At 41.5% G+C, this 71,881-nt stretch overlaps 3 protein-coding genes across 3 annotated transcripts; 2 read left to right on the top strand and 1 right to left on the bottom strand.

Annotated features, from left to right (window-relative positions):
* The first annotated feature begins 526 nt into the window (after positions 1-526).
* On the top strand, positions 527-22,180 carry LOC124044385 (histone-lysine N-methyltransferase EHMT2-like). Its single transcript, XM_046364038.1, has 27 exons — positions 527-621; positions 1,231-1,297; positions 1,401-1,568; positions 1,714-1,946; positions 2,147-2,225; positions 2,563-2,645; positions 3,694-3,834; positions 4,920-4,991; positions 5,118-5,238; positions 5,354-5,458; positions 5,699-5,835; positions 6,434-6,577; positions 6,820-7,150; positions 7,408-7,633; positions 7,938-8,020; positions 8,931-9,037; positions 9,263-9,385; positions 9,751-9,852; positions 10,452-10,556; positions 10,810-10,964; positions 11,189-11,501; positions 11,619-11,696; positions 15,567-15,682; positions 20,250-20,336; positions 20,897-20,975; positions 21,167-21,342; positions 21,613-22,180. The coding sequence occupies exons 1-27, from the start codon at positions 595-597 to the stop codon at positions 21,791-21,793; spliced, it is 3,639 nt and encodes a 1,212-aa protein (XP_046219994.1). The 5' UTR covers positions 527-594; the 3' UTR covers positions 21,794-22,180.
* Positions 22,181-25,536: 3,356 nt separating this feature from the next.
* On the top strand, positions 25,537-49,762 carry LOC124043645 (choline transporter-like protein 4). The gene is made up of 22 exons (XM_046362443.1): positions 25,537-25,803; positions 35,213-35,261; positions 35,733-35,806; positions 38,275-38,353; positions 38,633-38,732; positions 39,194-39,325; positions 39,523-39,583; positions 39,685-39,805; positions 40,945-41,028; positions 41,373-41,485; positions 41,645-41,767; positions 41,891-41,990; positions 42,117-42,209; positions 42,362-42,464; positions 42,671-42,933; positions 44,291-44,385; positions 44,944-45,047; positions 45,182-45,255; positions 45,420-45,490; positions 45,649-45,743; positions 48,893-48,977; positions 49,134-49,762. The coding sequence occupies exons 1-22, from the start codon at positions 25,749-25,751 to the stop codon at positions 49,250-49,252; spliced, it is 2,193 nt and encodes a 730-aa protein (XP_046218399.1). The 5' UTR covers positions 25,537-25,748; the 3' UTR covers positions 49,253-49,762.
* Positions 49,763-55,091: 5,329 nt separating this feature from the next.
* Positions 55,092-61,035, bottom strand: LOC124043646 (E3 ubiquitin-protein ligase RNF5-like). Its single transcript, XM_046362444.1, has 6 exons — positions 60,744-61,035; positions 57,144-57,162; positions 56,364-56,476; positions 56,199-56,253; positions 55,974-56,085; positions 55,092-55,885 (listed from the first exon to the last, which is right to left on the bottom strand). Exons 1-6 carry the CDS (start codon positions 60,950-60,952, stop codon positions 55,776-55,778), a joined length of 618 nt encoding a protein of 205 aa, XP_046218400.1. The 5' UTR covers positions 60,953-61,035; the 3' UTR covers positions 55,092-55,775.
* Between the last annotated feature and the right edge of the window lie 10,846 nt (positions 61,036-71,881).

The raw sequence follows: 71,881 nt of genomic DNA on the forward strand, positions 1-71,881 counted from the left end.
GTTGTAATTCGGCGCATGTGACAAATAAAATGTGATTTGTTGACATAGTTGGATCCTTCCATTTTTTTTTACACTAACGTTACACAATAGAACATGTAAGAACAGTCAGCCCTTGAATGCCAGCTAACGTTAACTTGCAGAGTTGAAACAAGCTAGCTAGCTAACGTGACCTAGCAGGGATTGAAAGCTAGCTAGTTAACGTTACGCTTTCAAACCTGTCGTCTGGTTAGCCTGCTAGTTTGTAGCCAATGCCAGGAATCTAGCTAGTTAGCTTTCCTAGCGACGAATTTAGCCAATTTAGCTAGCTAACATCGGGAGTATGGGGTCACGTTAGTGGTGAGGGTGAAAATCTGCATAGCTAGCTAGTTGTAGCCACATCACTTTCTACAATTTCTAGTTAGCAATTTGACATCAGCAATATTCTGGAGGCAGTGGAAACGCAATTCAAGCAAGCTCATACGCCTTAGACCGGATATAGAATTGCACAAAACCGGATGTACCAACCCGGAAACGAGAGAAAGGCCAACGAAGAAATGGGGCGGAGAATGCACGTTTACACGCACCGCGTCAAATTCGTCTAATTTCATTGGAAACATGTCGGCAGCTGAGAAAATGACCAAGGTAAAGAAATGTTCGTTTTTTCCCCCCTAGCTAGCTCATTTACAACGGCTATGTTGATTTGAAAATTAGTCAGTTAATCAATACATCGAAGATCCATACACGAAACGCAAGTTGTTTTGCTTGCATAGTCTTGTTTCTGGCATTCGGCTAGTATGAAGCCAGCCCCCGTAAACAATTAACGTAGCTAACTAGCTTGTTAGACACAGGTAGAAAAGGGCTCTGGAAAATTTAGGAAAAGGTTCACAATTAAACATTTATAGCAAATATTCCTATATTTTGCAGTACATTTTGTGGATATTGAGTGTCCAATATTTTCAATGTTATTGAAAGGTTTCAACTTCAGTAGCTATCTAGTTGGCTCGTGCACAACGTTACAATAGGAAAAGTTCAATTTCTATGCGTGAGTGCATTTCATTGTCACTCACTACAATTTCAACATTACCTCAGGAGATACCACTTCCAGCCATTATGGATGTTAAAATCTCTCTTACGGTTGTATTCATTCATTTATTCAGTATATTATGTGTAATGTGATCTGAAACTGTTGCACAATTTTTTTTTATTCTAGTGAGTGCCTCATGTGCTGCTCATGTATTTTCCCAATGTTAGGAGTTTTCTGAGAATGATGCATTGGAAACCGTACCTAAAGTGAGAGACTCAAGCCAGCCAGATGAAGGTATGGATGTAAATATTTGTCTACTGTAGATTCTCAAATATATACACCTTTTTATTAGGGTTGTGCTGTGCATGTTGATGCAGAGGCTTTGAATGTTTCCTAGGTGATGCAAGTACTGCCACAGCAGTGGTTACGAAGGAGACCGAGCCGATTGGTGGAATGCTGTCACAGTCGCTGTTCCAGGAGATTCAGGGGGATGGTTCGAAAAATGGGGAGGAGAGCGAACGACTATCAACAACATCCTCTTCTGTGTCCAGCAGAAACCTTGCAGGTATAAGATTGATCTATCTAGTGTCCATGGTTACAAGACTGAATTAACATTGATTTCATGTTTATATCTTATTGTCAGTTTTCTCTCCCTTAGTTTTCATCATCTGGTTTAACCTATGATTCCTTCATTTATTCCCCACTCACAGGACATGCAGCGAAGACCCTTCCATCCACATCCTCTTCACTCTCCTTCACTTCCTCTCCACCTGGCAGAGCAAAGATGAGTGTTTTTGGTCCTGGAAGTAAAGCTCTCCTGCCCCATCCCTCATCCTCCTCTCCCCATCCCTCATCCTCCTCTCCCCATCCCTCATCCTCCTCTCCCCAGACAGCAAAGATACACCGTGCTCGCAAGACCATGAACAGACCTCCCCCAACACAGGTGAGTCTCCTAAGATGATGCCTGGTAGTAGCACTATATTCTTTAGAATAGCCATTTATATTGTGATATCAATCAAAAAGGGCATATCTTATGTTTGAGTTAGTATGTTGACAAGAAGAGTATTTTACCACTCAAGCTTTCTATTCCTGTCACATTAACCACTTCCTGACCATCTGATCCATAGAGTTTTTGCCTTTCAGGTGAGGTGCATTGAGTCTCCAATCGTGCCAGTTAACCCCACAGATCCCACGACCAGCTTCACGACAGACAGCGATACTGGTCAGTGTTGAAAAATTGCATACATTTAGACTGAGTTAAAGGAAAGATTAGCCCATTTTGAATGTTCTATATTATTTGTGCATCTCTGATCTCTGAGCGATGTTCTATCGATTCCCGGGGTCATTTCATGTCTCTGATTCATTCCCCATTCAAGCAGGCTGAAATATAGCTGGTACACCACTTTTTTTTCCCCTCTGGGAATTGATAGAACGTCGCTCAGAGATGCACACGCACAATGTAAAATTCAAAATGGGTGAATCTTTCCTTTAATGTTTGTGTAAGATTACTTACGGTTTAGTTTGAATTATGTCACATTAATTGTGTGTCTTTTACTCAGCGGCAGCAAAAAGGAGAAGGTTGGGCCAAGGTTTTGACTGTACACCTGAGAAGGCAGAGAGCGCTATAGGCACAGAGCAGAGGGTAAGGACGGGGAAGGGGTGTGTCAGTGCTTTCTAATAGCTTTGTGAAATAATAGTTGCTTATTTTTTATTTTTTTATTTCACCTTTATTTAACCAGGTAGGCAAGTTGAGAACAAGTTCTCATTTACAATTGCGACCTGGCCAAGATAAAGCAAAGCAGTTCGACACATACAACGACACAGAGTTACACATGGAGTAAAACAAACATACAGTCAATAATACAGTATAAACAAGTCTCTATACGATGTGAGCAAATGAGGTGAGATAAGGGAGGTAAAGGCAAAAAAGGCCATGGTGGCAAAGTAATTACAATATAGCAAGTAAAACACAGGAATGGTAGTTTTGCAATGGAAGAATGTGCAAAGTAGAAATAAAAATAATGGGGTGCAAAGGAGCCAAATAAATAAAATTAAATACAGTAGGGAAAGAGGTCGTTGTTTGGGCTAAATTATAGGTGGGCTATGTACAGGTGCAGTAATCTGTGAGCTGCTCTGACAGTTGGTGCTTAAAGCTAGTGAGGGAGATAAGTGTTTCCAGTTTCAGAGATTTTTGTAGTTCGTTCCAGTCATTGGCAGCAGAGAACTGGAAGGAGAGGCGACCAAAGAAAGAATTGGTTTTGGGGGTGACTAGAGAGATATACCTGCTGGAGCGTGTGCTACAGGTGGGAGATGCTATGGTGACCAGCGAGCTGAGATAAGGGGGGACTTTACCTAGCAGGGTCTTGTAGATGACATGGAGCCAGTGGGTCTGGCGACGAGTATGAAGCGAGGGCCAGCCAACGAGAACGTACAGGTCGCAATGGTGGGTAGTATATGGGGCTTTGGTGACAAAACGGATTGCACTATGATAGGCTGCATCCAATTTGTTGAGTAGGGTATTGGAGGCTATTTTGTAAATGACATCGCCAAAGTCGAGGATTATGCTATTATGCTATTATGCTGCCAAACATGCCAAAGGGTATGTTTGGCAGCATAATAGGTCTCATGTTGAGATATTAATTAAGGAGTGACCCTGACCTAACGTTTAGTTTTTCTTACTTGAATTTCAGGAAGATCGTGTACTCCGCGAGGCTGCGAGACGGCGTGATAGTTGGCTGGAGGACTTGGAGGAGGATGCAGATGAGGACGAGTTCCTTCTCTATAACCCCTACGCAAGAGACGACACGGATGCAGCCTATTCCGACAGCAAGGTCAGAGGCTAATATCAATGTAACTGATATGCCCACCACAGAATAAATATGATTATTGTGGCCACAACCCATTTGTATATACACTTTAACAGGCAGCTCAACCAATTTTTAAATTAAATTAAACATGAATTTAGTTTGGCATGTTTTATCATCTCGATCAATGCCATTTAGTAAAATGGTCATGTAGTTTTCTTTATCAAAATCCCATATTTGTTTAAACACGCTTTCAAAGATGGTTGAAAACCAGGAAGTGAACATGAGCAGAACTGAACCTTATTTATCACACATTTTTCTGTACTAATTGTATATAAAATGGAAAATTACAACATTGTAAAATGTTGTTGACATCTAAAACAAAAGTAATTCAAATCATTTAAAAATTTTGTTTTACAATTTTAGGAACTCTTGAAAAATATGCTCTACCAGGTGGGGAATATTAAAGGAATGCTATGAAGTCAAATGGACAATGGATAAATATTTTTGGATTTTTTTGTCTGTGCAAATACACAACTTATTTCAAATCCGTATCATTAATCACGGTCTGCCTGTTATCGTCAGTATGTTTCACAATATCATTCAGTACATGTCATTTTACTGATATTCAAAGCATTTAAACTGTAAATGCATTCATTTACATTAATTTTAATGTTAATATTTTGACACGTGTATGATATTTATTAATATTTGATATCAGTCCCCGTTTTAACTGGGCCTATCGCCCATTAAAAGTAAATGAAGCAGACATGATGTAAATTCATGTATCATGTTGTTTTTGATTATTTTAAAAGTATATGAAAATTCCTATACAAAATTAGTTTACTCTAATTGGGCAACTCAACCAACTGGTTGAGAAGTTTGCGACGCTTTTACCTATCGAAGTTTTAAGTCAGGCAAACCATTTTTATTTCATTTATTGGCCTATGCTGAGGCTCAATACACATTTTACAGAAAATATATTTTTCAGATATTTTTTGCTTGGCGTACCAATTAGAGTTAATGCTGAATAGCCACGATTTAAAATAGTTACAAGGACACTGTTGCTGCTCTCTTTCCATATGTATATCTTCCATTTGTTCCTTTTGCAGTCTGAAGATGGTAGAATAGAGGAAAGGCTACATGAAAGAGAGGCAGAGGAGTCTGGTAACATGACAGATCATGTGAGTAGTTGAACCCGTCTTGTGTTGGTAGTTACAATCATTTACCAGGCAGTTTTATTATAATGTCTATTTGGGCAAAGCAATGTTTCTCTGCCGGTCAACCAAACCCTCCCTCTTTGTCCACAGAGCTCTGAGTCAGACCCACAGAGGCAGGGCCAGAGGAACAAAGTGAGCAGCGATTCGCCATGGACTCGCCCAGGGCGGGGAAAAGGGAGAGAGAGAGTCGAAGGAGTAGAGGCAGGAAGAGGCGGGTGACAGGGAGATCTTCATTAGTTTGTATAAATAGTATTATCACCGGCACTATCATCACCACAGTGCCCTATTGCTGGTCAATATTTATTTTCTGTTGTAACTCCCAGCAGTGTCGGCAGCATCTGCTCTAGGTGGGTCCCGCGAGTACACAGAGGTTGCCTTGGGCTCCCTGGACATCGCGGCTGCAGACAGCCTAACACGCTCACCTCACCACGGTGGGTAGATGGTGTTTGCACCCAATATACAATCTGCATGTCTTTATCCATGGACTCTCTGGGTCAAATCCTAGCTTGACATATGCTTTCTGTAACTTTGACACAAATCTCCCATTGATGTCTTGTGAACACATGATTTGCGAACATAACTAAAGCCACGATATGGCTCTCAGTGAATAGCACTGATTATCTGCTACAGTACCATATAACACAGATGATGTTATCTGCATGCCTGTGTAGAAGGCAGTGATGGTGGGGAGACGGAGCGTCTGGAGGAGCTGCCTCTGTGCAGCTGCAGGATGGAAGCACCACGCGTAGACGGCACCAGCAGACGGCCCAACAGACTCTGCATGGCCACAGAGAGCGTCAATGGAGAGGTGTGTTGTGTGGCTGGCTGGCTGTGCACATGTTGCCTACATGAAGCTGTGTTTCACCTAGGATTCTTTTCAGCAGCGGTGGCAAAGTTAGCCTGGTTTTGGGTGTGGCCAATGGTGCAGTCTCTGACTGAACGTTTTAGAGGCCGCGCTCTTGGCCGCACAGACAAAAGAAAATTGCAGTTTAAAACAAATATCCTGCAATTTTGCCATGGGGTGAAGAGAATTTGCAGATTTTAAGCAAATTTCCTGCTATTCTTCACATTTTACCATGGCATATGCCGTGTTCTTATGCTATCTAAGTGACTCAAACAATATTTTTTTTTATTCACTTAAATCTATGGGGGCCCCATACCGTTACTTTTTTGGAATTTTAGATTCTCTCTGTTGGTTTAGTTTTTATTCTGTTGGTTGTTAATTCTCAAAGATGATCTTTATGAAAAAAATATTTATCTCCATTATCGTCTACTTATTTTTTACATCATATTTTTAGGAGTCGCTGCTAAATGAATATAGGCGATTTATCTCATTTAGAATCAACATATGACTCTTCAATACTTACTTTTCCCTTTCAATTTTTCCCTCTCCCTCTCTTTCACAGCTGGTGGGCTGTACCAATATTATTCTGAAGGGGGAGACCATGCGCCCGTCCAGTCGAGTTTCCCTCATGGTGCTGTGCGAGAGCCATCGGTCACATATGGTCAAACATCACTGCTGCCCTGGATGTGGATACTTCTGTATCGCGGTGAGGTTTTGTGCCACCCCCACAATCACACATACTGTCTGAACTGGTTAGGTGAAAGAAAATTCCAAGTAGACATCCTCCATATTCTTTTCAAACATAGCTTGTGTTTTCAGATCTGTTGTAAAGATGGAGAGGAGACAGAGAGGGCACTGCAGACACTTGAGATGCATTATAAGTCTGCATGTACAGTATATGTTTGACCTGGCCTTAACCCACACACCCCTCTCTAACTGATCTCCCAGGGCACCTTCCTAGAGTGCTGTCCGGACCAGCGCATCGCCCACCGCTTCCACCGGGGCTGTGTGACAGTGCTGGGGGCTGGGAGGGGCAGGGGCTTGGGCACGGGCATGCTCTTCTGCCCCCACTGTGGCGAGGATGCCTCGGAGGCCCAAGAGGTCACCATCCCCCCCTCAGCATCTGCGGTCACTGTGGTCACCACCTCAGCCTCCTCCACCACCACACCGTCCCTCCCACCCTCCATTCCCTCGGCCCTCTCCCTGGCGGCCTCCACGGGGGGCGCTGAAGAACGGGAAGAGGCCAGAAGGCCCTATCAGGTGAGGATGGAGGCAGAGAGCGGGAAATGAAGATGTGGGATATGACTAAGTGTAGGATGCAGTATGATTAAAAAAAATAAAAAATTTACGCTGCACTTCAATCATTGGGTGCTTTTGTTCTGCTTGTTGCATATTTGTGGATAATTGATTGATTTGAGCTTGTGTCTGATTCTGTATTATTTGATAACTATTCATGTGGAAATTATGGATATTCGCACTACCCTAATTGTCCCAGTCTTTTTTTTTTACACACTCTTTCTCTTCTCTATCCGTCAGTGCGAGGATGCGTGGGGTGGTTAAGAAGGACCCGGAGCAGCAGCCCCCCCAAGCCGCTGTGGCAGCCGGGCCTGTCAACGCAGCTCCCCCAGGGGAGGGGGGGAGTGGACAGTGTGGGACCCTCCCTCTGTCTGCCCAATGGGAAGCCAATCTGTCCCAGTGCACTTCCCCCTGGGCCCAGTAGGGCAGCGCTGCAGAAGGCTATTCTCACCCAGGACACTGAGAGGTGAGACAAAATAAGGAAATAGACTAATAATGGTCTGTCTTTCAGAATAACAATTCTTTAATGCAAATCAATGATTGATGGGAATTGTTTACAGCTACACTTGAGCCCTGTTTAGATGCTTTGAAAATACATCAATCTTTCCTCCCCTTTTCTGAACTGACTGAATTGGGGAAATGTATTTAATGGTGTTGGATCGGTGGTTAGTCCAAGGAATAGGTGTGGGAGAGATGCATTTTACAGAGTCCTGACAGCCATAACATAGGAGCTGTTCTCACTTGGTGATTTATTGGTTGTGATTGGTCAGGAGGAAGAAGCTGAGGTTCCACCCCCGCCAGCTCTATCCAGCCGCCAAGCAGGGCGAGGTGCAGCGAGTTCTGCTCATGCTCAGTAAGTATCATAAGGAATCTGTTCCTATTTTACTGTTAGGTAAAATAGACATTCCTGATTTGATTGCATATTTTGTCTAAAGGGGTTTGCTCTCCTCATCTCTCTTTCATCGGCTCTGGAAACTCATGTTACCACTGTTCTTTCGCATAAGTCAAATCAAATTTTATTTGTCACATACACATGGTTAGCAGATGTTAATGAGTGTTGCGAAATGCTTATGCTTCTAGTTCTGACCATGCAGTAATATCTAACAATTTCACAACAACTACCTTATACACACAAGTGTAAAGGAATGAATAAGAATATGTACATAAATATATGAACGAGTGATGGTACAGAAAGGCATAGGCAAGATGCAGTAGATGGTATCGAGTACAGTATATGCGATGAGTAATGTAGGGTATGTAAACATTATATAAAGTGACATTGTTTAAAGTGACAAGTGACTACATTTATTACATCCAATTATTAAAGTGGCTAGAGATTTCAGTCTGTAGGTAGGCAGCAGCCACTCAATGTTAGTGATGGCTGTTTAACAGTCTGATGGCCTTGAGATAGAAGCTGTTTTTCAGTCTCTCCGGTCCCTGCTTTGATGCACCTGTACTGACCTCGCCTTCTCGATGATATCGGGGTGAAAAGGCAGTGGCTCGGGTGGTTGTTGTCCTTGATGATCTTTATGGCCTTCCTGTGACATCTGGTGGTGTAGGTGTCATGGAGGGCAGGTAGTTTGCCCCCGGTGATGCGTTTTGCAGACCTCACTACCCTCTGAAGAGCCTTGCGGCTATGGGCGGAGCAGTTGCCATACCAGGCGGTGATACAGGGTCATATGCGAGTGAATGAATGAGTTGACATTGACTCCTACTGCTGCTAATAACCCCTCCACTCCACGTCCTCTCTATGTTGGGTTCAGTGGAGGGCATAGACCCAACCTACCAGGCTGAATCCCAGAACAGACGCTGTGCTCTCCACGTTGCAGCCCAGAGAGGCCTGCTGGAGGTCTGCTACATGCTGGTGCAGGTGAACAATCTTTTCACTTGAATTACAACTGCATGAAATTCATTAGGCAGTTTTTTGTTGCAAACGTTCTACTACGGTGTGCCCAAATGAATACGACCCTGCTTTTTATCGTTATGGTCAGAGATAAGTGTCTCCTTTACACTTATTCACACAAATATGGATCAGAGTGTCTCTCATACAGTTCTTATTCACCAGTGCTCAAATAAATGTCTCGTCTATTTACAGGCAGGTGCGAAACTGGACGTCCAAGACAAGTCCATGAGGACCCCTCTCCTGGAGGCCATCGTCAACAACCATGTGGAAGTGACCAGGTACCTGGTCCAGAGTGGAGCCTGCGTCTATCACACTGTGAGTGTCTGGTAAACAGCCCCTATACCAAAGCTGACCCGCTGTCATTAGTAGTGGCTCTAATAACATGAGCCGTAAAGGACTTAAACCTGAAAGAACTTGATAATCACCTTGAGTCATCTCAGAAGTCAACAGGAGAATCTATTCTAGACTAATTGTAGCTTGGACCTGTAGGCGGTATGTTAATACAATCTTGATTGCGATCAAGTTATCCACTTTGACCAATATTAAAATGAGAATTTCTTTGTCCACCTCTCCTATTGTCTTCCTTCCCCCAAACTATTGTTTTTTTCCATTCTCTTTCCATCTCCATTTCCTCACTGTTTCCCTCTGTTTTTCCTCTATTCTCCCCCTCTTCTCTCCAGGAGGAAGATGGCTACACTGGTCTCCACCACGCAGCCAAACTGGGAAGTCTGGACATTGTCACCCTTTTGTTGGAGACGGGACAGGTGGACATCAACGCACAGGTGGGGAAGAGCGAGAGAGGAACACTCTTGGGCTCTAGACAGGGTGGCAACAACCAACAAGTCAGTGTGTGTTTTATCAGTTTGTGTCACTCTGTCATGTTCATTGACCACGTTGTCTTGTGTTCCGAGAATTTGTTTAAAATTATTTATTTCTCGATTCAGGCTTCATGCACAGTTGATATGAACTTTAAAAAAATATATATCTTAAATGGTTTTTTAATTGTTTTTGTTTTTTATTTTTTACATATGCCAGAGTTTGTATCTAATTTCAAACTGTATGTTATGTTTGTTACTGCACTGTAGTACTTCTTTATTTTGCGTAGCACTAACTTCTTCCTTTGTAGGTATAGTAATCATTCAATGTACTCAATAACAGATACTGTATCACGTGTCACTTGGTAGTGTTAGGTACCTGTAGTTCTTAATTAGTCAATAGACTCTGAGTTAACAGTTACCGGCAGAGTAAATCTGTATGTTTAATCTACCAGTTCCATGTAATGTACTGAACCATAGTACTTGTGTTTGGCTGTATTGGCTTGAATACTATTGTATAGTCCAGTCCCCTAACCCTCTGTCAATGTGCTGTATCCCCCTTTCAGGATAGTGGAGGATGGACATCTATCATCTGGGCTGCAGAGCATAAGCACATCAATGTCATCAGAGCACTGCTTAACAGGGGAGCTGACGTCACCCTCAAGGACAAGGTTAGTCTTTCTGTCCTGGTATAACAACATATTGGCATACAATGGCCAAACTGATTTTGAAGGAAGATATGTAGGATTTATAGGCACAAATCCTTGAAACGACAACATTTGCTTCTTTATTTAATGGTGTGGGTCATTTTGGTTATGACTCAAATTCTTCTATATATATATTTTTTATGTCCATTAATTTGTGATTTGAAGTCTTTAATACTATTTATACAAACTAATGAAAAATCTCTCCTCTCTCAATTAGGAGATGAATGTGTGTCTCCACTGGGCGTCCTTCGCAGGCTGTGTGGAGATAGCAGAGATGGTGCTGAATGCTGGCTGCCAGCTGTCCTCTGTCAACATGCACGGGGACACTCCCCTACACATTGCTTCCAGGGAGGGCTTCCTCGAGTGTGTCACGTGAGTAGCCCTATGGCCTGTCAATTGCATCCATCGGTCACTCCTATAGTGTCTCAGTTTGGAATAGAAGGAATTTGTCTGTAGATGCTAATCTGAAGCCAGTTGAGCATTTTACACCCCCCTGAGATTACCCTCCCCATACCCTAATCTGATCCTAGATCTGTGTTTAAGGGCAACTTTATCACCTTTGTCTGTTTTGATTGCTTACCTCCTTCTCTCTACAGGCTTTTCCTCTCTAGGGGGGCAGACATTGACATCATGAACAGGGAGGGGGACACTCCTCTTTCTCTGGCGCGTTCCGATTCGCCCGTCTGGGTGTCACTCCAGATAAACCGGAAGCTGCGGAGAGGGATAGCCAATCGCATGCTTCGTACAGAGAAGATCATCAGCAGTGACGTAGCCCAGGGGTATGAGAACGTGCCTATCCCCTGTGTGAACGCAGTGGATGATGAGGGGTGTCCCTCAGACTACAAGTACGTCTCCGAGAACTGTGAGACTTCAGCCATGAACATCGACCGCAACATCACGCACTTACAGGTACATACATATGGTAACACCGCACACTTGTAGATGATCCATACTATGATACTTATTATCATTGATCAGGCATGTGTTTTCCCTTTCTACAAACGTGTGTCTGTATCTCTCCCTCAGCACTGCAGCTGCACAGATGACTGCTCCTCCAGCAACTGTCTGTGTGGTCAGCTCAGTATCCGCTGCTGGTACGACAAGGTTAGTGACACATTATTTATTTTACATCCCACTTTATTTGGATTTTAAAGTATTCAGCCATTCTAGCTGTAAATGTTGTAGTTTTAAAAATATATTTGAATAAGGAAACAAAATCTGGAACTTTGTAAAAATCCTGGGTTTTCAGAGAGCTTGCTTCTTCAAATTGTACATATTATCATCTTATTGGACTGTGGATAGTTTGTTAAACAGATTATTTGTGATGGGCTTTCCAAATAAAGTGTAAAACTGTGTATGTTCCTTTTTTGTCACCCATGATGAAATTGGGGAGGGGTCTGTGGATTTGTCTCCGTCTATCCGTTTGTACGTTCGTCACACACGATAGCTCAGACAGCAATGGCCCTATTTTGACAACTTGGGTGAATGATGAGTCTTGCCATAGAGATCCAGACATTACAAAATTACACTGATTGGCCAGATGGTGGCGCAATAACCATAGATTGAAAATGGTAACATTGAAAGGGTCACGCCCTCACCCCTGACTGATCTGCACAAAACTTGATATGCGGCATCTATGGACAAAGCAATATTTTCCAGACAAGTACCTAAAACAACATGGCTGCTATTGACCAATAAACATTCATGTGGGTGTAATCTTGCACACAAATGCATATAAGTCAGTCAAGGATATTCATATTGTAACAATTTGGTACACATGATGCGAACACTGTCAAGACTCAACATATGCAAGAACATTCATATCGGGCCACACGGGGGCGCTATAACAGGCACATGTTTGTTTCTCTTGATATTTTTAATCAGAGTGCTGAAATTTGTCACCCATGCTCAGGGATATGAGTCTAGCTAACCCACGTGATACCTCAGACATCCCTGGCCCAATTTTGACAACTTGGGTGGATGAAAAGTCTGACAAAATGTTGCATAAAGCTTACTTAATTACAGTACCAGTCATGTCTGGACACACCTACTCATTCCAGGGTTTTTATTTTCTTTTTACTATTTTCTACATTGAAGAAGAATAAGTGAAGACTTAAATGAAATAACACATGGACTTATGTACTAACCCAAAATGTGATAAACAAATATTTGAGATTTGAGATTCTTCAAAGTAGCCACCCTTTGCCTTGATGACAGCTTTGCACACTCTTGGCATTCTCTCAACCAGCTTCCTGGAATGCATTTCAATTAACAGGTGTGCCTTGTTAAAAGTACATTTTTTAAATGTATTTCCTTAATGCATTTGGGCAAATCAGCTGTGTTGTGACATGGTTTGTATGGGTGGTATACAGAAGATAGCCCTATTTGGTAAAAGACCAAGTCCATATTATGGCAAGAACAGCTCAAATAAGCATAGAGAAACGACAGTGCATCATTACTTTAAGACATGAAGGTCAGTCAATACGAACAATTAAGAACTTTGAAAGTTTCTTCAAGTGCCTTCGCAAAAAACATCAAGCGCTATGATAAAACTGGCTCTCATGAAGACCGCTACAGGAATGAAAGACCCAGAGTTACCTCTGCTGCAGAGGATAAGTTCATTAGTTACCAGCCTCAGAATTTGCAGCCCAAATAAATGGTTTACAGAGTTCAAGTAATAGACACATCTCAACATCAACTGTTCAGAGGAGACTGTGTGAATCTAGCATTCATGTTCAAATTACTGAAAGAAACTACTACTAAGGGACACCAATAAGAAGAAAGTTGCTTGTGCCAAGAAACACGAGCAATGGTCATTAGACCGCTGGAAATTTGTCCTTTTGGTCTGATGAGTCCAAATTTGAGATTTTGGGTTCCAACCACGTGTCTTTGTAAGATGTAGAGTAGGTGAACGTATTGATCTCCACATGTGGTTCCCACCCTGATGCATGCAGGAGGAGGTGTGATGGTGGCGGTGCTTTGCTGGTGACACTGTCAGGGATTTATTTAGAATTCAAGGCACACTTAACCAGTATGGTTACCCCAGCATTCCTCAGCGATACGCCATTCCATCTGGTTTGGGCTTTGTGGGACTCATTTTGTTTTTCAACAGGACAATGACCCAACACACCTCCAGGCTGTCTAAGGGCAATTTGACCAAGAAGGAGAGTGATTGAGTCATGCATCAGATGACTTGGTCTCCACAATCTCCTGACCTCAACCCAATTGAGATGGTTTGGCATGAGTTGGGCTGCGGAGTGATGGAAAAGCAGCTAACAAGTGCTTAGCAACTCTAGGTGAAGCTGGTTGAGAGAATGCCAAGTGTGCAAAGCTGTGTTCAAGGCAGGCTACTTGAAAATCTCAAATAAAATATTTTGAATTAACACTTTTTAAATTTTTATTACTACATGATTCCATATGTGCTATTTCATAGTAAAAATAAAATCCCTAGAATGAAGTGTCCAAACTTTTGACTGTTACTGTATTTGATAAAATAAAGGATTTTCACTGCATCCGGGATAACGTACACAGATGTTTCGAGTTTACAGCCTCTTCCCCCTAAGATGAGGTTTACCAGTAAATCCAACTTCATTGACTGCGTTGCATCTGTGACGCAGAGGAAAAATATCATTAACAATTAAATTCTCTCCTTGAGTTTTCACTTGATACCTGGCTTTAAAAAAGAGTTAAACTTGAACAGAATCCATTTTCTTAATAAATCCTAACAAAAACAGAATAAACAGTTTTCTGTAAACGATATACTTACTTTCAATAATAGCTGTAATGGCATATTGTAAGTATATTGAGAATGAACATTGGACTATATTATCAGACTCCTTTTAAATTCGTACTTCCAGAATCCAGATTTATTCGCCTACAAACGATCAAGAAATCTATCAAACATGTTAAATCCGATGTGGTCAGAGAGAGAAAGGGGGCCTTCCTAAAAGGTTGCTTCCCCGTTATATCATGTCCCTCTTGTAGCACCATAAGGAAACAGGCATGTATAACTTGCACTACTAAAGGAGTTATTTATATGTTAGTGTTCTTGCAATAAGATCTATTTTGGAAAAACATCGTGCCTTGAAAGTACACCATAGAACATAAATCCACTATTAGATGTCTAGATATCACCTCGCCAATTGCGGGATACATAATTGCGTTGTGTCGTGATTTAAAATGTTTGTCCACCATGTAGAGGTGATTTATGACAAATTACTCCAAAGAGAAGCCATGTGGATATATAAATTAAATTCTGTTTCTCCGCACGGTTTAAACAAAGAATTAGATTTCACCTCCCTCCCATAAGCTACATTTAAACTGTTATGGACAGTGTTCTTGTATATCAGATTTTGAGTAACGTTTGAGTTGGCCCAACATATTTATGAACGGCTGTGCCTGATGTCCTTTGTGGTGGGCTGTCTCATGAATTGATATGATATATTCAGGGTAGCAGACACCTGGTGCAGTTGATTCGTGAGTTGTCCTTGTGCCTGCTCATGTACCCTATAAATATGTATTTCTTTGACTAATTTGTATACTGGTAGAAAAGCCACTTCTCTGATTGTCAGATGAGTGGCAACCCTGATTTTAAAGCACCTGCTGCTCATTGGTTGTTCTTGACAAATGCTGTTTCAAATTAAGATAAATGTATCTACACACTGAAGAAGGCTGTAAAGCTGAAACGTCTGTGTACTCTATCCCTGATGCAGAGAAAATAATAATAATAATAATAAAACAAAAAAAGAATGAAGTAAGCTTTGTGACATTTGAGCACGAGCCCATTACACCTTTTTGTTTGTCTGAATTCGCTGGTTTTACGCACCAGACACGCTTTTGAGAGGGTGATGGTTCTGTTTTGACGAATGTTGCGTCTGGCGTAAGAGATCCGGTATTTACAAATGTACACTGATTGACCCAAGGGGGGCGCAGCATCATTCGTGGGGGATTACATGTGTTTTCTGTGTTTACCAGGACCACCGGTTGCTCCAGGAGTTCAATAAGATCGAACCGCCTCTCATATTTGAGTGTAACCTGGCGTGCTCCTGCTACCGCACCTGCAAGAACAGAGTGGTGCAGGCGGGGATCAAGTAAGAGCGGTGTTACTACACGACTGTACATATTGAAATTAAATTAGAACACTATTGTGTATATATACAGTGCCTTCCCAAAAGTATTCATACCTCATGATTTATTCAATATTTTGTTGTTTCAGCCTGAATTCGAAGTGGGTAAAACATGTTTTTTTTATTCTCACCGTCTACTCACAATACCCATAATGACAAGGTGAAAACATGATTTTGAAAGTTTTGCAAATTTATTAGAAATTATATCCTGAAATCTCATTCACATAAGTATTACTACCCCTGAGTCAATACATTGTAGAAGAACATTTGGCTGTGATTACAGCTTTGAGTCTCCTTGTATATGTCTATCAGCGTTACACATCTGGATTTGGGGGTTTTCTCCCAATGTTCCTTGCAGATTTTCTCAAGCTCTGTTAAGTTAGATGGGGAGTGGTTTCCACTGGTCTAATGTCCATTGCTGGTGTTTCTTGGCCCAAGCAAGTCTCTTCTTCTTATTGGTGTCCTTTGGTAGTGGTTTCTTTTCAGCAATTTGACCATGAAGGCCTGATTTCATGCAGTCTCCTCTGAACAGTTGTTGAGAGGTGTCTGTTACTTGAACTCTGAAGCATTTATTTGGGCTGCAATCTGAGGTGCAGTTAACGCTAATGAATTTATCCTCTGGAGCAGAGGTAACTCTGGGTCTTTCTTTCCTCTGGCGGTCCTCATGAGAGCCAGTTTCAACACAGCACTTGATGGTTTTTGCGACTGCACTTGAAGAAATGTTCAAAGTTCTTAATGCTCCACATTGACTGACCTTCATGTGTTAAAGTAATGATGCTGTAGTTTTTCTTTGGTTATTTGAGCTTTTCTTGCCATAATAATATGGACTATCTTCTGTATACCCACCCCCCTTGTCACAACACAACTGATTTGCTCAAACGCATTAAGGAAAGAAATTCCACAAATGTACTTTTAACTTCTTGACGCACCCATCCCTTTAGCGGCATTTTCATCAACACCCGCTGAATTGCAGCGCGCCAAATTCTAATTAAATTACTTAAAATATTTCATTTTCATGAAATCACAAGTGCAATATAGCAAAACACAGTTTAGCTTGTTTAGCACACCACCTGGCGTGTCAGATTTCGATAAAGCTTTTCGGAGAAAGCATAACAAGTGTTTATGTAAGAACTTCTCTCTCAGTAGACAATATTAAACACTAAGCAGCCAAGTAGATTGGTCACGAAAGTCAGAAAAGCAATGGATTAAATCGCTTACCTTTTATCTTCGGATGTTTGCGCTCACGAGACTCCCAGTTACACAATAAATGTTCCTTTTGTTCCATAAAGATTATTTTTATATCCAAAATACCTCCATTTGTTTGCCGCGTTATGTTCAGAAATCAACAGGCTCAAGCGGTCACGACATCGCAGACTAAAATTCCAAATAGTATCCGTAATGTCCACAGAAACATGTCAAACGTTTTTTATAATCAATCCTCAAGTTGTTTTTAAAATATATAATCGATAATATATCAACCCGGACTGTCACTTTTTCAATAGGAGAGGGAGAGACAATGGGAGCCCCACTCTGTTGCACAAGCAAAACTCTGCGAACACCCAGCTATCCACTGACGCAAAGTAATCTTTCTCGCTCATTTTTCAATATAAAAGCCTGAAACTATGTCTAAAGACTTGACACCTTGAGGAAGCCGTAGGAAAAGGAATATGGTTGATATCCCTTTAAATGGAGGCAAGGCATCCCAATGGAACAGAGAGCTTTCGGGAAAAACAGCACTTCCGGGTTTGATTTTCCTCAGGTTTTCGCCTGCAATATCAGATATGTTATACTCACAGACAATATTTTGACAGTTTTGGAAACTTTAGAGTGTTTTCTATCCTAATCTGACAATTGTTTGCATATTCTAGTTTCTGGGCCTGAGAAATCGGCAGTTTCAAATGGGTACGTTTTTTTTTTAGCCAAAAACGAAAATCCTGCCCCCTACACGAAGTTAAGGCACACCTGTTAATTGAAATGCATTCCATGTGACTACCTCATGAAGCTGGTTGAGAGAATGCCAAGCGTGTGAAAAGCTGCTTTGAAGAATCTCATAAAATATATATTTTTTTGGTTACATGATTCCATGTGTTATTTCATGCATCTTCACTATTATTCTACAATGTAGAAAATGATACAAATAAAGAAACCCTTGAATGGAGTAGGTGTCAACTTTTGACTGGTACTGTTGTCGCCATACGAAACCTTCAGCCCCGCCCCTTGGCCGGCAGCGGGGTTGCTAGAGGTGGTTAGCGTCCCGTTCCCTGGATTGGACAGGGCACTATAGATACTTCAGGTTATCTCGGTATAACCAGGACCGCTCGCCTAGCCCTGCCTCTCTTTCTATATCGAAGCGTTGTCCTCGTAGAGGTCTTTTGCCTTGTCACTCTCAACAATTGGTCCTTGAGTTATTATTAAGCACTAGTCCTACCAGTCTCTATATGATTTCCCTGTGGTTGAGTGTTTCCCCTCTGTGATGTATCTAGTTTAAAGTGTGAAGACCTTTAGTCAACTTAGTCTCACTACTCTGCCCGTCGGCTATGTATCGCTTGGAAAATAAAACTTAGATAGATCGATAAGACAATTAAATGAATCACTACTGGACACACCTTCCTCTTTGTCTTTTAATAGTAACTCATTCTGTCATAGTGCATTGATCCCCGTTTCCAGTGTCCCGGTAGCGGGGAGTGTCAGAGTTGTTATCTCCCGTGCCGTTAACTGTCTTTGAGAGAACCTTTTGCTCGAGACAAAATAAGACTACCGTTTATTTTTGAAAACACTCTGTTTTTTGTCTTTTACAATCAAACACACTTCAAAATACACAATGTGTTACTCGGTCACACACAGCGTTAATCAAGAACATGCAATTGACTTAATGCTCTTATAAAATGCCTGGTACAATGATAACACTTATCTCTATATTAAATACTTATAATAGTTATTTAATTACCTTTGAGAGATGACGAGGAGACCCACAAGATCAGGAGCAGAGTTTCAATCGGTCAGAGTTCTTTTAGAATTTAGTTAGTAGCGACTCCCCTCTACTGGCTGGGAGGTTGACTTGGAGTCGGTGCTTTACTAAATTGAGAGATTCAAGTTTGGACTGGATGAGAAAACCCGCTGGTGATTCCCTGCCCCAAATGGAATATCAAAAAAGTCTGTGTCCGCAACGAGGTCGCGATACTGAGCTCAATCGAGAGGCTACAGAGAACTCTCTGGATATATTTGCATCAGCACCCACGTACCTGGCGCAAAACCACAGGGTCAATTCAGACATCCATAAGAGAAAGCAAGGGATAACCTTGAAGACTAGAGTGCCTCTCAACCACGTTGAACTACCGCAGTGTCAGCGGCTCGCAACGAGGTCGAGATGCTGAGCTCAATCGAGAGGCTACAGAAAACTCTCTGGATATATTTGCATCAGCACCCACGTACCTGGCGCAAAACGACAAAACAGCTGATCGATAGTTAAACGGTATATCGGAGAGTCACTTCTCAGATCCAACAAGTTCGAATCTTTTAAGTAATTTGAGTCAGGTGTCAATTTACCCGAAGTCAAATGGTTGTCTAAATGAATTCAGAATTCAAGAAGTCAGCGCCAAAGTAATTGCAAATGTCTCTTTATATACCTTTTGATTCTCTGCACCCGATCTGCTGCTCCTCCCATTCCCTCAGAGCAGAGGGTGATGACATATCTTACAACAGGAAATACTTTTCTTACAGTGCATATATGGGCCTCTGGTTATGACAGAGCCTATTACTCTAGCAACAATGAGGAAATACTTTTCTTTCAGTACTTTTCTTTCAGTGCATATATGGGCCTCTGGTTATGACAGTGCCCTTACTCTATCAGCAATGAGTCTATCAGCTGTTCCCATTCAGAGGTGTCACTTGAGGCAGAGGGTGATTCTTCCTTCAGGTTCAATAGTTGGTTGGCTTGAGTCGTCTTCTGGTGGCTTTGCCCAATCCGGTAATTCAGTAGGCGAGGTCATCTCTGTCTCTACCCTTGGTGGGTAAGACAGGGGTAGAGGACCAGGAGGTAGATCCATTTGGCGTTTTACTACACTGTATATAAATTAGATATTTCTGTATATAATTGAATTAATTTGCTACAATTTCTAAAACCGTATTTTCACTGTCATTATGGGGTGTTGATGGGTGAGAAATCAATTTAATAAGTTTTGAATTCAGTCTGTAGCACAGCAGAATGTGGAATAAGTCCAGGGGTATGAATACTGAAGGCACTGTATGACTACCCTCATCTCTTACTCAAACACATACTTTGATTTATCTTGTCAGTCTTTATGACGGTGGTGTTTGACGTCTTACATTGTCCTGTGTGGCTCAGTTGGTAGAGAGCATGGTGCTTGCAATGCTAGGGTTGTGTGTGATTCCCACGGGGGTAAGAAATATGAATGCACTCACTACTGTAAGCCACTCTGGATAACGGCGTTTGCTAAATGACTAAAATGCTAATCTTACTCTGGTCTGTGTCCTGGTACAATATCACTTGTATACGTTCTCTCACTCTCAGGGTGCGTCTACAGTTGTACCGGACAGAGAAGATGGGATGGGGAGTACGGGCTCTACAGGACATTCCCCAAGGTAGCTTCATCTGCGAGTAAGTGTGTGCGTTTGGTTATTCAAAGAAAATGTGTGTATAAAGGCCATTCGTAATCCAATTCCAAACTTGCCTTGAGGCCACAGGTATGCTCCGATAGTGTAAAAACGAGCATACATTTTATTTTCCATACAAAGGTAATTTCATAGGCTATATTCCATTTAAATGGTAAACAAAGTATAGACTAATAACAGCTTTCTTAGTTCCAACTATTTGCGTAGCAGTCAAAAAACTAAGTACTGCCATACGTGAGGCCAAGTTGACTCCTACTGCCAAAAAACTAAATAGGTAAAGGGAAGGGGAACATGAAAGGGAAAAAGGCTCCATAATGCTTTTAAATACCCATGAAAACCAAAAAATTGTGTTCATCAACCATACTCATTCATTTGTAATGCAATATGTATAATTATATTCAAAAATATGTTTCTAAATGGAGCAAAACAATAAATATAGCACAAAGAAAATTGGATTTTGGCTCCAACATTTTTGGCTAATTTAATGTTTTGACAATTTGTCAATTAATTAATTAGTTGATGAGTGTAACATTTCTCTCCACACAGATATGTTGGAGAACTCATCTCTGATGCAGAGGCAGATGTAAGAGAAGATGACTCCTACCTCTTTGACCTGGACAATAAGGTACCTCATCTGTTTTTTTCTCTCATAGGATTACACATAAACAATAAAATATTTCAAATTTGATTTGTCACATGCGCCAAATACAACCGGTGTGGACTTTACCGTCATTTAGACACAGAAGTTTTTTTTTAAAAGGACTACACTGATATTCCTATGCACCTTAATACATCTCTCTCTCCTTCCCTCTAAAGGATGGGGAGGTGTACTGCATCGATGCCCGTTACTACGGTAACATCAGCCGCTTCATAAACCACCTGTGCGACCCTAACATCATCCCCGTGCGTGTATTCATGCTACACCAGGACCTGCGCTTCCCCCGCATCGCTTTCTTCAGTTCCAGAGACATCCTCACAGGACAGGAACTAGGGTGAGAAGCTGCACCGCACACACACTGTAGATCTGAGCGCCAGACACAAAATGGAAGCCCAGTGGAGTGACTTTGATACTGCCTTAGGAAAGTTAAAACATGATTTGGCACCACTTTTTCAGTAACCGTAGCATCTATTCCGTGTATCACTTCTCTTGCACCAGAAATAAAATGGCCTGAGTATATTGTTTATTCCACTAGGATTGTGATATTAACATGCATTGTAATTCCAGGCTGAGAATTGTATCAATGCTCTTTCTGTGTAAACAGGTTTGATTATGGAGACCGCTTCTGGGACATAAAGAGTAAATACTTCACCTGCCAGTGTGGATCAGAGAAATGCAAACACTCAGCGGAGGCCATCGCCTTGGAGCAGAACAGGCTCGCTCGACTGGAGGCCTGCCCAGAATCAGAGACTGACCCTGGGCTTGCCATGTTAGGAAACTCCTAGGCTTCCCTGGTGCCTGTTGCATGTATTTTTTTACAGTCACTTCATTTTGTATGAATTTGTGCATTTGTTTCAGTGTGGTAGACAAATCTTAACTTCTTCGATGTATAGGGTATAAGTGACTGGACAAAAGGTGTCTTCTGTGTAAGACCCTTTCATACAGTATTGCCATGAGAGATCAAGTTATGCTCACCACTTGCTGTGCCAAATACATACTGAATAATTCATTCCACAGTACTCCACCATGATAGTCTACTGCTGTGAAGCAGTTGAAGTTGCCAACAGCTGACTTGTGTAGTAATGAAGTTATGCATATGTCTTTGTTTAAAAAAAAAACAAAGTCCCTTTTGTTTTATGTTCTGTCATTTAATAAATATGATTACAAATCGACTAATGGATATACATTTGTTTCAGCAGTGTTGCATTTCATACAACTCACTGAATATCAAGCAGCTGAGACAATCCAGAGAATTGATTGTTTTAATTTCTACATAGTTTGCAGAAACAGTTGAGATAATGTAACATTCCATCTGTACCTTAATTCTTTTTAGTTTGAACCTTTGCTCTGAACAGCACCTTAATCTGGTCTTGGACAAAGTTTTTGGGACGTTTTGTATAGGTGCCACTATCTGCGAGTCAACTCAACCATGCATTCCTTTGCCCCAATTCATGGTTATTGCAAAGTCTTATACAGCTCATGATGGGAAAGGGAGTATGAACTTTTCGCTTTTATAACTTTTCCAGTAATACTGACAGCAAAGTCCATCTGACAGGCTTGTTCATGTTAATCACTGAAGATCATGGGGAGACTGAATGAAACCTTTATAAAGCAATAAGGGCTTTTAGTGTGACATGAGTCACTCCCTCAAACATCCTAAATACACTGAACCAAATTGTAAAGTGTTGGTTCCATTTATGAGCCTAAATAAAAGATCCCAGAAATATTCCACATGACAAAAGCTTATTTCTCTCACATTTGGAGCACACATTTGAACATTGCCAAGATTAATACATCCACCTGACAGGTGTGGGATATCAAGAAGCTGATTAAACAGCATGGTCATTACACAGGCCACTAAAATGTACAGTTTTGTCACACAACACAATGCCACAGATGTCTCAAGTTTTGAGGAAGAACATGCAATTGGCATGCTGACTGCAGGAATGTTCACCAGAGCTGTTGCCTGAGAATTTAATGTTAATTTCTCTACCATAAGCTGCCTCCAATGTAATTTTAGAGAATTTGGCTGTATGTCTAACCGGCCTCACAACCGCAGATAATGTGTAACCACACCAACCCAGGACATTGACATACGGCTTCTTCACCTGCGGGATTGTCTGTGACCACTCACCCAGACAGCTGATGAAAATGGGTTTGCACAACCAAGTCATTTCTGCACAAGCTCATCTGTGTGCTCGTCGTACTCACCAGGGTCTGACCTGACTGCAATTTGGCGGTGTAACCGACTTCACTGGGCAAATGCTCACCTTCGATGGCCACTATCACGCTGGAGAAGTGTGCTCTTTACAGGTGAATCCTGGTTTCAACTGTACTGGGCAGATGACAGGTTTTGTGTGGGTGAGCAGTGTGAATAGAGTGCCCCAATGCTGGCAGTGGTATGGGCAGACATAAGCTGTGGACAACAAACACAATTTATCAATGGAAATGTGAATGCACAGATATACCGTGACGAGATCCTGAGGCCCATTGTCATGCCATTCATCCACCACCATCACCTCATGTTTCAGCATAATAATGCATGTAGCAAGGATCTTTTGTACACAAGTCCTGGAAGCTGAAAATGTCCCAGTTCTTCCATGGCCTGCATATTCACTAGACATGTCACCTATTGAGCATGTTTGGGAGGCTTTGGAATGACATGTATTACAGTGTGTTCCAGTTCCTGCCAATATCCAGCAACATCACAGATCCATTGAAGAGGAGTGGGACAACATTCCACAGGACACACTCAACAGCCAGATCAACTCTATGCGAAGGAGATACACAGCATGTCACACAGCATGAGGCAAATGGTGGTCACACCAAATACTGACTGGTTTTCTGATCCACTCCCCTTTAAAAAGAAAGATATCCGTGACCAACAGATGCATATCTGTATTCCCAGTCATGTGACATCCATAGATTAAGTAGTACAGCATCCATAGTACAGCACTTTGAGATATCAGCTGATGTACAAAGGGCTATATAAATACATTTGATTTAATGAATTTATTTCAATTGACTGATTTCATTATAAGAACTGTGTACAGGTTTAGTTTTTTCCATTTATGTTTTGAGGTTGGAGTTTTAGCACGTTGACATGTCGGACACACTGATTGGTGTCACTTCGTTAGTCAGTATGTGTCACACCTGTGCTGGCTTGTCCATCTCATTAGTTGGAAGGTGTTTCACCTGTGCTGGCCAAGGTGATATTTAAGACTGGCTGGCCCAGTGCGATGTGTGGGGGGGTTAAGACATTCAGTTGGTGCACCCTAGTTTGAGGTCTAGACCAACAATCATTTAGCTGAGCTTCCCTGGTTTTGGTCTTCTTCCTGTCCATAGGTGTGTGGGGTTTTTCCTTTGTTTGCCAAATTTAGTGGGCACTCGTGTGTGTCTTTTAGGCTCCAGTTGTTGCTAGTGAACTTTCAGTGGACACCTATGAGTGTCTTTCAGAAACCCTCCTAAAATCACTTGTTTTGGTTGTTTAGTGACTCTTTGTTTGTTACCCCTTCTGTTTTGAGACATTATTTGGATTTCTTGCTGGGAAATGTAATAAATTGGGGACTCTTCTGGGATCTTGTTTCCTGTGAGTATGGTAGTGGCTCTAGTCACCTGCTCTGTTGTGCCTAGATATTTTAGTTCAAAATACACTTTTGTGGTACATTTTCTATCACTGACATTGTCTTGAGGGTTATAAGATAAGTGGAATAATTTTGAAAGTTTCATAAACACACAGGCTTGTGTGTGCATGTATTTAAGCTGTACCTTAAAAATACAGTAAAGTTGCACATTACTATTCAAAAGCAGTTGAAGGCGCTACATGGTCAATCCGATGTCTGCATTGGCTGTGCAGTATTTACGGTGATATGGACTCTGCAGAAGTCGGGACATTCATACTACTTGCGCCTCGCCGAGCAGCGCTTTTTTGGAGGAAGTGAGTTTGTGTTTATACTGGACCTGCCGCCCTCACCTACCATCAACCAATCATGTCAATGCGGAGCCCTCCACATTGTTAGCTACAAGATTTGAGAGGCAGACGGCGATGCGAACAGAGTTAAATTGCTCCCAGGGGGGCAGTTATTGGGTAACACCATCCACACGGCGCCTCCGATCACATTTACAAATCGAGCATTAGTTGGCTCTTAGTCTACTTTTTTGGGGGGGGGGGGACATCCTTCCAGACATTGGTTTTCTTACTGAGGAACGGAACAACTAACTCAGTGAAATCTTTGAAGTTGTTGCATATTGCGTTTATTTTTGTTCAGTGTAAAACGTTTTGTATTTGGGTATGTATGCCTCAAACATTTATCATACATTTCAGTTGAAAATATATATTGTATCAGATGTTTGTTTTGGGCATTTTAAATAAAAGGTATTACATAGGCATACAGCCAAATAATCAGAAAAATCATTGATTTCATTTACCGCATGTAGGCCCGCCAATCAAACAGCAGAGGACATTTAGTAAAGGGAGGCCAAGGGGCGGGAGTGCTGCCCGCCCGTGCGCGCATGGAAGTGCGCATCCCACAGGTGCGTTCGTGACGTCACAACCTTAGTTACTGTAGCGCGAGGGAGAAAGATTTATTCTCAGGAAGTGTTTTTTTATTGTCCACACAGGTGTACTAACACCTTTTGAAACGTTGGTTTAGACCTTTTGATCATTTAACTTCGACTTGATTTACCTGGCCATTTGGACGTTTTAGACGAATATAAACTAGTAGAGGTAAAGCATAGGAAATGGGTAAAAAAATGAAGGAAGAGAGCTTGGATTCCGTGGATTCGTTGGAATATGGTGAGTTAATTTCACATCGCTGGTTACGTTACCTGGCTGGCTCGTATTTGTCTAACCTCAGAGTAGTGTCACATTCTCGGTCTTCAATTAAACTATTTTTATTTACTTGTCCCCAGTCTAGCCTATTTGCGTTTTTCAGTGATGAAACCAGACAGTTCCTTATGAGTGGTGGAACCGATTAGGCCTAACTTTAACGTTACTACTTTACTAGAGGTGTCACATTTGGGTTTAAAGCCGATGACTGCATATTTGAATAGCCTAATAAGAATTTGTGACATTGTCAATTGCTTAGTATTCAAGATTTAGATACATATGTAGTTATAAGCAAAGTTGACATTAATTGTTTTCATGACGCAAAGATATTACTGTATTTTACAGAAATACTACATCAATAATTGATTTGGTTATTGCATCTTTCAAACTAAATATATTATTAATATATAAATGCAATCGGTGATATAAAATAAATATTCAGTAAGCATTAGTTTAACAATCTACATGTTTTTAGCTGAAACGGGGCTAATTGACTGACTATCCGTGACTGACATAAGAACCGCTGACTCACAACCACATTTCAAGATTGCTATTCATGTATTATACTATTCTAACGCTCAACAATAAGTTGAGACTCGTGAGTTCTCCACCATCTGTTTCCCGTCCCTGTTCAATGGCATGTCAATGCTTTCATGTAGGTTTTTGGATTTGATGGTGAAATATAGAGGAGGTAGTTTGATAAAAACAAACGTGAGGCATTCATTCTCTTTCAGTCTGCTGTGTGTTGTGGTGGGGGTCTTTTTGTTTTGCATAAGTCCATCTCTGGGTGTGTTTAAAGGCTCACTGCCTTAGTGTGACCTATTCCATGTCCATTTTACTCAAGGGTTGTGTCCAAAATTGCACCATATTCCCCATATAGTCCACTACTTTTGAACAGGGATCATGGGGCTCTCAGAAGTAGTGCACTATATCGGGAATAGGGTGCTATTTGGTCCTTAAACCCAGTTGTTTGCATGAGATTAATAGTCTATTGACATTCTGGCACTGCTATTCAAATAACCATTCCATGTAAATTCAGCTGCCTCTTGGACAGGTAAACGTGTCCAGTCTGTTCATCCTGTTTCCTAAGAAGGAAGTGGATTCACAGGGTTTCTCCCTACCACTTAGACTAGGTGACTTTTGTTCCTTTGAAATCTTATGAGGAATCAAAGATGTATTGCTATTGACAGATATTTCACCGTCTGCTTCTTTAATTATGTTAGATTTGTTTGCCAAAAGTTTCATTTGATTGAGAGGTCGAACTTTACGTGTTTTTTCATCCTGGTCAAAAGCCCTTGACGTCGGCGGTGTTTTGTGTTCTGAAGTCAATTTTACTATTTAGAAACAATTGTGGTGTGGTTAATACTGAAATGGCTACAATGATGGCCTGCTAAGCATTGGCCAGTTATTTGTGTGCAGTGAGCTAGGCATGCACTTCAGAACATTGGAAAACCACATTTGAAAGCCAATGATTAAACTAGACTGACACCAGACAAATCTTTCACCTCAGCTGCTTCTGCTAATATTGATACAAATTCTGTTACTATTAATTGATGCTGGTCCTGACCTGGCTTTTAATTTCAGATTCTGTTAGAATGGGTCACCTGCGCGCTCTGTTCTCTAGAGGCACCATGGGGTTGTTTTAGCAAGCTCCACAAAATAGTCGGATGAGTGAGGGAATGGGTGAATTAAATTGTATTTATCTGTTATTTTACCAGGTAAGTTGACTGGGAACACATTCTCATTTGTAGCAACGACCTGGGGAATAGTTACAGGAGAGAGGGGATGAATGAGCCAATTGTAAACTGGGGATTATTAGTTGACCGTGATGGTTTGAGGGCCAGATTGGGAATTTAGCCAGGACACTGGGGTTAACACCCCTACTCTTACGATAAGTGGCATGGGATCTTTAATGTCCCCAGAGAGTCAGGACACCCGTTTAACCTGACACCAGTTTAACGTCACATCCGAAAGACAGCACCCTACACAGGGCAGTGTGCCCTGGGGCATTGAGGTATTTTTTAGACCAGAGGAAAGAGTGCCTCCTACTGGCCCTCCAACACCACTTCCAGCAGCATCTGGTCTCCTATCCAGGAACTGACCAGGACCAACCCTGCTTAGCTTCAGAAGCAAGCCAGCAGTGGTATGCAGGGTGGTATGCTGCTGGCTATAAATACTGGGCTAACTAGTAGCTAAATCCTTTCTTTAAAAGCTCCCTTTCTGTGTAAGAAGAGGGTGGGGGGGTGTGTGTGTGTACCCATCGTCATACAGTCAAAAGTTTATCACTTAATTAGTTGACTGACGCTGGCCTTGACAACCCAATGCATGTTTCCTCATAGGCAGATTCGGTATAGGAGACACACACACACACTATGCAGCCTATCCAGGGGAGAATGGCTGGCCCTTCTCATTGCAGGGCCAGCCCCCCCATTTATATTGAATGGAAAAATGGCAGTCTTTGTCGTCAATCTTTGTGCAAATAAAACATTTTTTTGTGGAAAATCATGGTACCGATAATTGCTTCTAATACACCAGATGTATGTCCTTGAACCTATTTCTGTCTGTAATAAAGCTCTTTTGTGGGGAAAGCCTGGCCCACCCAAGGCTGCACCCCTGCACAGTCATGTGAAATCCATTGATTAGGGCCTTATTTATTTCAATTGACTGATTTCCTTATATGAACTGTAACTCGGTAAAGTCTTTGAAATTGTTGCATTTATATTTTTGTTAAGTGCATTCGGAAAGTATTCAGACCCCTTGATTTTTTTCCCCACATTTTGTTACAATACATCCTTATTCTAAAATTGATTTAAATAGTTTTTTTCCCCCTCACCAATCTACACACAATACCCCTTTAAAGACGTTTTTAAAACATTTTTGCAATTTTTGTTATGGAAATATAACAAAAATGGAAATATGACATTTACATAAGTATTCAGACCCTTTGAAGTACTTTTGACAGCAATTACATACTTGTCTTGGGTATGACGATACAAGCTTGGCACACCTGTATTTGAGTTTCTTCCATTCTTCTCTGCAGATCCTCAAGTTCTGTCAGGTTGGATGGGGAGTGTCACAGCTCAGCTATTTTCAGGTCTCTCCAGAGATGTTCGATATGGATCAAGTCCAGGCTCTGGCTGGGCCACTCAAGGACATTCAGAGAGTTGTCCCGAAGCATTTACATTACATTTAAGTCATTTAGCAGACGCTCTTATCCAGAGCGACTTACAAATTGGTGCATTCACCTTATGACATCCAGTGGAACAGCCACTTTACAATAGTGCATCTAAATATTTTAAGGGGGGGGAGGGGTGGGTGAGAAGGATTACTTTATCCTATCCTAGGTATTCCTTAAAGAGGTGGGGTTTCAGGTGTCTCCGGAAGGTGGTGATTGACTCCGCTGTCCTGGCGTCGTGAGGGAGTTTGTTCCACCATTGGGGAGCCAGAGTAGCGAACAGTTTTGACTGGGCTGAGCGGGAACTGTACTTCCTCAGTGGTAGGGAGGCGAGCAGGCCAGAGGTGGATGAACGCAGTGCCCTTATTTGGGTGTAGGGCCTGATCAGAGCCTGGAGGTACTGAGGTGCCGTTCCCCTCACAGCTCCGTAGGCAAGCACCATGGTCTTGTAGCGGATGCGAGCTTCAACTGGAAGCCAGTGGAGAGAGCGGAGGAGCGGGGTGACGTGAGAGAACTTGGGAAGGTTGAACACTAGACGGGCTGCGGCGTTCTGGATGAGTTGTAGGGGTTTAATGGCACAGGCAGGGAGCCCAGCCAACAGCGAGTTGCAGTAATCCAGACGGGAGATGACAAGTGCCTGGATTAGGACCTGCGCTGCTTCCTGTGTGAGGCAGGGTCGTACTCTGCGGATGTTGTAAAGCATGAACCTACAGGAACGGGCCACCGCCTTGATGTTAGTTGAGAACGACAGGGTGTTGTCCAGGATCACGCCAGGTTCTTAGCACTCTGGGAGGAGGACACAATGGAGTTGTCAACCGTGATGGCGAGATCATGGAACGGGCAGTCCTTCCCCGGGAGGAAGCCACTCGTGCATTGTCTTGGAAGTGTGCTTTGTGTTGTTGTCCTGTTGGAAGGTGAACCTTCACCCCAGTCTGAGGTCCTGAGTGCTCTGGATCAGGTTTTCATCAAGGATATCTCTGTACTTTGCGCTGTTTATCATTCCCTCAATCCTGACTAGTCTCCCATTCCCTGCTGCTGAAAAACATCCCCACAGCATGATGCTGCCACCACCATGCTTCACCATGGCCAGGTGATGAGCAGTGCCTGGTTTTCTCCAGATGTGATGCATGTCATTCAGGCCAAATAGTTCAATCTTGGTTTCATCAGACCAGAGAATCTTGTTTTCTCATGGTTTGAGAGCCCTTTAGGTGCCTTTTGGCAAACTCCAAGCGGGCTGTCATGCTTTTTACTGAGGAGTGGCATCTGTCTGGATGCTGCTGAAAAGGGAGAAACTTCCAGAAGGACAACCATCTCCACAGAGGAACTCTGGAGCTCTGTCAGTGTCCATTGGGTTCTTAGTTACTTCCCTGACCAAGGCAGTTACTTCCCTGACCAAGGCACTTCTCCCATGATTGCTCAGTTTGGCTGGGCGACCAGCTCTAGGAAGAGTCTTGGCCTTTCCAAACTTCTTCCACTTAATGATGGAGGCCACTGTGTTCTTGGGGACCTTCAATTCTGCAGACATTTGTTGGTACCCTTCCCCAGATCTGTGCCTCGACACAATCCTGTCTGATCTCTACGTACAATTCATTTGACCTCATGACTTGGTTTTTGCTCTGACATGCACTGTCAACTGTAGACCGGTGTGTGCCTTTCCAAATCATGTCCAATCAATTGAATTTACCACAGGTGGACTTCAAGTTGTAGAAACATCTCATCTCAATGGAACCAGGATGCACCTGAGCTCAATTTTGAGTCTCAAAGGAAAGGGTCTGAACTCTTATATAAATTAGGTAATTTATTTTAGGTTTTGTAAATTTGCAAACATTTCTAAAAACCTGTTTTCACTTTGTCATTATGGGGTATTGTGTGTAGATTGATGAGGAAAATGTTTTATTTAATCCATTTTAGAATAAGGCTTGTAACGTAACAAAATTTGGGAAAAGGGAAGGAGTCTGAATACTTTCCCGAATGCACTGTAGTTGCCAATGGTAGCCTGCAGTACCCCGGGTGGCCTTCAACTTGAGTTACTAAATGAGAAGGGGCAGCACTAAGTTAGCCTGCAATGCCACTTCCTGGAGTAGCTCAAACTGCATGTTATGTCTCCAAGAGACACCATCTTAACAGGGTTAATTTGGCTTCAATGCACTATGAATTAATGGTGTCATGATCGATGGCTTTGTCTGTTCATATATACAGTCATGGAGCATAACTCACTGTGTGCACAGTGATTAACATACCTTTTTAGGAGTGTATCACAACACCACATCACAACCCAAACAGTAATACCTCCACGTGTATACCTCTAATTGGACAAAAAATTGTTGATCCTTTTACGTCACCACTCTATCCAAGGAAAAGCCAAATTACTTGAACTTACATACAGAGAGATTCATTGTTTGGGCCAAAGTACTGAAGTAAAAAATGTCCTGACGTCTGAGGTTTTGTAGAATCCAAAATGCTTTATGCCATATTCTAGTGGAGCAGATGGTTAAAAACCAGGAAGAATAAATAGCACATCAGGAAAGGGTTACTGTCAGTCAGTTTCCAGGTAGTGATTTGCCCTAAAAAGACAGCTTTGTAATCTGATATTAATTTACAGCCGGCAATGAGGCAGAGGAACAGGTTTCTTTGTTTGGGATATCCACATTCCTTCTCCCTGACTTTCACTAAGGTTGTGTATTCTGTCAGTTGGAAGCCAACAGCGTGCCTCATTGTAAATCATTCATACAGTAGGCCTTGTAGTTAGTAGCTGCAAAACAAAGAGTATGATTGTCAACATCCTATACATTTATTGTGTACTCACTACAAAGCTTACATTTTCACTCATTTTCTTTCCACATGCAGTAGGCTATCTTCAGGAAGGTGTTACTGTTAGCAGTTGATGTTATTCTTCAATAACACAGACCCCAAAGCAAATGGGTTCATTCAAAGAGAACAAATCATGCTGGGAAGTAGATGGTCGATGTTCATTCTTCCCTGTCCTCAGTGTTTCTCTCCACAGAACAAAGTGACAGAATGTAATTTATAACCCCCAACCCTAGCCTGTGGTTGATCAATTATAGTTCCTTGCAGTAAAATTGGGCCAATGGCCAAATAACAAGTATCCTGTTTCAGGCTCAGTGTATTGACGATTTGGACCAATGAGAACTTGACACATGTAGCTATGAGTCCCGGACTGAAATTCCTACACAGATTCTAAACAGATGTTGAACTGAAAACAACTTTCTATTGATCGTTAATTTCCTACTGACCTTTTAGTACTCTGTGTATTCTGAAAATATTCTTACATAAAACAAGATAAGTAGGTATATAGGATGTAACGGTCTCGTCAGCTAAAAGAGAATCTACTAAAAGTCAATTCAGCAAGATTCATTTATTGGATATTTAGAGCTTCTTAAATTATACCTCTGAGTGAGACATTGGGTCCATGGACCTAATGAACAGGCCTACATTGTATATTTAAAATCACTAACTTGAAGTCATAGTGTTTTGCGTTCTTCCAATCAGTAATTGGTGTATAATGGCCAACGAGACCTGGCCTGTTATCTACCCCATAGCAACCTAATTGAAATGAACAAAGTAAACTTCATGCTCAACTGCATATTCCTCGGACAGGTGCAATGTTCAACGGGTGCTGTATCTTTCATTTGTCATTTTATGAAGCCATTTTATTCTGGGATTTAAATTTGGTTTATTGTGAGGAGATAAGGAAGTGCCCATGAGACCAATAACATCTCTTAGAAATGTTTAGCTTGCCAAACAGGATACAGACCAAACAAACGTAATTGCTTACTGTGGTAAGGGGAATGGAAGTGAGTAATAATAATAATATATGCCATTTAGCAGACGCTTTTATCCAAAGCGACTTACAGTCATGTGTGCATACATTCTACGTATGGGTGGTCCCGGGAATCGAACCCACTACCCTGGCGTTACAAGCGCCATGCTCTACCAACTGAGCTACAGAAGGACCATAATAATTTATAATTTATTTTTCAACAGGACAATGAGTAGGGCTGTGACGGTACCAGTATTGCAATATTTTTTCCATAGCAAAAATGAAAACACAAAGCAGACCAAACTCTGGTTAATTAAAAGGTGTTTGTATGTAAAATAGTGTGCTACAGCTTGGAAAAAAATAAATGTGACTGAATGACAACATAGATCTTTGTTACCAACATTAGGGCTGTTTTCCTGAAGAAGTTAAATCTGCTTTGTGTTTTGGTTCCTTGCCTTGATACTAACGAGTAACGTGATGCTGGTGTTTTCCCGGCCCTAGTTGTGAGTGACTATGAAATGCAGGGTTTCGGTGGAAAATGTCTGATGGAATATTTTTGGGGGATCTGAGCATCCCTTTAAAAATGCACTGCTCTGCTTTGAGCCTGCTTCCTCCATCTTTCAATTCAAACTCTAAAATCTCACCCATCACATACTGCCCCATCTCTTTCGTTTTAGGCTACCTTTCTTTTAAGGTTGCATAAATCATAAAATTTGTCATAAATACATTGACTTATGCAATGTAGAGATAAAAAGGGAGGGATGATGAGACACAGTACCAGTCAAAAGTTTGGACACACTCATTCCAGGGTTTTTCTTTATTTTTACTATTATTCTACATTGTAGAAGACATCAAAACTATGAAATAACACACATGGAATCATGTAGTAACTTGGAATGCATTTGAATTAACAGGTGTGCCTTCTTAAAAGTAATTTGTGGAATTTATTTTCTTAATGTATTTGATGGCAAGAACAGCTCAAATAGACAAAAATAAATGACAGTACTTTTAAGTCTGAGTCCAAATTTGAGAATTTTGGTTCCAACGGCTGTGTCTTTGTGAGACACAGAGTAGGTAAACGGAGGATCTCCGCATGTGTGGTTCCTACAGTGAAGCTTGGAGGGGTAGGGGGGGGGCTTTGCTGGTGACAGTCTGACTTATTTAGATTCAAGGCACACTTAACCAGCATGGCTACCACAGCATTCTGCCACCCCATCTGGTTTGGGCTTAGTGGGATTATAATTTATTTTTCAACAGGACAATGACCCAACACACCTCCATGCGGTGTAAGGGCTATTTGACCAAGAAGGAGAGTGATGGAGTGCTGCATCAGATGACCTGGCCTCCACAATCACCCAACCTCAACCCAATTGAGATGGTTTGGTATGAGTTGGACCACAGTGTGAAGGAAAAGCAGCCAACGAGTGCTCAGCATATTTTTTTTTTTTTTTTAACCTTTATTTAACCAGGCAGGTCAGTTAAGAACATATTCTTATTTTCAATGACGGCCTGGGAACAGTGGGTTAACTGCCTGTTCAGGGGCAGAACGACAGATTTGTACTTTGTCAGCCGGTTACTAGTCCAACACTCTAACCACTAGGCTACGGTGCCGCCTCAAGCTGGTGGAAAAGCATTCTAAATTAAGCTGGTTGAGAGAATGCCAAGAGTGTGCAAAGCTGTCCAGGCAAATGGTGGTTTACTTGAAGAATCTCAAATATAAAATATATTTTGATTTGTTTGAGACCTTTTTTGGTTACTACTTGATTCCATATGTGTTATTTCACAGTTTTGAAGTCTTCACTATTATTTGATAAAATAGTAATAATAAAGACAAACCCTAGAATGAGTAGGTGTGTGCAAACTTTTGACTGGAAGTGTATCTTTAATAGCTCTCTATTTTTCTCCATTTGACAACTCTTAAGAAATGTTATAGGAAGTGACACTAAGCAATGTAATTCCTGTAACCCAGTCATCATAACCCAGTCATCACCACCACAGTTCTCCAGTGTACTGTACAGATTGTACAACCTGTAAAGGAGTGTCAAGGTCTTATTCTTTTTGCTCTATTTCCTCCTTCTCAAGCTGAAGGCTGTCACTCATTAACTCAATGAGGTGCATACTAACAAAGGCTACTCTTGTTGCTTAGCAACAACCTCCCACCTCAATTAACCCTCAAACTCACAGGCACACAATTCTCTCCATAGAATCTCACACACAGTAAAGCTCTTTTGAATATCAATGCATAATGCCTTTACCGAGAGATGTTTTCCCCATGTATTCTATCTAATCTGACTACTATCAGCATTTTATTATTTTTGTGTTAATGTGCATAAATAGCTTGACATTTATTTTGAAGAATAGACCTTCAGAAAATAGTTCAATTCTGTTATTGAACCATTATCTCTCTGTTTTCTTTTCAGGGGAACCTGCTCAGTATGACCCCACCTTCAATGGACCCATTCGGAAAAGGTAGCCTCTTCCGCTAAGTATCTCTTACTTATTTTCTCTTGCTCTCTATATTGTATTTACCTCGCCACCATGGGCTTTTTTTTTGCCTTTACCTCCCTTATCTCACCTCATTTGCTCACATTGTATATAGACTTACTTTTCTACTGTATTATTAACTGTATGTTTGTTTTACTCCATGTGTAACTCTGTGTTGTTGTATGTGTCGAACTGCTTTGCTTTAACTTGGCCAGGTCGCAATTGTAAATGAGAACTGGTTCTCAACTTGCCTACCTGGTTAAATAAAGGTGAAATAAAAAAGCCTACAAGCCTAGCCCTAACTATCACTCTATCTCTGTATGCAAATTGTCCATTGTATGTCTAAAGTGCCTTTGCTAGGCATACTTTCTGTAAAACAATTCTACCCGGAGGCATGTATGACACAGCAATGCTCAAAATCACTTTGTGTGTTATTGTCTCTCTGTTCTACCCCAGAGGCTGCACTGATATCATCTGCTGTGTTCTCTTCATGGTTGTGATCCTTGGTTACATGGCAGTGGGAATTTTGGGTAAGATGTGCCTTCTACGCACCTCCCACTTCTCTGACCTTATCTCTCTCACTCACACAAACTTACTTATTCTGTATGATAATTATTATTTCTCTCGTGCCATTAGATGAAATCTGATTCCTGACGTTATCTCTCTCTGGCTGTCACCCTCTTTATGACTCTTACGTCCCTTTTGAAACTCTGGTGTCCTCACCATAACACCCTATGTAAATGTAGTATTAGCAGGCGGAAAGCACAGTCTGGCTAAACAAAACAACAGTGACATAATCACCTTGGTCCCTTCCTCAATTCCAACAGATTGTCAAAACACCACTCACAAGTGAGAACAGAACTCCATTATTGAGAGTGCACTGAAAACATAAGTTTGTCATTGAATCTATGATTTCCTGACTTTTCCCCTCTTCAAGGTCTCAACTCTCACCCTTTTCTAGTATTATAAGGTATCTCTAAGGCCTTGATATTTTCCTACTTTTTCTGTCTTTCGGACGAAAGACCGAAAGACACCTCTGACAACTCTGACTCCCACCCACAGTGGTTCCAAAGAGCAGTTCCGAAGCAGAAGCTCACCCTCATCCATGACCTGTCATCAAACACATTCCAGCAGCCACTCACTCTGCCTTATCTAGAGTCAATAGAGCTGCCTGATAAGAAAGGAGGTCATATGAATATATGGCCAATATCAATAGCTTAGTATGTGATTAATGTGATAGGATATTGTGCATTGACCGGATATACAGTCGTGGCCAAAAGTTGAGAATGACACAAATATTAATTTTCAGTCTGCTGCCTCAGTTTGTATGATGGCAATTTGCATATACTCCAGAATGTTATGAAGAGTGGTCAGATTAATTGCAAAGTCCCTCTTTGCCATGCAAATTAACTGAATCCTCAAAAAACATTTCCACTGCATTTCAGCCCTGCCACAAAAGGACCAGCTGACATAATGTCAGTGATTCTCTCGTTAACACAGGTGTGAGTGTAGACGAGGACAAGGCTGGAGATCACTCTGTCATGCTGATTGAGTTCGAATAACAGACTGGAAGCTTCAAAAGGCGGGTGGTGCTTGGAATCATTGTTCTTCCTCTGTCAACCATGGTTACCTGCAAGGAAACACGTGCTGTCATCATTGCTTTGCACAAAAAGGGCTTTACGGGCAAGGATATTGCTGCCAGTAAGATTGTACCTAAATCAACCATTTATCGGATCATCAAGAACTTCAATGAGAGCGGTTAAATTGTTGTCGAGAACACTTCAGGGTGACCAAGAAAGTCCAGCAAGTGCCAGGTTCGTCTCATAAAGTTGATTCAGCTGTGGGAACGGGGCACCACCAGTACAGAGCTTGCTCAGGAATGGCAGCAGGCAGGTGTGAGTGCATCTGCACGCACAGTGAGGTGAAGACTTTTGGAGGATGGCCTGGTGTCAAGAAGGGCAGCAAAGAAGCCACTTCTCTCCAGGATGAACATCAGAGACAGACTGATATTCTGCAAAAAGTACAGGGATTGGACTGCTGAGGACTGGGGTAAAGTCATTTTCTCTGAATCCCCTTTCCGATTGTTTGAGGCATCCGGAAAAAAGCTTGTCCAGAGAAGACAAAGTGAGCGCTACCATCAGTCCTGTGTCATGCCAACAGTAAAGCATCCTGAGACCATTCATGGGTGGGGTTGCTTCTCAGCCAAGGGAGTGGGCTCACTCACAATTTTTCTTAAGAACACAGCCATGAATAAAGAATGGTACCAACACATCCTCCGAGAGCAACTTCTCCCAACCATCCAGGAACAGTTTGGTGATGAACAATGCCTTTCCAAGCATGATGGAGCACCTTGCCATATGGAAAAAGTGATAACTAAGTGGCTCGGGGAACAAAACATCGATATTTTGGGTCCATGGTCAGGAAACTCCCCAGACCTTATTCCCATTGAGAACTTGTGGTCAATCCTCAAGAAGTGGGTGGACAAACAAGACCCCACAACTTCTAACAAACTCCAAGCATTGATTACACAAGAATGGGCTGCCATCAGTCAGGATGTGGCCCAGAAGTTAATTGATAGCATGCCAGGGTGGATTGCAGAGGTCTTGAAAATGAAGGGTCAACACTGCAAATATTGATTCTGCATCAACTTCATGTAATTGTCAATAAAAGCCTTTGACACTTGTGCTTGTGTTTATACTTCAGTATTCCATAGTAACATCTGACAAAAATATCTAAAGACACTGAAGCAGCAAACTTTGTGAAAATTAATATTTGTCATTCTTAACTTTTGGCCACGACTGTACAGTAGGCCCTTTATTGAAAAGGTTGTTGTTTTAGTATATAAACTTACCAAAACCAGGTAATTGATGTACATGAGCTTTGTATGTTCATTTGGTTTCCTTTTTGACAAATTTATTAGTAATTTGCTCATGTGTTCTTTGACTGTGGTAAATATATTGGTGTATTAGATATTGATGTGTTTTTATATTTCCACCAGCCTGGCTTTATGGTGATCCCCGGCACGTCCTCTACCCACGGAACTCTACTGGAATGTTCTGTGGCATCGGGCTCAATGTGTAAGGACCTCTCTGGTGTTTGATGTGTTTGAATTACAAGTCCTTTATGAACCATCAAGTATTATTTTGTTCAGAACACTTGATGCTATGTAAATGTGAATTTACTAATCATGCATTTTTGCCATGAATGCAACTGATAAAAGCGGAAAATGTGGCCAATCGAGTCAGACATTTCATCGTTACATAATAATTCAAGCTTTGCATGCCTCACTACATACTGAACTGTCATGTTATATATTTCGTTCAGAATGCATAGTTTGGTAACTTTTGCTTTCGCAGAGCTCAACCCAGCGTGTTCTACTTTGACATACTGAAATGTGCCACATCAATCAACGTCATGGCCGCTGTCCTTAATGGGTTACAGTGCCCCACCACACAAGTACAGTAACATCACACCTATATAATATCTTTGTTTCTCTAAAGGCTGATGTCAGGAGTAATAAGGAACTCTGTGCACATCTCCAATTTCCCATTGTGTTTGAGTGTGTGTTTATACTCTTGTTAATACCTGGGTCCAATTTGTATGTATATGTATTGTCTTCATCAAGCCGCTGGGAATCATACAAGTTGTCATCTATTTCATTTTCATTTGTGTGAGGTCTTTCTTTCATTGTCTCTACATCCCAAAATGACTTACTGACTTTATTGTCCCCATGGGGAAATTTTGTTGCAGTGTCATGTACACGTTTAAATACAAAACAAAATTGACAATACAACTTTCATAAGTTACATAGCAATAAAACATAAAAAACACAAAATATATTATGTGTATCTGCATATCTGAGACAGGCATCACGTTTATGGCACAAAGTAAAGACCTCTTCTTTCCTCACCCTGCAGGTGTGTGTGGAAAAGTGCCCAGATGTATTCTGGGCTCTGAATCCTTTGGCCTACTTCCCGAGTGCCAAGCCACAAGACTACTTCAACCAATCACTCTGCGTGCCATCCTTTGACCTAGCATCAACTGAACTGGTAAGTCCCACCCTATTCTTACGGAGGTTTGTAAATTCACTTCTTTAGATAGGCTTTCATTGATCATTGTTGTCATTGACTCCTCAAAGCCTTGGACTATCTTTTGGAAATAGATTTAACAGGAGGGGTTTCCTAGTTTTTTACTCTATGTAGCTAAAGATAGTATTTTATCCTTTTTTCCCCGCTTTGCCTCTCAGAATGTTAAAGAAATTGTGGATCAAGAGCTGTGCCCGTTCTTCTACACTCCTACAATCTCTGGTGAGTGTGCCTTTCTTTTTTCATATTTACTTTCATAATTACAGATCTAGATGCTTTTAAGTCATTAAATGTAAACATTTCTAATGATTTCCTCTGTCTAGTGCTGGGAAGATGCATACCTGATGTTACCGCTCTGAAAAATATTCCAATTGACTTTGTCAATACGCCAGGCTTGCCATCAAGCATCAATGATACAGTCAATGGCATCAGGAACGCCACAGGGTAGGGGGTGACACACACACACACACACACACACACACACACACACACACACACACACACACACACACACACACACACACACACACACACACACACACACACACACACACACACACACACACACACACACACACACACACACACACTGTAAATACCCATTAATAACCCATAATCTCTCTTTCTCACTGCCAGTGAAAGGTCCTTGATTGAGTGAGTGAGTTAAATTGATCTCACATCAATATAGTAGACTAGTTCCTTTGTGTAGACTTAGACCTGTGTTAGCATGTTTGTGAGTTAGTGTCTTGCCTTATGATAGTGGTAGCCCTTTGCCATACTGGTGTAGTCATCTGCACTGTCATTTAGCTCCAGTAGTAGCCTTGCACATGGCTAGAACGTTACTTTTAGCATGAGCTTTTAGTACAGAATCGATCCACATAGCCTTGGGTTGATTCTGAGGATAATATTAATGACTATGATTAACCATGATGTCCAGACCTGCGTGGTAATTTTAGAATGTCATTAACTAAGTATAAGACTTAAGATAAGTAGGCTATTAGACTTTTATGTTCATCCTTTGATACATAAAACACATGCACATGTGTAGTAGTGGGCACTTGATAGTATTTGATACAGAAACAACCCAAAGATCTGTCAGTTGGCTGTAGTTGTACAACCTCCAAAATTACCCCTCAATGTGCTGTAGTAATCAATACACTTACTGGTACTGAATACCAGCAGTCAAAGAAAGCTTTTAATGTTACCATCTCTTTGTATTGAGCTCTATAAATACCACCAATGTATTTTTATTTTACCTATATTTAACTAGGCAAGTCAGTTAAGAACAAATTCTTATTTACAATGACGGCCTAGGAACAGTGGCAGAACGACATAATTTTACCTTGTCAGCTCGGGGATTTGATCTAGTAACCTTTCGGTTACTGGCCCAACGCATGAATGTACTATTACAAAGAAACCTCTTTATATTTCTCTTTCTTTGTTCCTCTCATCTCCTCTACTTCTAAATCTTCTGTGCTTTTATTTTTATTTATCATGTAGTACTCTGCATCATGCTGTTTTGTGTCAGAGACATTGTCAGTAATTACTAGTGTTAACAGGTCTTTTCCCGGTTTGTGTTGTAGTGACATAGTAAACAGCTTCAATGCCAAGGAGATCGGAGTGAGAATCTTTGAGGACTTTGCGTCATCATGGCAGTGGATCATCGCGTGAGTCTCTCTCGGGCTCATTTTCAACTACTGCCAGTTACTTGTCAATTCACAATTTCCATTGTCCTGTACTGTTGTATTAGAATAGGATAAACCAGAAAATGTTGCATTGTTGTTCAGCTTCTCAGCTGATCTTTCAGTTTACACAAATTTAACTCATTAAATATAAGATATGCTCTACTAAGAATCTAACATTTATTAGAGATAGCATGCTTATTAGGACCGGAATGATACATATGACCTGAAATGTATCTTATTTTTCTTTCTACCTCCTTTTAACTTGACCCTCTCCGCTCTTCCAATCCTCTCTTACCCTGCTGTGTACCTCTCCTCTCCTCCCTCAGTGCTCTAGTCATAGCCATGGTTGTCAGTTTTCTGTTCCTCCTCCTGTTGCGGTTCATCGCCCCTGTTATGGTCTGGGTCCTTATATTTGGAGTTTTGGCAGTAGGTGCCTATGGTAAGTCATTGATGAAAATAATATGTCTACTAACATATTTGTAGTGTATCTCTAGTAGGTTTATATGTAGGTCACAGTGGGTTAAGAACATTGATTTTTCAGGATGGTTAAAGCATCTTATTTCTCTCTCTCTTGTTCTGTCTACCTGTCTGTCTGTAGGTATATATCACTGCTGGTGGGAATACGACAACTACAGAAAGTCAACCGTCTCCGTCACTGACATAGGCTTCACCACCGACTTCAAGGTCTACCTTCAGGTTAAGGAGACCTGGCTGGCCTTCTGTGAGTCTGATATTACACATACTCTTTTTATGTCTCTGTTTTTCTCTGTTTACAGACTGACAGACATGCCTTTCTGATGACAACTTTGTACCGTTGTGTTGACCTATCTGCTTTCTCTCTCAGTAATAATCCTATCTGTGGTAGAGGGTATTCTTCTCCTGACCTTGATCTTTCTACGGACCAGAATCCTCATCGCCATCGCTCTCATCCAGGAGTCCAGCAAGTGAGCCAAGTTAGGCCCATACTTACACACACACACACACACACATACCCATGTATTGTGACAAATATTCTACCAATATTGTGATACAACCTAACTTTTCAGCACACGTACTGTACATTTTTACAGGGCTGTCAGTCACATGATGTCTACACTGTTCTACCCTCTTGTCACCTTTGTTCTCCTGGTGGTGTGTGTGGCCTACTGGGGCATCACTGCTCTGTATCCTCTCACAGTCGTGTAAATATTTGATTTACACTGCCTATTATAATTTTATGACAAATAATCATAAGGTCTGTTTTGTATCTGTGTTCTACTGAGCACTGTCTACAAACTCCACGGTAACGTTAACACACTTAACAGAAGATGTTTAGGTATCTGGCCACTTCAGGCAATCCAGTGTACAAAGTGGTGACTCTCAACTCTACTCAGGGTAACTGTGGCCAAATCGGCGGCAATGTGACCTGTGACCCACAGGTAAGTGTCCCTGGCAAACGTTGACCCCCATAGCGATAGATGCAGAAAAGCCCAACTCAGATATCAGAAACACACACAGAATGTGTGTACTTGCTTCAGCCATCTGCGTAAAAGAAAAATGAATATCTGTTTGACCCCTTTCCATGTCTCCATTTATATTTCATCCCTTCCTCTTTCATCTCTCCCCCCTCCTGTCTTTCCCTCAGACATTCTACAACTCTACAGACTACTCGTGGTGCCCGTCGGCGCGCTGCATCTTCATCAAGTACAACAACGAGGGCCTGCTGCAGAGGAACCTGTTTAACCTGCAGATCTACAACGTGGTGGCCTTCTTGTGGTGCATCAACTTTGTCCTCGCCCTGGGCCAGTGCACCCTGGCTGGGGCCTTCGCCTCCTACTACTGGGCTTTCAGCAAGCCCTCGGACATCCCCACCTTCCCCTTGTCCCAGGCCTTCATCCGCACGCTACGGTAAGGGTGTTGACACGTTTCAGCAGTCGGGCTGTGGTGGTGCCTTTCCTTGCCTGAGTGTTCACAGACCATATACTTGTACAGTTATAATTTGAGCCAGAATCCAATTTGTATTTTGTTAGCTAATTCCCTTTCTCCCCATATGTCTATAACTGTGTTCAAATACTCAAACTAACTGTACTATTTGTTACGTGAATTGAGTATATAATATGCTTATTGGTTATAGTATGGATATAGTTAGTATGCCAAAAGTTCCCATAATGTCGTACTAAACTTGCCAAAATACGAAGTACACATTCAGTGGACACTATTTCCATGCTTTTAGGGCCCATAGTGCAATTTTTCAGAGAATGGGTGTGGTTCATAGCTTTTCAGAGTTGAAGAAAATGGCAGAAAAGATGCAGCCAAAGTCAGTCGAAAGCGGATACAAATTCATTGCTTTAACTAATTAAGACAAATGTTAAGATGTTGAGCAATGTAATAAAGTAATGACTTTTCAAATAAGTTACGCTACACGTTTTGTTGGCCGACAACTTGTTAACTACTCTCTCCTTACGAACCGCATAGCATTACAGCAGTATGTACCGGTATGTAAGCTAGTTACCTAACGTTAGTTGCCTACTAATACATTGAACTTGCCAAGAAGTATATTAACTACCCCATGTTTATTGACTTGATTATTCACATCATTCTTAGGTAAGTCATTGTGCGTTTCAATGGACATTGTTAATTCTGGCTATCTACTCTGATTTCGGAGCACTCCCGCTCAGAATAACTGGTGAATTTACGAATACTCAACACCCATTGACTATAGCGGATGTCAGTAAACTTTGGAGAAAAAAAAAGTGTAGATCATTTAATTGTTGCCAGCAGCACAGTTACAGTCACCAACTCTCTGGATAACATGAAAACAGCCTAACCAGCTCTGCTAGGGTGAGTAAAATGGTCAGAGTGAGGTGTTCTCTCATTTGTGTCTGGAAGTAGCTATCCAACGTTAGCCAGTTCGCTTGAGTGCTTGACTGACCTACTCCTTGGCCAAAGTGTCCAGTTTGTGCTCTGAACACTCCGAGAGCGAAACACTCTGAATTTAAGGACCGACAATCTGACAACGCTCTGGATTTATGAGCGCACTACAGATTGAATTTAAGAACACACCCGAAATTGTAAAATGTTTAGCTAGTCATTTGTTATGCTAGCAAGATGTTGCATAGCAAAGCATCAACTTCCGGTAGACAGGCGAAGCTCTAGTACGCGCAACTGAAATTATACTATTCGTTTACAGTCTACTAAAATGAATTAATAGTATATACTATTGTTAGAATGGGTATTCGAACACAGCTGATGTTGCTTCTCTTAGATACCATGTTGGCTCCCTGGCGTTTGGTGCTTTGATCCTCACCCTCATCCAGGTAGTTCGAATCATCCTGGAGTACCTGGACCACAAGACCAGAGGTAAGGCTGGATTTTCCCTTGGAAACCTGTTATTGTTCTCCGATTTAACCTCTTCGAGTCGATATCTGCGCACATACGGAAATCGAATTGGCCTAATATGGAAATAGTCAATTATGCCAAGCTCTCACATAATGCATGTTGTAATGTAAGGGTAATTGAGCTCCCCAGCTTGTAGTCGTAAAACCTGGAAAGTAGTTACCTCTGGTTCGTTCGTTCAGCCATCCATTTGGGGAAAGAATAGGGTTTTTGAATAAATGCTGAAAAATGTCTGAGGTTAACATAGGCTTAGGAGATCTTATACTTTTTGTTCTATGAGATAATGGCAGTCAACATTACCTTTTGAATTAAGAAGCCTTTGTGTTGTTTTTCATTTCATAAATCGTATGATATATCCTACGTATGTGTTGACCACATACTTTATTATATTTTTTTCCTTTTATCCAAAAACCTTACAAAAACACCATTCATTTTTCACATAGGCTTTTTGAAAAAACAATGGCGGCGTTCGTGCCTACAAAAAGACGCCATTACAATTTCTCTCTGTCTCATTCTCTCTAGCGGCTCAAAACCCCTGTGCTCGGTTCCTTATGTGCTGTCTGAAGTGTTGCTTCTGGTGTCTGGAGAAGTTCATAAAGTTCCTCAATAGAAACGCCTACATCATGGTCAGTCTCTACTACATCCTCACATGTACCTGTTAACTACAACTACGTGTCTGTCAATCTTTCCCTCAGTTCCCCCAGTGTAGAGTATTTCTGTTAGGCTATGTATCTAAGACACAGTCCTCTTTTTCCCAAAGATTGCCGTATATGGAAAAAACTTCTGTGTCTCCGCGAAAAACGCTTTCATGCTTCTAATGAGGAACATTGTCAGGTGTGTGTTCTAGTATTGGTTGGTATGCCTGTGGGAATGTGTAGAATTGTCCCCCCCCCCTCTTACATAAGAACATTTGCATGGATTTGATTGACTGCTGTGAAACCATAGCTGAATGCCGGGTATGTGTTTCCCTGACGTGCTGACTGTGCCCCTCTCCTCAGGGTGGTGGTGTTAGATAAAGTGACGGACCTGCTGCTCTTCTTTGGGAAGCTGCTAGTGGTGGGAGGAGTAGGTAAGATGACAAACGCCAACATAATTATTATGCCATTTTATCATTGGTCATATTTCTGAATAGGAGCTCCTTTTGTGCATTTTACAGGCCAGAAGTGTGATTAGATAACCTTTCTAAATTAATCAAATCTTTAACCAATCCTCCTCTTCTCTTCTCAGGTGTCCTGGCTTTCTTTTTCTTCTCTGGCAGAATAAGACTACCAGGCAGCAATTTCCGTACAGAAATGCTCAACTACTACTGGATGCCCATTATTGTAAGTGACAGTCATACGGTGCATTGGAAAAGTATTCAGATCCCTTCAAAAAAAAAATACTTTACAGCCTTATTCTAAAATAGGTTCAATTAAAATAGTTCCTCATCAAGCTACACATAATACCACATAATGACAAAGTGAAAACAGGTTTTTTATTTATTTTTGCAAATTTAGAAATAAATAAATAAATAATGCCTTATTTACATAAGTATTCAGACCCTTTGCTATGAGACTCAAAATTAAGCTCAGGTGCATCCTGTTTGCATTGAGCATCCTTGATCTTTCTACAACTTGATTAGAGTCTACCTGTGGTAAAAATCAATTGATTGGACATGATTTGGAAAGGCGCACATACCTGTTTATATAATGTCCCACAGTTGGCAGTGCATTTCAGAGCAAAAACCAAGCCATGAGGTTGAAGGAATTGTCTGTAGAGCTCTGAGACGGGATTGTGTCGAGACACAGATCTGGAGAAGGGTACCAACAAATGTCTGCAGCATTGAAGGTTCCCAAGAACACAATGGCCTCCTCCATTCTTAAATAGAAGAAGTTTGAAACCACCAAGACTCTTCCTAGAGCTGGCTGCCCAGCCCAACTGAGCAATTGGGGGAGGAGGGCCATGGTCAGTGAGATGACCAAAAACCCGATGATCACTCTGACAGAGTTTGAGTTCCTCTGTGTAGATGGTTGTCCTTCTGGAAAGTTCTCCATCTCTCTACCAATCAGGCCTTTATGGTAGAGTGGCCAGACGCAAGACACTCCTCAGTAAAAGGCACATGACATCCCGCTTGGAGTTTACCAAAGGGCACCTAAAGGACTCTAACCATAAGAAACAAGATTCTCTGGGATGTGTTTTTTGTCCAATATTTTTATATCTAATGTATTTTTATGTTTTAATCCCACCCCCGTCCCCGCCGGAAGTCTTTTGGTAGGCCGTCATTGTAAATCAGAATTTGTTCTTAACTGACTTGCCTAGTTACATAAAGATAAAATTATGAAAATAAATAAATAAATAAAGGGAACACTAAAATAACACATCCTAGATCTGAATGAATGAAATATTCTTATGAAATACTTTTTTCTTTACATAGTTGAATGTGCTGACAACAAAATCACACACAAATTATCAATGGAAATCAAATTTATCAACCCATGGAGGTCTGAGTCACACTCAAAATTAAAGTGGAAAACCACACTACAGGCTGTTCCAACTTTGATGTAATGTCCTTAAAACAAGTAAAAATGAGGCTCAGTAGTGTGTGTGGCCTCCACGTGCCTGTATGACCTCCCTACAACACCTGGGCATGCTCCTGATGAGGTGGCGGATGGTCTCCTGAGGGATCTCCTCCCAGACCTGGACTAAAGCATCCGCCAACTCCTGGACAGTCTGTGGTGCAATGTGGCGTTGGTGGATGGAGCGAGACATGATGTCCCAGATGTGCTCAATTGGATTCAGGTCTGGGGAACGGGCGGGCCAGTCCATAGCATCAATGCCTTCCTCTAGCAGGAACTGCTGACACACTCCAGCCACATGGTCTAGCATTGGCTTGCATTAGGAGGAACCCAGGGCCAACCGAACCAGCATATGGTCTCACAAGGGGTCTGAGGATCTCATCTTGGTACCTAATGGCAGTCAGGCTACCTCTGGCGAGCACATGGAGTGCTGTGCGTCCCCCAAAGAAATACAACCCCACACCATGACTGACCCACCGCCAAACCGGTCATGCTGGAGGATGTTGCAGGCAGCAGAACGTTCTCCAATGCGTCTCCAGACTCTGTGACGTCTGTCACATGTGCTCAGTGTGAACCTGCTTTCATCTGTGAAGAGCACAGGGCGCCAGTGGCGAATTTGCCAATCTTGGTGTTCTCTGGCAAATGCCAAACACCCTGCACGGTGTTGGGCTGTAAGCACAACCCCCACCTGTGGACGTCGGGCCCTCATACCACCCCCATGGAGTCTGTTTCTGACCGTTTGAGCAGACACATGCACATTTGTGGCCTGCTGGAGGTCATTTTGCAGGGCTCTGGCAGTGCTCCTCCTGCTCCTCCTTGCACAAAGGCGGAGGTAGCGGTCCTGCTGCTGGGTTGTTGCCCTCCTACGACCTCCAGATGTACTGGCCTGTCTCCTGGAGGCGCCTCCATGCTCTGGACACTACGCTGACAGACACAGCAAACCTTCTTGCCACAGCTCGCATTGATGTACCATCCTGGATGAGTTGCACTACCTGAGCCACTTGTGTGGATTGTAGACTCCGTCTCATGCTACCACTAGAGTGAAAGCACCGCCAGCATTCAAAAGTGACCAAAACATCAGCCAGGAAGCATAGGAACTGACAAGTGGTCTGTGGTCACCACCTGCAGAACCACTCCTTTATTGGGGGTGTCTTGCTAATTGCATATAATTTCCACCTGTTGTCTATTCCATTTGCACAACCGCATGAGAAATGTATTGTCAATCAGTTTTGCTTCAGTTTGATTTCACAGAAGTGTGATTGACTTGGAGTTACATTGTGTTGTTTAAGTGTTCCGTTTATTTTTTTGAGCAGTGAATTTGGCCCCCTATGCCAAGTGTCACGTCTTGAGGAAATCAGGCTCCGCTCATCACCTGGCCAATACCATCCCTATGGTGAAGCATGGTGGTGGCAGCATCATGCTTTGGGGATGTTTTTCAGCAGCAGGGACTGTGAGACTAGTCAGTATCAAGGGAAAGATGAACGGAGCAAAGTACAGAGAGCTCCTTGATGAAAACCTGCTTCAGAGCGCTCAGGACCTCCAGATCGGGGTGAAGGTTCACCTTCCAATAGGACAACGACCCTAAGCACACAGCCAAGACAACGCAGGAGCGGCTTCGGGACAAGTCTCTGAATGTCCTTGAGTGGCCCAGTTTTTTTTAAATGTTTTTTATAAATGTACAAACATTTCTAAAAAACATTTTTTTGCTTTGTCATTAAGGGTTATTGTGTGTAGATATATTTTTTAAAATCCATTTTAGAATAAGGCTGTAATGTAAAAAAATATATATTAAAAAAGTCAGAATGCACTGTATTTACAGCTATTCTATAGTGGAAGTGAAAGAAGCAGTTAACAATCAATTAAATGTGTGTTAGAGAAAGTAATTGACAGTGGTGTGTATGTCTTCGTGGTAACAGGTGGTTGTGGTGGGAGCGTACCTCATTGCTCATGGATTCTTCAGTGTGTACAACATGTGTGTGGACACACTCTTCCTCTGCTTCTGTGAGTAGAGCACCTCCAGCAACACACATCACTGTATTCATATACTGAGCAGTCACGCATTACATTGCTAAATTTCTTGCTTCTTTGCACAAAAAAATCTTTCAACATACCTGTCTATTGATTTTCTTCGCTTCCTTCTTGCTCCCTTTCTCATAGTGGAAGACTTGGAGCGACATGACGGAACGATACAGAAGCCATACTACATGTCCAAGAACCTGATGAAAATCCTCAATAAAAAGAACAAGGGACCTAAAAAGGGCAAAGGAAAGGATTGATGAAATATAGCCTTGAGATTAATCACTGTATAGCACAGTCACTTTCAACAACATAGAAATACCCAAAAACATCACATCCTAGAAATATAATTACATTTTTTTAGTTTTATATTTCAGCCTTATCACAAACTTGATAACTTTTTTTGCACTTTCAATTTGAGATGACATGTGACCACTCGTGTGATAGAGATTTTCTTACGTTCCAGCTATTTCTCCCAACAATTTGAAGTGACCAAAGCTAGAGCCGTTTATTCGTCTCTGGCCAAAACCAAATGTTTATTCTCTTGCAGTGCTTATTTGTTTTCAGAAAAGAGATCATTTTCTCAAGTCAACAAATGATTTATCAGAACAAAAACTTTTGAGACAGATCATCACAATAACAGTTTTAAATACTTTTTTATGCTCCTTTTTAAGTGAAACTAAGTTTTATGATTTTAATTTTTTTGTTTTTATATCATGTAGATATTTATTAATCATTTTGACAATTTATTAAAGACTTTTACAACTGTATTTCTATTTTTTTAATCCATGCTGACATCACCTGTATGTTGCCTTGTGTAATGATGAATTCCTCTATAGGAAAATAGCTCTGGTTTATTTCACACATCTGCTTAAAGCAGTGGTGCATGTGATCTTCTGAAATGCTCTGTTGAAAATCATGACACTTGCAGGCACTTGTACATGGGCGCTGAAGAAGAAGCTCTCTTTTTAGTAGAACTTATCGCAAGAGGTGTCTGAACTGGGGCCCTATTTCTATTCTTATAAAGTACTGGACCCTGAAACAAATCAAATTCAGTCTAGAGTGAGTGTGTTCATCCATTTGGCTGCACTAAACACAATTAATTTTAGTTGTCAAAGATTAATGTTAATTTACCTACTAATATCTCATGTCGAAATCTCACTACATTCCTCAACCTCTTGTCTGTGGAGATCCAGAGAGAAAAGTCATGTGGGAGTCTGCAGTCGTCATGTTGTATCGTGATCTACTTCAGGATAGACTCATCACGTGATCGGTCAATAGTCCAGTACATGAGAGTGCGTGCCTTTGTAATAAAGTCACGTTAACTGGATTTAAAGCTTTATTTAAAAAAAAAAAGCTTTTTCGAACTTAAACTTTCCCCTTTTCTTTTTATGTCAGATGGTCCAGCACCATCCTCAGACAATTGATGACATTTTTGTGATTCTATTTTCTGGAAAAGGCTTAAAATAAAGGTTAAATCGAGGTCATGATCAACCAAAACACAGGGCCCTGGTAAATAGTATTACATTGCAGGTTTCTGGCTTTTGTTCTCTTAGTCATGATCAGCTCGACTATAATCATATTACAAGCATAGCAATAGATGGCATACACCTGATCCAGCTATTTTAGTTTACAGTGAAGCTGAGTATAAGCTGCCTGAACAAAAATATAAACACAACATGTAAAGTGTTGGTCCCATGAGCTGAAATAAAAGATAACAGAAATGTTCCATATGTACAAAAAATTTGGTGCACAAATTTGTTCACATGAGCATTTCTCCTTTGCCAAGATAATCATCCACCTGACAGGTGTAGCATATCAAGAAGCTGGTTAAACAGCATGAGCATTACACAGGTGCACCTGGGGATAATAAAAGGCCACTCTAAAATGTGCAGTTTTGTTACACAACTCAAAGCCACAGATGTTTTGAGGGAGTGTGCAAATGGCATGCTGCTTGCAGGAATGTCCACCCGAGCTGTTACCAGACAATGGAATGTTAGTTTCTCTACCATAAGCCACCTCCAATGTAATTTTATAGAATTTGGCAGTACATCCAGCCGGCCTCACAATCGCAGACCACGTGTATTGGTGTTGTGTGGGTGAGGGTTTTACTGATGTCAACGTTGTGAACAGAGTGCCCCATCGTGGTGGTGCGGTTATGGTATGGGCAGGTATACGCTATGGACAACGAACACAATTGCATTTTATCAATGGTAATTTTAATGCAGAGATTCCGTGATGAGATCCTAAGGCCCATTGTCGAGCCATTCATCTGCCACCATCACCTCATGTTTCAGCATGATAATGCACGGCCCCATGTCGCAAGGATCTGTACACAATTCCTGGAAGCTGAAAATGTCACAGTTCTTCCATGGCCTGCATACTCACCAAACATGTCACCCATTGAACATGTTTGGGATGCTCTGGATCGACACCATGTTCCAGTTCCCACCAATATCCAGCAACTTTGCAAAGCATTTGAAGAGGAGTGGGACAACATTCCACAATGAACAGCCTGATCAACTCTATGCGAATGAGATGCCGCACTGCATGAGGGAAATGGTAGGAGTGCTGGGCCGAAAGGTTGTTGGATCAAATCCCCGAGCTGACAAGGTAAAAATATGTTGTTCGACCCCTGAGCAAGGCAGTTAACCAGTCATGGGAACAGTGGGTTTTCACATTTTAAAAAAGCTAGGTATTTGTGACCAACAAATGCATATCTGTATTCCGAGTCATATGAAATCCATAGATTAGGGCCTTATTAATTGATTTCAATTGACTGATTTCCTTATATGAACTGTAACTCAGTAAAATCTTTGAAGTTGTTCCATGTTGCATTTATACGTGTTCAAAATAATTGTATGCTTTGTGTTTGAATGGATCTGTCTCACCGATTTGCCTTTCAAAATTCAGCATACTTGGACAGTTAATACACATTTCAACTTCATAAGTGTGCACAAAGAACTTAGACAACACAGGCTACATTAAATGTATTAAACAACTATTTATTCAGAGTGCAGGAAAACATTTCCACAGCTCCGTGACCATTCGGTTTTGCACAATGTCTCACTGTGTCGTCTAGCAAAAGACTTGCAAAACAAATGTCATTTCCATCTTTTTTTGTGTCACAAAAGACTCAGAATACAAATGCCTAGCTTGATCAGACAGATATGTACGAAATTACTTCCCTCCAACGGTACATCACAAGAAAGAGCACCTTCTCGTCACTTCGTGCCCCCCATAGCCCTTCCTTTACTCAACCCGTTGCATGGATGTTATTGGGCTGGTGCTGTTTGGTAAGGTGCTACAGAGTTCCTGGACACTCTTGATCTTCAACCCATTTCATAGACTTCACAGGAGTTGTATCAAAATGAAATGGGTAGGGTGAAATGGGAGTTACTGTTTCCTTTTCATACACTGCTCACTCGCTTCTGGTTGGCTCATATACCGGTACGAGTACAGAAATGTAACTTGTCTTTCACTGAGTGGAAGAGGGGGACTCTGCTACATCATGACATGCTGGCCAGGTTAAACTCGTACCATCTCACATATTGACTCATTGCCATGGCTGGTCATTCGGAAACACGTAAAAACAGCCTTTACAATATTCATATATACAAATGTATATACAGACAGACACACAAACACTTACAATCAGGGGAAACACTCATTGAAATCTTACAATTATAATAGTCCATGTCGTCACATTGGGCACAGTTCATGTTGCTCATCGCATGAAATTTATTTTAGTTGCAGATATCAAATAATCATTCTGACTTAAGTCAAAAAGGATCTGACAAACACTGTATTGACTTCTGCACCTGGGTCATGTTCAGTAGGCACAAAACGGAAGTAAACTGTACAAAACAGTGAAACAGGTACAATCTGAATTTGTCCAATAAACACTTGTTTTATTTTGCAAAAGGTTTGCTATGTTGTGCCTTAATGAACGTGACTCTGCTGCCATCTTTTCCTTTGTAGCACTGTGCCCAGCTACAAGCCCCCAAGGACAGGTTTTTAGTACATTTCATCCAGATCAAAAGGATTCTGTGTTTGTTCCAGATCATTTTGATTTGTAGATTTAAAAATGTTCCACTAACTGTCCCCAGAGAATACTGTGACGTCATACAGTATTTACTCATATGTGGCAAATTCTCCAGAGCACAACTGTACACAATACTGCTCACTCCAGCCTTCCCGTACACTATCCTCATGACTCTTTACAATAGTGTTAGACTGTTAACATTTGACAAAGAACTCATAACGTGTCCACATTATTAGGTCTGTCTTCTCTAGGACTTCACAGTGCAATGGCAGTTTGTTAAGAGAATATACAAAGTTGTTATTGTACCAGTCTGTAGACCATCCTAAAAAATATTCATAAATTATGTTCCTAAAATCTACAGACAAAAATTGAATCAGTTAAAATTGTAATCAGGAATATTCAAATACATTTTCCCAAAATCGTACTTGACGGTGATACATCGCTCTTTGGCCTGGAAATAAAAGTGTCTATAGCAACAAAACATTGTTTTTTTATAGTATCAGGTTATAATCCCATTCTCACCCTCCCTTAACTCAAACAAGCTCTAATATTTGGGAAATAGCCTAAACCTGAAATTCCTTCAAAGGGCAATTTTTGTATTCCATTTTGTCTAAGTACAGTTGAAGTTGAAAGTTTACATACACTTAGGTTGGAGTAATTAAAAATAATTTTTCAACCACTCCACAAATTTCTTGTTAACAAACTATAGTTTTGGCAAGTTGGTTAGGACATTTACTTTGTGCATGACATGTCATTTTTTTGTCAACAATTATTTCACTAAACTCATTGCATCACAATTCCAGTGGGTTAGAAGTTCACATACACTAAGTTGACTGTGCCTTTAAACAGCTTGGGAAATTCCAGAAAAGGATGTCATGGCTTTAGAAGCTTCTGATAGGCTAATTGACATCATAGTAAATTGGAGGTGTACCTGTGGATGTATTTCAGGGCCTTCAAACTCCGTTCCTCTTTGCTTGACATCATGGGAAAATGAAAAGAAATCAGCCAAGACCTAAGAAAAAAGTTTGATGACCTCCACAAGTTTGGTTCATTCTTGGGAGCAATTTCCAAATGCCTGATGGTACCACATTCATCTGTACAAACAATAGTACACAAGTATAAGCACCATGGGACCACGCAGCTGTCATACCAGTCAGGAAGGAGATGCATTCGGTCTCCTAAAGATGAACGTACATTGGTGCGAAAAGTGCAAATTATCCCAGAACAGCAAAGGACCTTGTGAAGATGCTGGAGGAAACAGGTACAAGAGTATCTACAGTAAAACGAGTCCTATATCAACATAACCTGAAAGGTTGCAACTGCAAATGGCGAAAAAGATTGTAATTTTTTGAGAATTGTCCTCTAGTCTGATTAAATAAAAAAATTAGCTGTTTGGCTATAATGACCATTGTTATGTTTGGTGGAAAAAGGGGGAGGCTTGCAAGCCGAAGAACACCATCCCAACCGTGAAGCGCAGGGATGGCAGCATCATGTTGTGGGGATGCTTTGCTGCAGGTGGGACTGGTGCACTTCACAAAATAGATGGCATCATGAGGCAGGAAAATTATGTGGATATATTGAAGCAACATCTCAAGACATCAGTCAGGAAGTTAAAGATTGTTCATTAGGAAGACGCATTTGCGACCAATGACCCAAAGCATACTTCCAAAGTTGTGGAGAAACCGCTTAAGGACAACAAAGTCAAGGTATTGGAATGGCCATCACAAAGCCCTGACCTCAATCCAATAGAACATTTGTGGGCAGAACTGAAAAAGCGTATGCAAGCAAGGATGCCTACAAACCTGACTCTGTTACTCCAGCTCTGTCAGGAGGAATGGGCCAAAATTCACCCAACTTATTGTGTGAAGCTTGTGGAAGGCTACCCGAAACGTTTGACCGAAGTTAAACAATTTAAAGGCAATGTTACCAAATACTAATTGAGTGTATGTAAACGTCTGACCCACTGGGAATGTGATGAAAGAAATAAAAAGCTGAAATAAATCCTTTGCCCTACTATTATTCTGACATTTCACATTCTTAAAATAAAGTGGTGATCCTAACTGAACTAAGACAGGGAATTTTTACCAGGATTAAATATCAGGAATTGTGAAACTGAGTTTAAATTGATTTGGCTAAGGTGTATTTTAACTTCTGACTTCAACTGTATCTCTATGTTAACCACATAGGTATTGTGGTACAGTAAAGTTACTTAGTGATTATTGTAATACTCCCCTAATTTACAATTAACTCAATCCAACCATTTCTCTCAACACTGATTCCAGTCTATACACCAGTCCCATCCCTAAAAAGTCAGCCCCCACACCTCAACCCGGGTATCCACTGTGTGTGTGTGGTGTATTTATGTACAAATGCAGAGGAAGGTGGATAGATTGACTTCGCTTCACTCACCCTCACATTTGGGTATCATCCACCACCACCACCATAGAGTGGTGTCTCAGTGTACTCTCCCTAACCAAATTAATCTCATAAATCATTTGGGGGGGATAGACATATATTTGACTCGTTTGTTTGCTGCATTAGATATCACTTGCTAAGAGTAAACTGACAGTCATCCCACCACCACCCATCTATAGTCTAAAGTCTCCCAGTCACTACTGAACAAGAAAGTTGGTCGTTCCTGATGCTTTGATGTGTGTGTATAAGCATATATATATACACACACACACACTCCCCCATCCCTACACCTCTCCTTTTCCACCTTCTAGCCATCTTCTCCCTCACACAGTCAGCAGCCAGAAGAACAAGAAGATGGCCACGAACAGGAAGAGAGAGTCCTGCCAGTTGTTGCCGTTGTCAGGGTTGCCTTGGTGATCGGCTGCATATGCGTCTGGGGGAACAGTGATAACATTGCAATGATCAGCCAAAAGCCATTGTGTCAAGGAATACATTATGGTTGTGTGGGTGTCTGTGTGTACCTGCTCTGTGGAAGGGGTCATTGGTGTTGAAGACTGTGGTGAAGAAGCCAAATGGGAATGCACCGATCCCAAAGGACATGTGGAAGCCAGTGTCCCCAAACCCCTGGAAGGGCTGCAAGAAGAGGAAATAGTGGTCACTCATTACAAATAGAGTGAACACGCAAAGAACCATGCAATAAATGCCATATTAAACTAATTAAAATGTAAGTGATGAAGAGGCCTCACCCCTCTGCTCTCTGGCTCCGTTCTCTGTCCCTGAGGCCGAGGCGGGGTTTTCAACCTGGAAGATGAAACACCAGTTAACCAATGCAGTTTCTCAGTGTCACATGTGTACAACTATGCACGCTCAAACACACACACACACACACACACACACACACACACACACACCTGGGGTCCTCTTGGCTGGAGCTCCCTCTGCCGTAGAGGGGGATGACTTTCTCTCTGCCGATGCCTGCTTTACACACAGGACACTGCTGTTGGCTGGGCCGTGTCTCCAACCACTGCACCACAGAGAAGGAGAGGGAAAGAGAGATCACATGACTGAGACAGTAGCCATACTTTACGGTCTGTTCAATACTGTCAGTCTATTGGCATGCACTGACTTACTACAATGTGCAACACACAGGGTAGATCTATGAGATATAGTGTGTTATGTAAAACGACTAAATCAATATACTTTCATAGAATTATTTCATCAAATAAAAAGCAACAAAATAATTCCAAATTATACTTTGCACTTTGTGTGTCATCAATATAAGAGAGTTTTGAGCAATAGAGCAAGTACGACAGCTGGGTACACAAGGCACTAGCGTTGACACTATCAACAGCGTTAGCTCAGTAACTAATGAAAGAAAAACATTGACTTGTTCTTAGACAATAAAGGAGAAGGATATGCAAAACTAATCATGGTGAGATGCATGTACAGCTTGTGCTATAATCTAAAGCACCTTGAGGACAAAAGAGGGTTGACAGTAAACACTGGTGTAATGAATGTGACATTAAGAACATTATCAACAAGCTGCACTAAATCAGCTGACTGACCAAGTTTGGTCTCAGGTCATGCAATGGGACAGGGATCGAGGGCTGGTTTCAACCAGTAGGAAAAGTGTAGCTAATATTTACCAGTACTGTGAAACTAAAGATAACACCTTTAAATGGAATACTTACTTGATGAAGGCAGGGCCAGCTGTGAAAGAGAGAAGGAGAACAAGGTTAAAGTGGGTATTATGGCATCACCTAGAAACCTGGTGACATTTGGAGGAACCTCCTAAGGGCCTACTTAATTGAGTCAGAATTGACACACGGGGTGATTCTCAATTGCATACTCCTCGCTTCTGCTCTCCTCGTCTCCTTTTCAAAACACAATGAATGAGAAAGTCAGAGGTCCCTCTCCTCTGACCTTCTCCTCCAATTGGCTTTGAGGCGAGAAGAGAGGACACGAGGAGTATGCAATTGAGATTCTCCCATAGGACTAGTTAGTGGGCTAGATTTTGGAATCCATATTTGCCTTGTTTTCCCAGTAGGCCCCTCCAGGGTGCATCTGGTTACCCTGTTCTGACCTTAACGATGCGAGTGATTAAAATTATCCCGGCTCCCCATCGTTAGTTTTAATTAGCTCCATCTGTCATCGCTCGTTAGCACCATCACACCTCGTTACTGGCCAGATTGCTGCATTGTGGGACAGCAGGATGGTAGATGTAACATAGCGCGGCATTGTTGGTTCCAAAAACCATGGTTACAAAGAGGACTATCGTGAACGTGACAACCATAGAAATAGAAGAGAACTACCGAAGCCCCTAAGACAATGGTGAAATGGAGCTGCCCCTTCTCGTTTTCTATGGTGACAATACATGGGCTAAAAGCGTGCCATACATTTGCATTCTGAAACTGGTTTGTGGCTCTATGGAGCACATACAGCATTTGTAGAGCTGGGCAGTGACCATGGTTCTGGGAGGGTTTTAAGAGTTTAGTCAGGTGAAGAACTTATTTAGGCACCAGTGGAAAGAAAGCAACGACGCAGATTAGATCTGTGGGAGACAGGTGAAGTGTGTAGTCTAGCTACCTGCGCTAAGTAGGCTAAATTAGATGGAGACATTATTTGCCAGGGAAATCTAGCCTAATGCAGTCTTCAGATACCCTTTTACATCAAATGATTAGTCACCGTCAGTTCACTGCAATATTTTAGTGCATGGACAAGACTGGAGTTTCAACAATGAAATGAGCCCTCTATTGAGAAGTGTCAAACATCCAAATATACATTTCCATTCTTCAGTACAGCCTAACTTGTTCAAACACCAGCCTGTCAGGATTTGAAGTTTTAGGGCTGTGTAATATTTTATTCTATACTCCAATTTTAGAAAAACATTGTCCTGGTAAAATTCTGAAAATGTACACAGAGTCTAAGGGAAGCTTAGTATTAACCAACGGAATGTTTACACCAGGAAGAGAGGACTTGCCTTCCCATAATAAAGGACAATAGAGAAGAAATCTCAAGATTAGTGTCATTCCCATCTCCAACCTTTCATTTGAAATGTGGATGTGGTCAGCGAAAAACACATTTCTGTAAGCATCCACCATACATGCTTGTTTCCAACTAGCATGGGTTTTCAGGCCAACGCTGACGAAGAAGAGGAGCCTCTTCAGACGGAGATGCTCCTGTCATCAAATGAGTGTCTGCTCTGCAGAAAATGTGACCACTCTTACTCTCCACAGGTCTCTCCAGCTATATTGTTACATTCAAATATAGGCTTTGGTTCTAGGGAATGAGACTTCCTCCTTATCTCCCACATGGGGGCTCAATATCAGCTATTGGAAGCTTAAGTCTTTCACCCTCAACAGGGATAGGGGTATTCAAGTGGACATACTTTAGTATAAGTGAGACATGAATCTCCAAATAATTTCTCACTAAATGATACCATTTTCTAAAGGAAATCGAGATTAACACTATTCCGCTTTGCATGAATAATGTACATGAAATAGATAGTTACATTTTTTTATTTAAAAAAAACTTCATTGAGAACAGTTCAGGAATGTGTGTTCCATCAAGTTTCATTGCTCATCAACCTTGAAATAAAATGTATTTCACCTTTATTTAACCAGGTAGGCTACTTTGCAGAACCTTGAAGGTCATTGCCTGCTTTTTGTAATACATGATTCACGTGTCAATGTTGGCTAGTATCTGAGCTAGAGAAGATGTGTTCTTGGTAGAATCAATTAATGTTTAGTGAATGAGTGAGGGTCACTAAAGTTATCCATTGCCTATAACAGTGTGTGTAATAGTTATTAACCCAATGCAGAGGCTCAACCACTGACTGCTCTCCATGCAGCAAGCAGGTGTGCGCAAGCGAGGCATTCACTGTCACATTGCAAGCGTCAGATCGATACATTGTTGCTGTAGCTTGTGCAACCGAAAGGGGGCATGAATCAAGTTGCACAATAATGATTTTGGCAAGATGCTGATAGCTAGCCAACTAGGTTACGTCCAGAATAGCCCAATAATGACCTAAAAAGAGCCTTAGTCCAAGGACCTTACATGTTCTGTTTAAAGGCGAATTGGTAGGATGGGTACCAGTCTCTTTAGCTAATCCACTCAATGTACTCCATATCATGTGACAATGACAAGGAGTGGCACGTTAGCTAAAAATATTGGTATTCAGACTAGCGAATTGGCTCTGGAAGCCAAAACAGCCAACTACTATCGATTCTAAATTGCGGTACGGTTCTAAAAACATAAATCCCTTTACTTTCATATGACATCAAGAAGATTTCACAAACACAAAACACAGTTGCAGTTGACAGTATTTTCAGTGACAACATGTTTGCGGCTTCCATTTTTTGAGTTAACATGTTCAGAGACGCAGATCGCTAATTAGCACAGGTAGTCAGTCAGTCCACCGTCTTCCGTATCTTTTCCATAAACCACCGCTGCAACATAAAAATGTCTCGTGGGAACCTTATAAAAGGTGTGTATCAATTAAAAACATTTTATTTATTATTTGTCGCTGATATGAATGATAAGGTCCTTATGCTTCCAAAACCGTAAGGCAAGCGATTCGTGTTAATGTTCAGACCGAGCGTCTGGGCTCTTTAAAACTAAACGAACCCATACAGAATAAGCCTTCGCCCAATGACTCTTCAAATCAATCACATTTATTTATAAAGCCCATTTTACGTCAGCCTATGTCAAAGTGCTATACAGAATCCCAGTCTAAAACCTCAAACAGCAAGCAATGCAGATGTAGAAGCACGATGGAACTGTGTAATGGAGCTGAAAGTCATGATCAAGGGCTACCGCCAACGCAACGTAGCCAACTTAAGCCAGGTAGCGAGATCGTACAACCATTAACTTACCTAGCTAAATTGAGTTCATTTTAATAAAATGTGTGAATCAATGTTGTAAAGTTGAGGAGCATATCAGTCAAAGGCACTTTATTTCGATGGGTTGGGTTGGCCAATGTATGAGACTCAGCCAACCAACACTCATCCATGATTAACGTCATCTAGTAGATGTACTCGCTAGACTTCAAGTTAGCCATCTTGCTTGTTAACATTTAACTATATACACACAAACATTGTGCAAGCGTTTGTCTTCGACGTATGGGTGTGATCCGAAAAAACAACCCGCTTGTTATTGCATAGAAGTTAGCTAACGGAAATGTTTTAAAAAGGTAAACAAGGCAATGCCCGCTGGCTATGTATGTAAGTTGTTAGAATGCAACAACATTCCCTATTACTCGCGATTGATCGAAAGTATACCACGGCTCGTACCAGAACAAGTGCCCGCACAAGCTGATGACAGCGTCCCTTGCTGTGTCCAAACAAATGTTGCATTCGAATGTTGACCGATCTGGCTCGGATTCTCCCTCTCCGCCGCTTCCTCCCGGGCCATCGCGCTCATTGCTGCTCTCACCAGCCGGGAACTCTCCTCTGCTTGTGGGCCTGCCATGACTCGAGGACCAGGGATCCGCGGCCGCCATAATTGTTTACTGAAAAAATTAATAACTCGGGCAGCTAGCTTCGAGATTTCACTTTACATGTGTACCACCCCTTCCGTTTCCGTAAAAAAAAGAAGAAACAACTGGGAGGAGTTTAAAAAGCTCCGCGGTTTCCAAACCGCGACTTCCGGGAACACTTGCGAAACAGACCCTTTTTTTATTTTATTTTTATTTTTATTAACAACAAATCAATACATAAAGCACATGAGGGAACACAAGCATACATAGATTAAAAACAATGGACAATAGAGCTAGGGGGGTACAATATCACATTACAATTACACAAGGACCTACACAATTACCACCGGGACATACACATGCTTACAATTCTAACAGCTTTTTTGTTAGTAGAGCATTTAACCGTCTTAAAATACAGTTCAATTTCTTTTTGTAGGGTACGAAAATGTGGTTTTATGTTTGTAAATGTACATTTGTGTATATGAAATTTGGCCAAAAGAATAATGAAATTAATTACATAAAAATGTTTCCGCTTATTTCTATTGTATGTACAGAATCCAAACAGTACATCTCTCCACAATAGTGTAAAATCTTCATAAATGTGTTCAATTATAAACCTACTGATGTCTTGCCACAGTTTTCTTACATGCATACAATGCAAAAAAAAGATGCAAAACTGTTTCTGGGTGGTCATTACAAAAGGAGCAATTTGTGTTGATGTTTTTCATAAACTTCTTCAGGATAATATTCATGAATCATTTTAAAGGAAACTTCCTTAATTTTGTTAACAAGTAGATATGTGTGTGGCAACATCCAAACTTTTTTTCAACAGATATTATCAATAAATCCATTCCAATAAGGCATGACATAAGGTATAGATACAACATCCTGCTGAAACAAGGATCGTATCGCTCTGTTGTTGAATGGACCAAAAGAGAAACAAATCTTTCCTACTGATGAGTCAACAGGGTCAATAGAAGGTAGGCTCTGAGGGTCAGGTCTTGACATGTTCCTGAATAACATAGCAACACCTGAGGGAATGGCATCTAAAACAATTGCAAAATCTTAAGGTGTTACATGGACCTTGTAAAGTGATAAGAATTATTCATAACTGAGTAAAAGACCCTCTGCATTTACCAGTTGGCTCACCAATAGGATATTATTTCGGAACCAATATTCTAAAAATAGAGAGGTATTTTTCTAGAATCATAAAACACGGGACGAGATGTTAAAAAAAACTGTCCATTGTGCCAATAGATGGAATGCACTCGCATGAGATTTGCCGTGATGTTGACAGAGTGGCATGGGAGGTTTATTTCTTAGACTGGGGTAAGATGTCAATTTTTGGGACACATCCTCAGTAGTGTGCCTTCGAATCAGTGGGTGTTTCGGCCTTTAATTACTAAACACCATCATCAAAGGTGGCCAGCTAAAGGGTGATCAAGCCTTAGCTTGTGTCCCATGCCCAATTAAGATGTCCCACAGGACTGTGCAAGGCAGGGGCGTCCTCTTCCCTGAGCCAGCCATACAGCTGACCGCATACCTCATATGCCCTCCTCAAAAGGGAGGGATCTGAATTGAGTTCTCAGGTGGGGGTGAGGGGTCATGAAGTTATAGCCCAGCAAGGGTCCTTCCGTTTGATCCAGATCCACTGGCTACCTCTTTCAGCTGCTTGAAAAACTGCTCTGACGGTCTGGCGCAGAGCCTGTCCATGGATTCCAAGTTCTTTCAGCAACCTGATGATGGAAGAAGCCACGAATCCTCTGCATCCCACTTCAACTGGCCAGACTTTTGCATTCCAGCCACGCTGAGTTGCGTCTGCTGCCAACTCTGTGTAACGCAGTTTCTTACGCTCGTAGGCCTCTTCAACAGAGTTTTCCCACGGGACTGTGAGCTCTATGATGTACACAGCCTTTCGTGAAGGGGACCAGAGTACCATGTCTGGCCTAAGGTTGGTAGAAGCAATCTCAGGTGGAAAAATGAGTTGCTGGCCAATATCGACAAGCATCTTCCAGTCCCGGGCCATGGCTAGGTGTCCAGTTTCTGGCTTTGTAGGAGGATACTTGGGCCTTTTCTGTCCCTCCCGGATGAATGTTGTTGTTTTGACGGGATTGCTTGTTTTTGGAGGTAATGAATTGGTTGCACTCCTCTTGGTCTCAAGTGCTGCAGCCAGGCTCTTGAGGACCTGATTGTGCCTCCAGGTGTAGCGGCCTTGTGAGAGGCTGGTCTTGCAACCTGTCATTATATGCCTGAGAGTCGCTGGAGCTGGGCAGAGGGGGCAGGTCGAGTCCTCGCCATACCATTGATGTAGATTTTTTGGTGATGGAAGCACATCATAAACAGCTCTTATGATGAAGCTGATGTTGCTTGCCTCCATTTGCCAAAGCTCACTCCAGTTGATCTTTCTCCTCTCCAGGCCTTCCCACCGCGTCCATTGCCCTTGTTTAGCAAGAGAGACAGCCTTTGCACTTCTTGCAGTCTCCTCCTGTCTGCGCACCTCCTCGACCACCAGCTTCCTGCGTTCAGATGTTGTTGCCTTATGGAACGTTGGTTTGCTTGCTGCCAGGCCAAAGCCTCCTCTTCCATGCTGGATATTCCCCACAATGTCTTGGTGTCTCAGGGCTGATGTTGCTTGCTGCACAGCTTTGGATGATGTCCATTTCCGTCCAGTTTGTAGGGGAGGTGCAGCCTTGCTAATGGTCTGGTCTTTGGAGTCCTTCAATGTCATCTGAAGTCTTACTTTAGAGCACTTGTACTCCTCCGTTAGAGGACCCCTTTGCCATAGAGGCCGATGTTACTCAGGCATCGTGGGACACCCAGCCATTTCTTCACGTATGAGGTAATGGTTCGCTCCATCTTCTCCACTGTTGTTATTGGGACCTCATAGACGGTGAGTGGCCACATTACCCGGGGGAGAAGTCCAAACTGTAGGCACCAGAGCTTGAGCCTCCCAGGCAGTAGGGTCTTGTTGATGTTCTCAAGACCGTCGGCGATGTCCTGCCTTACTTGCTGCACTTGATCTTTATCCCGGAGGCTTTCGTTGTACCATCTACCCAGGCTCTTGATGGGTTGCTCAGACACCGTTGGTATCGGGTCATCTCCAATGCAGAACCTCACATCTTTAAGCTGTCCCTTGACTATGGAGATGCTTCGAGATTTGCTTGGCTTGATTTTCATCCGTGCCCACTTGATGTTATCCTGCAGTTTTGCAAGTAGCCGCCTGGTGCATGCTGCAGTGGTGGTCAGTGTAGTCATGTCATCCATGTATGCTCGGATAGGTGGGAGACGGAGCCCTTCCTTAGTTCTCTCACCGCCGACCACCCATCTCGATGCCCTGATGATGACTTCCATGGCCATAGTGAAGGCCAGAGGAGAAATTGTACAGCCTGCCATTATGCCTACTTCCAAGCGCTGCCATGTTGTTGTGAAGTCAGGTGTTGTGAAACACAATTGCAGGTCTTGGAAATAGGCCTTTACCAGTGTAGTGATGGGTTCTGGTACGTGGAAAATGTTGAAGGATTCCCAGAGGAGTTCATGGGGAACTGAGCCAAAGGCATTGGCCAAGTCGAGGAAGATGACATAGAGGTCTCTCTTGTCCTTCTTAGCTCTTTGGATCTGGTGCCAAATCATACTAGTATGTTCCAGGCAACCAGAGAAACCAGGAATGCCTGCTTTCTGTACAGATGTATCAATGTACTTGTTCCTTTCCAGATAAGTGGACAGCCTCTGTGCTATTATACTGAAAAAGATCTTCCCTTCGACGTTGAGCAGGGAGATTGGTCAGAATTGACCGATGTCTGTCGCATCCTTCTCTTTCGGGATTAGCACACCACCAGCCCTTCGCCATGCCTTTGGTATTATTTCCTTCTGCCACACTATCCTCATGAGCCTCCAAAGAAAGCGTAGAACATCCGGGGCGTTCTTGTAGAGCTTGTATGGTACTCCATTAGGCCCAGGAGCCGAGGCCGCTCTTGCTCTTCGGACAACGTTCTCTACTTCCCTCCATTTTGGAGGGTCAGTGTCCAGATTGAATTCTGGTGGTTGAATAGGTGGGATGTCATGTGGGATGATTATCTGCTCATGCCTTTTCATGTCCTGGTGGACCTTTTCCAGATGTTCTTCCAGTTCAGGCTTTGTAGTTTTTAGGATTCCGCACTTTTCCTTTGCGAAGAGATCTTTGACAAACTTAAAGGGTTTTTATAGAACCGTGTTCTTGAGTGTTCCTTCTTCCTACGAAGTTTCCTTAAGTTTTCCGCTCTTCGCAAGGTTGCCAGCCGACATTTAATGTCTGCTTGGAGTAGCATGAGACCTCTCTCTGCATCAGAGGCCTTCTTCCACTGCTTCCTCAGCTGCCTTTTCTCTCTGACAAGTATCTCGATCTCCTGCTGTCTCCTAGATTTGGCTGGTGCGGGAGGTGTCTTGCCACTTCTCCTTTCGTTTACTCCAAAGCGCTCTTCTCCGTAGTGGTAGATAATATCTCCCATCCTTTCAAGCTTTTTCTCTGCTGTTCCTACCTGTTGATCCAAGATTTTTGTCAGGTCGTTGTTGATTGTTTCCCACTCTCTCTTTTCAACGGCTTTGGGCCTCTTCACCCTCGGTCTGTGCCCTTTGATCTTTTCCTCTTTTAGAGGTCTCTGTGGTTGGGTGAGTTCCCAATATATCCCGATTATTCCATATATAATATCTATGTGGAGAAAAATTGTGTTTATAAATTAAGGACCATGACAAGAAAACCTGCCCATGAAAAGCAGAAAGTTTCACTGGAACTTTGTCAATATTATAATTGCAAAACAACATGAAGTTAAGGCCATCAAAAGTAGAGAAGACATGATGAGGAATAAAATTCCAGATAGACGTGGGTCTTCTTAGGAATTGTTTTATCCAATTGATCTTAAAAGTATTATTTAAAGTAGTAAAGTCCAGAAAATTCAGTCCACCATTCTCATAAGTGTTCATTACAACAGTTTTCCTAATGTAACGGGTATGGTTTCTCCAAAGAAAGTTGAAAAGCATCTGGTCTATCTCCTTGCTTATTTTACTGTCAAAATATAAAGATAGAGCACCATATGTTAGTCTAGAGATACCTTCAGCCTTGGTTATTAGGACTCTACCTTTTAAAGATAAGTCCCTCTGTAGCCATTGATTTAGTTTCTTCTGGGTTTTTTTAATAAGAGGGTTAAAATTTAGTAAGCCTCTAGACTTCTGATCCTTTGTAATGGTTATGCCTAAATATGTAAGTTCTTCTTTTACTGGAATACCATTATATGAAGGTGTCACACAATCTTTGACAGCTATGAGTTCACATTTATTAATGTTAAGATATAGACCAGACGCTTTGGAAAAGGATTGTAATCACATTGATCGATATGGAAATTTTGTTAGCGTCTTTCAGAAAAAGTGTAGTATCGTCAGCCAGCTGGCTTATAATAATTTCTTTACCAGCTATGGAAATACCTTGTACATGACTATTATTTAAAGAATTTGCAAGAAGTTGGGTGATTAATAAAAACAGGTACGGAGAGATAGGACAACCTTGCCTAATTCCTCTCTTTAACTCAAATCTAGGTGAGGTGCCATATTTCAATTTGATAGAGCTGTTACCATGTGCATAGAGAGTCTTAATAGCCTTACAGAAAAAATCCCCAAAGCCAAGTCTCTCAAGGGAGTGGAAGAGAAACTGATGCTCTACTGTGTCAAATGCTTTATAAAAATAAAAATAAATAATATGAAGCTATCCTCAGTTATTAGGTCTGAGGAGTCAAGTACGTCTAATACTAGTCTGACATTGTTAGAAATATGTCTGTTCCTCATGAAGCCAGACTGTGTTTCATCAATGATTGCATCTAGGACTTCTTTAATTCTTTTTGCAAGTAGTAAGGCTAAAATCTTATAGTCATTATTAAGAAGACAAATTGGACACCAGTTATCGATGAGCAGCACTTCTTTTTTTAGGCTTAGGTATCAGTATTATTAACCCCTGACTCATTGTAGGAGGGAGAACATAGTTTTTAATACTCTCTAAAAAGACTTCAAATAGGAAGGGAGCTACTTGTTCAGAAAATAATTTGTAAAATTCTGATGTAATTCCATCAACACCTGTTGATTTATTGTTCTTTAGATGTTTGATAGACTCTATAATCTCTTCAACTTTGATGGGTTCATCAAACTGTATATCACTGATAGAGTGAACATTATTCAGTAGGTTAAAAAACATATCTGTGGATTCCTGACAGTACGTTGAGTTATACAATTTTCTGTAAAAATTTCTACAGTGTTTAGCGATTAATTTTTGGTCATCTGTAATAACACCATCAATGTTTAACTTATGGATAGTGTTATTTTTAGAGTGAAATTTCTCAAGTCTAAAGAAATAGGATGAATTCTGTTCTCCCTCCTCAATCCATTTTTTCCTAGATCTAATAAAGGCTCATTCTGCTTTTAATTTATATATATTATCCAGTTTATTTTGTAACTCAATTAGTTCCATCTTCTCCTCCCCCAAGCGGTCGGCTGGGGACCTCTGAGAAAGGGAAGTTATCTTAATGATCACCTTTTCCTCCTTAGCTCTTCTGGTCTTAGCAAGATTACTACCATATTTTCTAAGATATTTGGAAACCTCAAATATAAAGAGTTCCCAGTTCTTGCAATAAGATTTTTCTTCACAAGCCCTTTCCCAAAAGTGTGAGAGCAGATCTTTAACCTCAAATTTAACTATAGAATTATTTAATAATGAGCTATTTGGCTTCCAGTAGGATGCTCTAGTAAGGTTCGTATCAGGGGTAAATATTTTGATATCAATGTAAATAGCCCTATGGTCTGTGAGGGGAGTAGTACAAATATTTGTAGTAACACACTCACCATCAATACATTTGGATATAAGCCAAAAATCTATTCTGGATTGTCTGGAACCTGTTTTGTTACTCCAAGTGAATGATCTTTCGGCCAGAAACCTCTCTCTCCATATATCAGTAAGATCAAACTTTTCCATAAAAAGTTTTAAAAGTATTAAAAGTTAAATTCTGATTGGTTGGCCTACCTGGGGGCCATCTATCAGTTGAATTATCTATTGTAATGTTAAAGTCCCCTCCTATAAATAATAACGAATTGGAAAATTTAGATAACCAATGAAGTGTACGTTTCTCTATAGATTCAAGCAACTCATTATTCTCATGTTTGGTGTTGTACCCGTAGAAGTTTACAGTAATGAGCGTAATGTCATTGTCACTGATCACAAGACAATAAAGTGAACAAAAGGGGTCACATTCCGAGTGTAGAATATTACCACCAAAGGTATTTTTCATTGTAGTGACACCAGCAGAGCGTTCAGATCCACGGGAGAGCCAAATATCGTCGCCCCACTGTGACATCCAGAAATTGGCATCAGCCAAAATTGAGTGAGACTCTTGAAAAAAAGCAAACATCTGTTCGAAATTGTTTAGCAAATAAAAACAAGGCCTTGCGCTTCACATTGTTTCGTAACCCCCTAGCATTAAGAGATAATATAGACAAAGACAAAACAATAAAGATTATATAAAAGTATAAACTCTGGTAGGATGAGTCAGACGTAGGAGCAGTGAACGTAAACGATAAGGAACTGAGATCTGCACCATTTAAGTCAATTTAAAGTGAAAATAGCTTATTCCATAACCTTTGAGCTAGATGTTATTTGGCTTTGAAATTCAACTCAACTGGAAATTATGTTCAAGACCAAACAATGGGTTATTGTAGTAAGAGAGACTATAAGCCCTCTTTAGTGTAATCAGGAACTATTCTGAGAAATAAAACAACAAATAATAATTTAAATAAAAGGGTATCTACTATTTTAAGTACATATGAAAACTGATCATAGAATAATTGAATAACAAAATGTTTTACATATAAACGTTCCTAAGACATTTTTTGGAAATAAGTATTAATAACTAAATAGAACAATAACCGTGTAAAGTCAGAGCGAAACAGACCTTGCTGGGGTTTGAGAAGTCAATGAGCGAAGTGAAAAATTATTAATTTGTTGTTAATTTTCTCGAAATCTAAAGGCACAACTTAGATTCGAACCAATGTCTTAAGACGTTGACCTGTTAATACTCAGAACTCGTGAAAGTGACAAACTGACACGCTTTCAATGTCGTTCCTGTTCTGCACGAGTTTAGCTGACAGGCGTCGCAATGACATCGCCTACAAGTGTGATCGGGGATTTTCTATTGGAGAAGCAGTTTCTGCCTATCTGCATACTATATTGTAATGACCTGACTAGATCATAAATGAACAATTGTCCAGACAGAGGCTTGAGTTTGCGAATTGACGGTTTATTAAACCAACTTTACACAGGCTACTGTTTGGGCCGTAGCACACGCCAAATAGATGACAGATAACCCACAAGCCAATCGTGACCTTCTCTTGTGAAGCCCAGACGTAAGACAGAGAGAACAAAGGCTGAACCTGGTCTTAACTTCCAATGCTCCACCCCCCTGCCCAACCCCCCTCCACGCCACTCCGCCAACCACCAGGATGCCCGGCATCAGAACATTCCAGGCATTCCCGTGATTGGCAGATAGCAGGTTGATTGACATGTCGGACCCCGCGAACACCGGGTACTGGTCAGTACAACACAACCACCTCCTAGTCTAACACATAACACACAGCTGTCTGTGCGGGTCACTACAATATGAAGCTTAAGCTCTACACTACTATACTAATATTCTAAAAGAGGAACAGGAGATCAAGCAGTAGAACCTTTAACGTGTCGAAAAGCTCACCACTGCAAGAATCCCCCCCTTTCGCGTGGAGGCGCACGCACTCAATTCTTCATTGTTGCGACTTGCTTGACCGCGCACGCACTCAAGTCTTCATTGCTGCGACTTGCTTGCTAGTTGAGATTTCTGATCACGTTCGGCTGCGTTTAATTTGATTTAGATGTTGGTTTGATAGCGGGGAGGCACTAGTAATGGCTGCAGTTGTCGGTTTGGCTATTTGTTTCAAGTGTATAAGTCTAAATATTTATGCTGAAGTAGTTTATGTGTCAGGTGACTAGGGTCAGTCTGTTATATCTGGAGTATTTCTCCTGTCTTATCCAGTGTCCTGTGTGAATTTAAGTATGCTCTTTCTAATTCTCTCTGAGGACCTGAGCCCTAGGACCATGCCTCAGGACTACCTGGCCTGATGACTCCTTGCTGTCCACCTGCCCGTGCTGCTGCTCCAGTTTCAACTGTTCTGCCTGCGGCTATGGAATCCTGACCTGTTCACCGAATGTGCTACCTGTCCCAGACCTGCTGTTTTCAACTCTCTAGAGACAACAGGAGCGGTAGAGATACTCTGAATGATCGTCTATGAAAAGCCAACTGACATTTACTCCTGAGGTGCTGACCTGTTGCACCCTCGACAACCACTGTGATTATTATTATTTGACCCTGCTGGTCATCTATGAACATTTGAACATCTTGGTTATGTTATAATCTCCTCTTAATAGATTTGTTTTCAGGACAACTACTAGTCAAATAAGGAAGGAGAGTCCGCACCCTTTTTGGGCCCCACTCTTGGTGGTTCCAAACTTCTTCCAAAACTTGTGACTCAACACAATCCTGTTTCAGAGCTCTACATGCATTGTCAACTGTGGGACCTTATATAGACAGGTGTGTGCCTTTCCAAATCATGTCCAATCAATTGAATTTACCACAGGTGGACTCAAATCAAGTTGTAGAAACATCTCAAGGATGATCCATTGAATCAGGATGCACCTGAGCTCAATTTCGAGTCTCATAGCAAAGGGTCTTTGTAAATACGGTATTTCTGCTTTAAAAAAAATACATGTTCACAAAATTCTAAAAACCTGTTTTTGCTTTGTCATTATGGGGTATTGTTTGTAGATTGTTGAGGATTTATTTTAAAATCCATTTTAGAATAATGCTGTAACGTAACAAAATGTGGAAAAAGTGAAGTGGTCTGAATTCTTTCTGAATGCACTGTATATTCTTCAAATAAATTCTACTGTAGATAACAACATATTTTTTTGTCTTGTTTTATTGATCAGGGATGCCAACCAGAGTAGAGAGTAGACTGGACTTATCTGAGGGATAACCTCTATGCATGGATAGGTTGTTGAGGTGAGTTATGACTGGATTCTTGTATCTGATATTTTGAATCCGTTAAGCACTTTGTCTGTTCTCAAAGGAAGAAATCATAATTGCATGTGTCATGTTCCTTTTTGCAATGCAGTGTTCCCACTTATTCCCACTTCCATCCTCGCATCCTGACAAAAGAGAATGTACATACAGTAAGCTGGTAAGCTGTCACCCAGCATATACAAGTGTCACCCAGCATATACAAGTGTCACCCAGCATATACAAGTGTCACCCAGCATATACAAGTGTCACCCAGCATATACAAGTGTCACCCAGCATATACAAGTGTCACCCAGCAAATACAAGTGGGAACACTGCATTGCAAAAAGGAACATGACACATGCAATGTTCATTTCTTTCTTTGAGAACAGACAAAGTGCTTAACGGATTCAATCTATTTTCAGACTGGACATACAATAAAGCTGGAATCAAACATTAAGCCCTCATGGACGATAGGGCTTTCTGCTTCAGGTGAGCTATTCATAATAAAAGTACAAGAAAACAGCAGGGTAGACAAGAGAGAGCTGCTTTTCCTCCTGGGGAAGATCTGCCCGCTCCAAGATCTCTCCATCACGTTTGACAACTCCAAGGTGTCCTCCTCCTAGAATGCAAAGGACCTTGGTCTGTCCCTGACAACACCCTATCGCTCTCTGCAAACATCAAACCAGTGACTCGCTCTTGTAGGTTCATGTTCTGTCTACAGCATTTGTAGAGTGCGACCCTACCTCATACAGGAAGCGGCGCAGGTCCTAATCCAGGCACTTGTCATCTCCCGTCTGGACTACTGCAACTCACTGTTGGCTGGGTTCCTCTCTTGTGCCATCAAGCCCCTGAA

Source organism: Oncorhynchus gorbuscha, linkage group LG09 (genome assembly GCF_021184085.1).
Source record: "Oncorhynchus gorbuscha isolate QuinsamMale2020 ecotype Even-year linkage group LG09, OgorEven_v1.0, whole genome shotgun sequence".
Classification (NCBI taxonomy): Eukaryota; Metazoa; Chordata; class Actinopteri; order Salmoniformes; family Salmonidae; genus Oncorhynchus; species Oncorhynchus gorbuscha.

What these genes read in the sequence shown, in the direction of transcription:
- LOC124044385 (XM_046364038.1), top strand. Translation starts at nt 595, where the DNA reads ATGTCGGCAGCTGAGAAAATGACCAAG. An exon ending in CTGGTAACATGACAGATCAT is followed by an intron (nt 4,992 to 5,117) that starts GTGAGTAGTTGA and finishes CTTTGTCCACAG; the next exon opens with AGCTCTGAGTCAGACCCACA. An exon ending in TCTTTGACCTGGACAATAAG is followed by an intron (nt 20,976 to 21,166) that starts GTACCTCATCTG and finishes TTCCCTCTAAAG; the next exon opens with GATGGGGAGGTGTACTGCAT.
- LOC124043645 (XM_046362443.1), top strand. Translation starts at nt 25,749, where the DNA reads ATGGGTAAAAAAATGAAGGAAGAGAGCTTGGATTCCGTGGATTCGTTG. An exon ending in CCTGGACCACAAGACCAGAG is followed by an intron (nt 44,386 to 44,943) that starts GTAAGGCTGGAT and finishes CATTCTCTCTAG; the next exon opens with CGGCTCAAAACCCCTGTGCT. An exon ending in CTAATGAGGAACATTGTCAG is followed by an intron (nt 45,256 to 45,419) that starts GTGTGTGTTCTA and finishes CCCTCTCCTCAG; the next exon opens with GGTGGTGGTGTTAGATAAAG.
- LOC124043646 (XM_046362444.1), bottom strand. Translation starts at nt 60,952, where the DNA reads ATGGCGGCCGCGGATCCCTGGTCCTCGAGTCATGGCAGGCCCACAAGC. An exon ending in CGGAGCCAGAGAGCAGAGGG is followed by an intron (nt 56,086 to 56,198) that starts GTGAGGCCTCTT and finishes CTCTTCTTGCAG; the next exon opens with CCCTTCCAGGGGTTTGGGGA. An exon ending in TGACCCCTTCCACAGAGCAG is followed by an intron (nt 55,886 to 55,973) that starts GTACACACAGAC and finishes CTGTTCCCCCAG; the next exon opens with ACGCATATGCAGCCGATCAC.